Source organism: Erinaceus europaeus, chromosome 22, assembly GCF_950295315.1.
Source record: "Erinaceus europaeus chromosome 22, mEriEur2.1, whole genome shotgun sequence".
NCBI lineage: Eukaryota > Metazoa > Chordata > Mammalia > Eulipotyphla > Erinaceidae > Erinaceus > Erinaceus europaeus.
The window spans coordinates 10,465,359-10,537,447 of record NC_080183.1 but is presented as its reverse complement, the minus strand read 5'-3'; positions in this window follow the sequence as shown (position 1 = coordinate 10,537,447).

Genomic DNA, 72,089 nt, shown 5'->3' with positions numbered 1-72,089 from the left:
GGCAAAAATCATGCCATAAATTATAAAATTGAGAATTCACATTTGCAGGGGGCCGGGTGGTGGTCCACTTATCAAATGCATATTACCACATAAAAACACTTGAGTTGAAGCCCTTGCTCCCACCAAGGAAGAAGCTTCATGAGTGGTGAAGCAGGGCAGCAAGTGTCCCTCTTCCTCTCTTCTTATCTGTCTCACTCTCCTCCATCAAATTATTTCTGTTCTATCATATAAAAGGAAAAAAAAAAAAAAAAGGAAAGCTTGGTCACTGGGAGCAGTGAATTCATTATGCATAATTGATTCATTATGCATTAGTGGCTATCTTTATCCAATAAATAAAGATACTAAAAATACCTGATTCTATTTTTTAATTTATATTTTATTTTACATTTATAGAGATGGGGAGAAGTTGATTGGGGAGGAGGAAATAATGAAGGATAGAGAAGGATACCTACAGCCCTGCTTCATCATTTGAGAAACCTTCCCTCTTCAGGTGGTGACTTCCGGGCTTGAACCCTGGTACTTGCATAGGGTAACTGTGTGCTCAAGCAGGTGAGCTTCTGCCCAGCCCCGATTCTGTATTTCAAAGGTTTTGAGTGTGTCTGAGAGAGAGAGAGAGAGAGAGAGAGAGAGAGAGAGAGAGAGACAGCAGAGAAAGGCAACTCTGGCATGTGAGATACTGGGGCTTGAACCTGGGATTTCATATATGCTAGTCTAGGCTTTTTTTCCTCTGGACCTACCTAGCTGTCACCTGATTTTGGAGAGCTAACCACATCTGGATCAGACAAATGACTGGGTGTGTGTCTCAGTCACTCAAACACAAAAAAGCTAATTTAGTCATTTGCCTAATTCACAAAACAGCTAGGGAGCATTGTATAAATGAGTTGTGAGAACTGATGCATTATGTAAATGTATACTACAGAAATTTTTACAAATGACTATTTTTCATGCATAAAATTGAGAAGATTCAGCAAAGGTATAATGACAAATGTTGTTTTTGAAATCCAGTCTGGAATCTATTATGTAACAGTTAAATAATCATAGGAAAGAGACTTGAACTCGATGAAATGGATCCCCCCCACCGCTTTTGAAATGGTGATAGCTAGTAATATGGAGTGACTGTGGAAATGAAAGATTGCATTAAAATAATTGGCCATATTGGAGACACTAAACAAATCATGACTAGCATTATTGTTTGATGAGTCAGGAAGCCGTCTCCAAATCAAATGCAGAATTTATGTGTCCTCAGCCATTGTCTATATAAAATCAAAATTAGTCAGGATGGACTCTGTTTTAATTGTTACATAGTCCTAGTGCAGGAGGTATGGTCTTCCCTTTAGACCTGCCTGTTTCCAACTTTCCCAGAGACTGTCATTATTATTATTATTTCTTTTAATTTTTTGATAGAGATAGAGAGACAGAGACAGAGAGGGAGAGAGGGAGAGAGACAGAGAAAGACAGGCACCTGCAGCACTGTTCCCCTTCTCACGAACCTTTTCCTCTTCAGATGGGGACCCCGTGAGTTCCACAGCCTTGTGCTTGGCAGTGTGTGCACTCTAGTGGGTATGTAACTACAGGCAGGTATCATCACGGGCACACTGGAATCTCCTCTTTGAGGAGTAGCACCTGCAAAACTTTCTTTTTAATATTTGATTGATTCATTATTGGTTAGAGACTGAGAGAAATTGAAAGGGGAGGAGGAGATAGGTTGAGAGACAGAGACACCTACAGCCCTGCTTCACCACTCATGAAGCTTCCTCTCTTCGGGTGGGGACCAGAGGCTTGAACCAGAGTCTCTGTGCAATGTAATGTGAGTGCTTAATCAGATGTGCCATGGCCTAGACCCTTAAACTTTCTCTTTATGGAGAAAGAAAATTATTTCAAGATAGAGAAGAGATATTAGACTACTGATGACTCTCCTCTTTCTCCCTTTTGTCTGAAGCAGTCTTTCAGTGCAGGGTCCATTTCTTTTTTTATTATTTAAGAAAGGAGACATTAACAAAACCATAGGATAGGAGGGGTACAATTCCCACCACCCGATCTCCATATCCCATCCCCTCCCCTGATAACTTTCCCATTCTCTGTCCCTCTGGGAGTATGGACCCAGGGTCCTGGTGGGTTGCAGAAGGTGGAAGCTTCTGTAATTGCTTCCCCGCTGAACATGGGCGTTGACTGGTCGGTCCATACTCCCAGTCTGCCTCTCTCTTTCCCTAGTAGAGTGGGTCTCTGGGGAAGCGGAGCTCCAGGACATATTGGTGGGGTCTTCAGTCCAGGGAAGTCTGGTTGGCATCATGCTGGCATCTGGAACCTGGTGGCTGAAAAGAGAGTTAACATACAAAGGCAAACAAATTGTTGACCAGTCATGGACCTAAAGGCTGAAATAGTGCAGATGAAGTGTTGGAGAGGGGTACTCTCTGCAGACTCTTGTGTACTTCTGCTTTCAGGTATATATTTTTCCCTGGTTTATGGACACATGTGAACATATGCTCTATCTCAGGGGACCTGGTCTATATCTAGGTTTGGGGACTTTATTGGGGGGTGAACCACCTGGAATGGAATAAAAGGATGCTATTCTTTAGCTTCCTGGCTCTCTGGTTGCTTTTCTCTATTTTGATATTTGCCTTGAACCAAAATAAATAACTAACAATCTGACTAACTAAATAAATAAATCCTGGCTAATTAGTGTTTTGTGATCATCATGTATCTATCAGTAGAATTGCCATGCATTATAACATGATTTAAACAATAGAAAACATTTATTTTCACATTTCTTGAAGCAAAATCCAATATGCAAGTCAATTTGATGCCTTGCCTTAGATTACATCCTCATTGTTTCGTATTTGGAGAAAGATTTTGGGATAGAGCTACGAGTCAGAAAAATGACTGTCTGCTTACAAAGGACATTCATACAATTGGAACAGGGTTCCACCCTTCATCACCTCATTTAAGTTTTTTTTTTTTTTTTTTTTGCTTCCAGGATTATGGGTGGGACCCATAATGTTCCTGTGGCCATTTTGAATATTTATTATTATTTGTGTGTAGAACAGAGAGAATTGAGAATGAAAGGGGAAGATAGAGAGGGAGAGAGACAGAGAGACACCTGCAGACCTGCTTCACTGCTTGTGAAACATCCCTCCCCCTCCCACCTTCCCCACAAGTGGGGAGCTAAGGGCTAGAACTGGGATCTTTGTACCAGTTCTTTTGCTTGCTTCGTACTATGTGCCTTTAACCCAATGTACCACCACCCAGGCCCGCTGACCTCATTTAGTCTTCATGATGCCTTAAAACCCTTTATCCAAGACATTTACATAGGGCTTCAAAGTATGAATCAGAGTTGGGGGAGGGCACAAAATTTAGATGGCAGCACACTAGAAATTAATGAACTTCTAAGTCATAAAGTATTCATGTTGAACATGATAATCATATCTACTTGCAGCGGTTGTCCAGAACAAATGAGACAGTGCATTTTAACAAAATCAAAACTGCACAATACACCTAAATTTTCTTTTACATCACAGTCAGTCCAAATCCTTGCGTCTGTCCTCTTGATGGGCGTGTGCCTTTATCCAGATTATGTCTGAGACTCTTTACCCACTTACTGATTTTCTTATAGCTCTCAACTATCCCAGTATCCATCAAAGCTTATATATATATTGATTATATAATCCCACTGCTCCCTGAAGATCCTTATTTTTCTTCTTTCTCCTTTCCTTCCGTCCTTCCTTCCTTCCTTCCTTCCTTCCTTCCTTCCTTTTTCTCTTTTGTTTCTTTCTTGTATGTTTCCTTGATTGAAATGAGAGATAGAGGGAGAGACTGAATGAGAAACAGCCCATAATACTGTCTCACCTCCTGTGAAGCTTCCCTTTGTCTGCTCTTCCCACTGAGGAGTGGACCTGGATCCCAAGTTTTCACAGACGTGTTCACTTTACTTGGGGAGCTGTCTCCCGGACGACACAGAATATTTTCCATCTTGCTTTCTTTGGGGAACAGGAATTTCAATCTCCACCTACCACATAGGTAGGTGGAGACCTATCAGAAAAATCTGGATAAAGAGTGTAGTGAGGCCAACCAAAAATATACATATTAAAAGACAGACAACTATATAGTAGTGCCTCTCCACTAATCTGGCCATACCTTGCTCTTCCATTTAGAACAATTACCTGCTGCATTCACTGGAGCTCTAGGTCAGCATTGTATATTGACAACACAGAGAGAAATGGCCCTGGCTGCCTCAAGATGCTTTTGAACAATTTAAAAAGAAATGGCTTTATTTGTGAAGTAGGTCAGCTCAGCACATACACATACGTGATTTGATTTTTCCACGAACTGTTTTATACAGTGCACGATTAAGCTTTTACGTTTCCCTGCTGATCAGACACCTGTGATGTCTGATCATACATTAATTTCTAATCTTCTGATGAAGACGGACATCATCTCTTTTTTTATCTTCACAAAAGTTCTGTGTGTTCCCAGAGGCACGAGTGTTGAGAAGCACAGATGGGCTAGATAGTCCACATACATTCAGTTCAACATCAGGGGGAGAGGGTGTGAACTGCAGATTAAGTGGTCTGGCGTCAGGGACCACACTAAGCCATGTCACTTCAAGTGGGGGGAAAAGGTCAGTAACCACACTGCTGTCACACCTTGACCACCTATCCTCAGGGGTCTGCCCCTGAAGAATGAATGGCCAAGACAACTTTTTGTTAGTTTGGTTGGTGGGTTTGCAGAAAAAACATAGCATCTGCTCAAAACGGCCTTTGCCAGCACCATCATCATCAGCTGGTTTCTGCTGGAAGAATTAATTCTGACCGGAAGCAGCAGACTACAAAATCTTTTCCCCAATCCTTGCATCTTGGTGCTATGTTAAGATGTAATTTAATTCAGAGCAAGTTATATAATGATTCCACCTCTCTCTCTCTATATATATATATATATATATATATATATATATATAGAGAGAGAGAGAGAGAGAGAGAAGAGAGAGAGAGACAGAGACAGAGAGAGGAGGTTAATAGCTGTATTTTGACCTTAAACTTACACCATGTAAGCAAAATTCAGAAGTGGTTCTTAATTATTTATTTTTTGCATTCAGAGGGAAGATATGTTCTCTTCCTCTAAGCTCTTGGAAAGTGTGGTTGCTGAAAAGGCCATGGGTTCACCAGGGAGGGGACTAGTCTGCTTGGGAAGTGACCTTAACATACTGAGAATATGAGAAGTGCTAGTTCATAGAATTGAAGCCAAGTAGAGAAGAGGAGAAAGGAGAAACCGGAGAGAAATGGCATCTCGTCTTTCAATTCTGTTCCACTGGTCTATGTGCCTATTTTTGTTCTCAAGTCAGGCCAAATGATATTGCATCCGCCAATTCCAACCTAATCAATGCAACGAGTACCATCTCCGTATGTTTCACCTCAGACTGTACAGAGACGTCAGGCATGGATTGCCAACCCTTCACCTTCATCACTCGGTGAGAACTTTCTTTTCATGGTAGTCTCTAATTCCATTCCAGGAGGGTCACTTCCTAATAAAGCCTCCAAACCTAGATATAGGCCAGGTTCCGTAAGATAGAGCATATGTCCACATGTATCCATAAATTAGGGCAAGATATATACCTGAGAGCAAAAGTACACAAATAGTCTGCAGTGAGTCAGTATCAAGGTCATAATGAAATAGTGCCTACTTAGACTTAGATACCCTCCTCACCAACTTCCTATTACAGTTCTCTTGATCACTCCGAAGCTAAACTTATCAAAGCAAGGACTGCAAAAGCTGAATAAGGCTAAGAGACAGGCAGACTTTAATGATGACTCTTTAGTCACTATCAGGCCATTCTACCTGCTGGGGTCCTAATCGGGGAGTCCTGAGATTCCCAAACAGACTTGATGGGCCTAGAACTGAAATAAATCCCTCTCTCCATTGTTACTGGTCATTTCTTTCAGGAATAACAAAATATATCCCTTTGTGGGCCCCCATAGGACCTTGCCCTCAACCTGGATCAACAATGGTAGAGAATGTTCCATCTTCCGAAGGGAGGCTGGACAACATACTCTATGCTACATCTGAGGAAGATGGGTTGATATTGGGGCAGCCTGGAACTTTCCTGCTCATGACCACAGAATGTGAGCTCAGATCTACAGGGATGTAGAGGTCACACAGGGTCCTAAGCTAATTATGGGCCCCAGATCACATGAAATTGATGGGGTTTACAGTAATATTTATACCTCTTTCCCATATTAGGGAGCTACTCTCTTCCCTGATCCAGCTTTCTGGTCCTTTTTCCAGCCATGACATCACCTTCCCAGACAATAATTAGGATCCACTTGCATATCAGATTTCAGGCTCAGGCAAATAAAATAAAATAAAAACAACAACACCGGTATAGCTACAGGTCCTTTGAAATATAACTAAAATATGCCTACTAGATATCTACAAAATGGAGGACGCCCCCAACATTTCATCTGCACTATTCCAGCCTTTGCACTATTTCCAGTCAATGATTGTTCAACAGTTTGTTTGGCTTTGTATGAATCTCTTTTCAGCCACCAGCTTCCGTATGCTAGCAGGATGTGACCAGAATTCCCTGGACAGACAACCCCACCAAGGTACCTTGGAGCTCAGCTTCCCCAGAGCCCCACCCCACTAGAGAAAGAGAGAGACAGGCTGGGAGTATGGATAGACCTGTAAATGTCCATGTTCAGCGGGGAAGCAATTACACAAGCCAAACCTTCCACCATCTACATCCTACAATGATCTTGGGTCCATATTCCCAGAGGGATAAAGAATAGAAAAGCTATCAGTGGAGGGGATGGGATATGGATGTCTGGTGGTGGGAATTGTGCAAAGCTGTACCCCTATTATCCTATGGCTTTTGTCAATGTTTCCTTCTTATAATAAAAAATAGTAAAAAAAAAAAAAAAAGAAAAGAAAGTAAAGGAAAGAAAAAAAAAGAAATGGCATCTCGGTTTGAGCCCCTGGCTCCCCACCTGCAGGGGAGTCCCTTTACAAGCTGTGAAGCAGGTCTGCAGGTGTCTATCTTTCTCTCCCTCTCTAGCTTCCCCTCCTCTCTCCATTTCTCTCTGTCCTATCCAACAATGATGACATCACTAATAATAACTACAACAATAAAACAACAAGGGCAACAAAAATGGAATAAACAAATAAATATTTTAAAAATGAAATGGTATCTCAGTTCAGCCTTTTCAGAGTCAGTCTTATTCACATGCAATTTCTCTGAAATTTGATATTTGCCTTCTCATTAAAGAAAAAAAAAAAATATATATCCAGGTGGTGGTGCACCTGATTAAGAGCACACATTCTAGTGCTAAAGTACCCAGGTTCAAGCCCCTGATCCCCACCTGAGGGGGGGAAGGCTTCATGAGTGGTGAAGTAGAGCTGCGGGTGTCTCTCTATCTCTTTCCCTCTCTGTCTCCTCTGCCCTTCTCAATTTCTTTCTGTCTCTATCCAATAATAAATAAATAAATAATAAAAACTTAAAAAAATACACACACTAGTTAAAGGCAAAAAGAAACAGCCTTTGATTAGGGAACTACATGACATAGAGAGATCCCAGCTGGATGATATTTTAAGTCATTAATACATTGCAGATGCTCACCACGAAAAGACATACCAAAACAGTATATTATAGTAGACAGCGTATGGCTACAACCTTACAGTCTTAGTTAATTTTTAATCTTCATGAGCCAGACTCTCTTATCTTTAAAAATAGGGATTCAGTTCATGGATTTGTATGAAAAGCAGTGAATGATCTCTAAGACTATGTTCTTGAAGAAGTAGTTTAGCATACGTTCGGAGCAAGCGCTCAGGGCTAGACAGTGCTCAAATGTCTCCTCTGGTATTAGCTGTGTGAATTTAGAAGATGTACTCTACCACCCTGGCTCTATAAAATGGAATTGATAATAGTTGAATTATGAGGATTTGATGAGTAAGGGCTTGTAAAAAGATTAGAACTGTGCCTAGATCAGAGTAATGCTATTTTGTAAATATCTGATGAATCATTAATGTTCTGCTTATTAATAAGCTGGCTTTCATTCTATGTCCATAAATAGCATCTCATTTTGCTGTTAGAAATTTCACCTTCAATCTCAAGATACAATCTTATAGATGCAATCAATCCAGATGGATGAATCAATCCTGGTTGACAAGGGGGAGGGGTGCTTCCTGATTTAGACTAACCAGATATGGTCTCTCTGAAGTTTGACTCAGAAGCAGATAACACACAGTCTGTACTGAAATATAGCCATTCTTCTTCAGTTCTCTACAAATCTCTCCATGTGGATTGCCATGTGGATCCTCATGTCTGCTCACTATAGGACATAATTCTTTTTCATTTTTTTAAAGTTTGTGATGAGTAGTAGTAGTTCATCAGATTATCAGATTACACTATATTGTTCTACACCACACCCACTACGGAGGTTCTTCACCTCCTCCTCCAACTCCCCAAGATAACTCTAGTTATCACAAGTCTTAGAAGCAGTTTACTCCTTACTGTTTTATTTCTTCTTAGAGTTCATATGTGTCAGTTCTCTAGACTTCCACATATGAGTGAAAATAACAGGTTGTTGTATTTCATCTTATTTATTTGGCTAAGCACCTCCAGTTTATACTTTTTTATATACACTGCAGAGTCATATTCCATGGAATATATGGGATATATTCTTTGCTGCATCTAGCATTTTCATGAGCTAATCTCTGTCCACCAGTAAATCAGTCCTTCTCTTTCCTTTGCTAGCTTAGATCTGGGGAAATTGCTCAGTTATCAATAATAACTTCAACAAACTAACATAATTATAAACTGGCATGGGTGGGAAGACATTTTGCCTGAAGAGCATGTCTCCTCTTTTTTAAAGTTATTCACATGGTTAGCGTTCCACTTCTATCATCATCATCATCATCGTCATCATCATGATCTCCTTCTCCTCCTCCTCCTTCTTCACATAGCATTTCTAGCTTTGGAATATACAAGGCTAGCATATAAGTCAAAATTACAGGCCTGGGTTCTGATTTCTTGAATCTGGTATGTTTATTAATAACTAAATGTCCAAAGGTAAGTAAAATCATTTCTGTTTCAGGTGTCCCACCTGTCACTGTGAAGAGACAGAAGGAAATAGAGCGGAGAACACAACATAAAAAGTCTGGATCACTTGAGAATGGTTGCTTGAACTTTGAAAAGCACACATGCACAACACAATACATTTCTATTTGCTAATATTCCATACCCTAATGCAAAGTAAATAATTTCATACTGAGAAGTTAGACATCATATAGGCAGCAATCTAGAGGAGGGAAGAAGAGTCTTTCCGGATTGGTAAAGTCATTTTTCAGAAATTATCAACAAATCTTTAGAGACAGCAAGTACATTAGTGGTTGCCTAAGGCAGGGAGGTGGTGGTGTATGGTGCATAATTGCTAGAGGGTACAGGGTTACCGATGGAAGAATATGTCAAGATAATGAGAGTAGTATTGTTGGGATAATCTATAAATACAAGTTTTTCTTGCTTGTAGGAACTATAATTTCACTGTTTCTAGTGGTCATTTCCCCTTTCTTCCTTTGTGTTTTTCTCTTTCTGGCTTTCTTTCTTTTTACTTATTTATTCCCTTTTGTTGCCCTTGTTGTTTATCGTTATAGTTATTATTGATGCCGTTGTTGTTGGAAAGCACAGAAAGAAATGGAGAGAGGAATGGAAGACAGAGAGGGTAGAGAAAGATCTACACTTGCAGACCTGCTTCATGGCCTGTGAAGCAACCCCCCTGCAGGTGGGGAGTGAGGGCTGGGATTCTGATTCTTACACTGGTCCTTGCACTTTGTGTCAAGTGCGCTTAACCCCACGTGTGCTTAACCCGTTGCACTACTGCCTGACACCCTTTTTCTTTCTTTTTTTATCTTTCTTTCTTTGTTTCTTTCCATTTCTCTTTCTTTATTTCATATATAGACAAACAGAAATAGAAAAAAAAATCTGTAGTAGAACAACCCCTCTCCACATGCAGGGCACTTGTTGGTATTTGATCCCATGGCCTCAAGCCTGGTAAGAGTTTATGGGATGCAACAACCCCATATAAACTATTTTTTAAAAATAACTACAACAACAATAAAAAAAAAGGACAATAAAAGGGGGGAAAAGGTTGGCTCATTAGTAACAATTAAACAATCCTATACAAATGTTACCCACAAATGTCACGAGAACACTCAAGAAAACTTCAATATGATTCCTTCTCAAGAAGTTTCAGAGGATGAGAAGACTAAGGAATTTTTGGCACTTTGTTCAAGCATTGTCACTCTAAGGGAATGTGTTAACTGTTTTTAAGATTAAGGGCTTCTCCTTTAGCACAAAGTCAATCCTTTTACCCTAGCCAACACATTTCACACTGAATGTGCATATGAAATACTAGTCAGCTTGAATATCTGGGCAAAATGCAGAATCGCACTGAGTTGTAAATGTTCTACCCATATTTTAAAATACCTTTATATTTTACAAAGCACTTTACATAGACTTCCAAGACACCCATGAACACACTAAGTTATAAATGCAATTTTCTATATACTCTACATTGTAACAACAGCTAGACTAAGATTTCAAACTAAAGATCTTTAACTTGAAACAATCCATGCTTTCTCTCTGACCATTTCACCTCAGTTCCCTGAATGTTTCCTTCTGGAATCTAAGATTAAAGTACAAATGCTACTATTCCAAATGTCCAATTTTTTTTTCCCACTTCTTTTTTCATTCCCTTCCTGAGAGTTTTGTTCACATGTTTTATGTTTTTAAATGTGACCCCATTGTAACTTTTACTATCAATCTCCTCCAGGGACTATCTCTCTCAAGGTAAACTTGTATCTTCTCCTCTAGTTTATTTACATGTTTCTCCACTGGTTTCAAATATCTTCTCTAGTCAGGTCTTTCAGCCATGGTACGTTAAACATATTATCTTCCCATATTATATTTTTGTCTATTATTATTTTAATCATCTTTGTCTCTTCCCTAGAACTTACCTGACTTCCTTAGTCCATCTTTGTATTATAAATTTAAAAAAAGGGAAAGTATGCTAAAACACCTCAAATAACTTTGGGAGTCACTTCAGAAGTAATCTAGGTGTATAGCTAAAACAACAATAATTAATTCAATGTACATTGGCTGTAGACTTAGGATGACTCCTTTTTAATAAGGGCTATTTTTTAAGTCTCAGCTCTGATGAAAATTCTAGTGAAGACACTTTTAAAAGATTTCAGATGAAATGATAATTTAGCCAGTTGCCTTTGAGAAAGATGAGTCTCTGTGTTTTAGCAAGGTAGGGCACTAGAAATCAAGCCTAAAACCCCAAGGGGAGGGCATCACCAGGGTCAGTGCAAGTACTCAGCCAAGGGAGATTGTGTCACATATTTACATTATTATTTAATTGTATGTTAAACAGGATTTGTAAAATGAACTACAAATCCAAATACCCCCACAGAGGCAGAGTGCTAAAAACTTTCATCTCAGGTTGACATGGATTAGAGATTTGAAAGCCCACTTCTCCTCTTACCATGTCAAATTATAAAAGGAAAAATAAAATGCTGATTTGAGTCTCTAATGAAAGGTAACTGCCGTTATTGGAAACATACTTGAACTGCGAAAAGGGATCTGGTTACACCAGCAAGAGAGGTCTGCTTCTACCTGCCTTTAGTTTTTGATGGCGCGATTACTGTTTACTTTCATCTGGTTTTCATTTGAAAAATCCCATCTGTGCCGAGCCTGAAGGAATTGTATAAATACTAAAGTTACAAGCATTGAAGTAAGGTGAACAGACTTTCCTCGGCTTCCTTGGAGAGAATGATATTTAAAGAAGATTCTGGTGATGCAGGCTGTGAGTCCACTATAATATACCTGCTACAACTAATTATGTGTGTGAGTTGAGATGTAAAACAGAATTTCAACCCCAGAGGGAAGGGAAAAAATAACCTGGCAGTGTGGTGCACTTCCACTCAGTATGGGCATTTTCAAAAGGGAATGTATTACACATAAACTAATTATGCAAAACTTGGGAGAATAGCATATTTATCTGCCATTGTGCATTATAGTCCAAACACTTATTGCTGTACACATAAAAGATGGGAATGATTGAGTGGAGGAAAGAATGTTTCCATATTTCAAAAGAACTAAACATCAAACCAAACCAAATCAACCAGAAAGTTTTCCCTTTATATATTCCTCTCATATTGGATGAGGTTTGCTTCGAGAAAACAGTGTGGACCTTGGATACTCTGAAATCCTCAAGTAAAGTGTGTCTCCAGAAAAATAAATAAATAGAGAGAAGAAGTAGAAGGAGGAGGAAGAGGTGGTGGAAAAGGAGGAGGAGTAGAAGAAGATGATTATGAAGAAGAAGAAGAAGGAGGAGGAGGAGGAGCAGGAGGAGGAGGAGGAGGAGGAGGAGGAGAAGAAGAAGAAGAAGAAGAAGAAGAAGAAGAAGAAGAAGAAGAAGAAGAAGAGGAAGAAGAAGAAAAAGAAGGAGGAGGAGGAGGAGGAGGAGGAGGAGGAGGAGGAGGAGAAGAATGCTGTGCAAATGTCCCCTCAGGCTAGTGCCACTTCCCATGAGTTAATACGATATTCTCAAGTGCCTCTCCCAACCAATCCTGTCCTGACACGTCACTCCTGGTTGTTTCCCTATAAAGCCCTCCTACTTCCACTCTCTCACTCTCTTTTACCTGGGTGGCAGAGGGGTGGTGTGCATAGCAGCACGGCCATTTTTGGCTAGCTCCATGTGGCCTGAACCGCTGCCTTCTCACCCAACCCTGAGGTGCCAGTGCGAGTAAAGGACTGTGTTTCCTCTCCGCTCCTCCAGATTTTCTTTCCCTCTCTCCGCCACATCTCACCATTGTAAAGTGACAGGAGAAGAAGAAGGAGAAGGGAGAAACAGGAAGAGAAGGAGACAAGGGAGAAGGAGGAGAAGAGGTAGAGGAAGAAGGAGGAGGGGGAGAAGAAGGAGGAGGGGGAGAAGAAGAAGGAGGAGGGGGAGAAGAAGAAGGAGGAGGAGGAGGAAGAGGAGGAGGAGCAAGAGGAGGAGGAAAAGGAGAAGAAGAAGAAGAAGAAGAAGAAGAAGAAGAAGAAGAAGAAGAAGAAGAAGAAGAAGAAGAAGAAGAAGAAGAAGAAGAATAGGAGAAGGAGAAGGAGGAGAAGGAGAAGGAGAAGAAGAAGATGATGATGATGATGATAGAAGTGGAAATGCCGGGAGTCAGGGGGTAGAGCATCGGGTTAAGCGCACATGGCACAAAGCACAAGGACCAGCATAAGGATCCTGCGTAGAGCCCCTGGCGCTCCCCACCTGCAGGGGAGTAGCTTCACAGGCGGTGAAGCAGGTCTGCAGGTGTCTGTCTTTCTCTCCCCCTCTCTGTCTTCCCCTCCTCTCTCCATTTCTCTGTCCTATCCAACAACGATGACATCAACAGTAATAATGACTACAACAATAAAAAAGGGCAACAAAAAGGAAATAAATCAATGAATAAATATTAAAAAAGAAAAAAATTTAAAAAAAAAAAAGAAGTGGAGATGCCAGTAATGTGAATGACTTTAAAAGAGAGTTTGTTGTTATAGACACTATCAGGAGAATATTGAGGTCAGACATGACATCAGGGCAAAGATACCCAATTATCCTCTCCTTTCCAGCCCAGATTTGCCATTAATAGTAATGGGACTAACTCAGGCCAAGTAATTGGAAATTTGACTTAGATGTGTGAAAGGGGCCTTTTTCAGAGTTCAAAGAGGCTCTGAGCAACAACCTGGCTTTTGCCCAACTTTGGATGATCTCTCACTAAATACTTCAAGGAAGTCTAAGTGAATGAGGAAGCAATATGACCCAGCATATTGGAGCAACCAAAAGGGCCAAAGGAACAATGTCAATGTCTAAGGGATTTCAGTGAAGCTACTCTAAGCCCTTTGCAAGTGAGGCACCTGTCAGTGGTTGCTGCTACATGCCTTTGTGAAAATGTCAGCACAACCCAGATTTTGAAAGAAGTGAAACTCTGCCTCTAATTCTTGGATTGTGAGGCCCTTCCCCAAGTTCCTCATCCCAATTCAGGTGTTTCACCTATGAACACTTTTTGGGAGGTGGCGTATTGGATAGAATGCTGAGTTTGCAAGTATGAAGTCCTTTGTTCAATCCCTGTTACAAAGTGATGCTTTGGTTTCTTCTTTTCTTCATGTCTCCATTCCATAGACGACTAAACTAGAGGCCAAGTGGTGGTGCATCTGGGAGAGCATATATGTTGCAATGTGCAAGGACCCAGGTTCAAACCCCCAGACCACAAAGACCAGGGGAAAAGCTTCAAGAATAGTGAAGCAGTGCTGAAGGTATCTCTCTCTTTCCCTTTCTACTTGTCTGTATCCAACAAGTAAATGAAATAATTAAATGAACAAATCATAAAATCAAACAAAGACCAGTGAGTTAAACCACCCCCTTATTGAACCAGACCTTGCATATGCACCATTTCATGGCTGCATTTTCCATTAGAGGGAGAGAGAGGGAAAGGGAGGGAGAGAGGGAGAGAGGAGGGAGAGAGAGAATGTTGAGGTAGTGGCATACCTAGTTGAGTGAACATGTCACAGTGTTCAAGAACCTGGGTTTAAATCCCTTCCTTCCATCCCTTCTTTATCCTCAACTGAGGAAAGCTTCAGGAGTGGTGAAGCAGCGCTGCAGGTGTCTGTCTCTCTCCTTCTCTGTATCCCATTGCCTCTCAATTTCTTGCTCAAATAAATATAATAAAATAACAAAAACTAAAGAAAAGCTGAGGGGGAGGGAGAGAGAGGGAGAGAGAAATGAACACATCTGAGATTCGCCTATCACTTTGATACTTCCATGTGGTGTTAGGAATTGAAGTGAGCTTGTCCTTATAGAACAAGCTCTACTAGATGAGCTGTCTTCGGATGCCCAGAAAGTAAGATTCTCGGAGAAAGTTTCCTCCTTTGGCTGCTTCTATACCCACAAGTCATTCGTGTTGTAACCCCCCAGGCAAAGTTCCCTCATCTCTCAATTTGAATCGACTCGAATATGCATATTCCTGATTATTTTTTCATTTAAAATAAAATTTGACACTCCTTGATGATTACTTGTCTACTTCTCCTTCAATAGAGCAAGACCCTTGAGGGCAGACATAATATCTTATTTGATTTATCAAAATGAGGCATCAATAAATGTTTTGTGAAGAAATCAGAATATGAATTACCACTGAAACTGCATTTATTAGGCAGGGATATAATTTATATTAACTGTACAAGTGGAACAGTCAAGAGGTTTGATTCATTTTGTCTTATATAAATGATTTTAGATGGAGTCATAAAAATTCATTTGTTTAAATAAATTGTTTTAAGTAGGTCTAAGTTGACAGAAAATTTGTGGGGGAGCAACAGAGATATCCCATCCACCTTCTGCCTATTCATAGCCTCGCAGCTCACAGAGCCGTGACAGACATCCCCTCCCTGACAAGTGCCCAAGTCAACCCATCTTGGGCCTCACTGGTGGCACCCCGTGGAGCACACATTCAAGCCTGAGTTCAAGCCTCCAGTTCCCACCTGCAGGGGAAAAGCTTCATGGGAATTTAATCGAGGCTGCAGGGTTTCTCTCTCTTTCCCTCTTCCCTTTTCTCTCTCTTTCTATCTCCCTTTTCCCTTTTGACTTCTCTCTGCTTCTATCCAACAAAAATAAAATATTTTTTTAAAACAGTGAAGGATGTAATAGTACCTTAAGTGACACCGTACAGTCACCCCAAATTCATAGTTTATGTTGAGATTCCTTCATGTTTTTGTATATGTTGTGAGATCTGAAGATAGAGTGTTGATATGTATTGATCATTAAGGTCGCATACAGCATAAGCATCTTGCTTTAAAAATCTTACATTCCCATGGAGCCAGGTTGTGGTGCAGCAGGTGAAGTGCATATGGCGCAAAGACCCATGGTTCCAGCCCCTGATCCCCACCTTCTGGGGGGTTACTTTTATCTCTTTCTCTCCTCCTCTATGCCTTCCCCTCCTCTCTCGATTTCTGTCTGTACTGTCCAACAACAATAGCACTAGCAACAATAACAACAAGGGCAGAAAGATGGGAAAAATAGCCTCCAGGAGCAGTGGATTCGTAGACCCAGTGGTAACCCTAAAGGCAATAATAATTAATAATAATAATAATAATAATATAATAAGGTGAATAAAACTTCTAAAATATTTTTAAATCAACAAATACACCAATGCATGTTTAGTATAAACCATTCTTTAATTTACTATTCCATAAATTAAATGTTGTAGTATATATTGAATTCTAAAATTCGTATCTGAATAAACTCTCCAATGAAACTGAGCACATTTTCTTGCTTATTCTCAGCATTACAATCTCTCCAGAAATATTCAACTTCCCAGCAGTGGGTCCAGTGGATAAAACATTGGACTTTCAATCATGAGGTTCCAAATTTGATACCTGACAGAGAGATCAGAGCACTGCCTAGGTCTGTTTTTGGCAGGACAGGGATTGAACCTGGGACTTGGAACCTCAGGCACAGAAGTCTTTTTGCATTACAGTTATGCTGCTTCCTCAGTCCTACAGAAATCTCTTCTAAACTACTAAATGATTTAGCAAACTGTTTTGTGGTACCCTGTGCCACACAGTGTCCTAAATTGTTTACAAACATGAATTATTTATTTTTTTCTCAACAATTATTTTAGGAGCTCTGGAGATGGGACAATTGTTCTTCAAAAGACATTAATGACTGATGCCCTAAGGTCTCTCCTTCAATACCTAGGGCCATCTTTAACCTCTGTCCAGCAGTGCCCTGGTTAAAAAAAATGAATCAATTATCACTTAGTTACTTAATTCTATTTACTCTTTTTTATTTTTCTTTCTTTTTCTTCTTCTCCTTCTTCTCCTTCTTCCTCTTCTTCTCCTTCTGCTTTTCCTTCTCCTTCTCCTTCTCCTTCTTCTTCTTCTTCCCCTTCGCTTTCTCCTCCTCCTCCTCCTTCTCCTTCTCCTTCTTTGTTGACTTTATCACTGGGGCTTCATGTCACCAATACTAATCCACTGCTTCTGGAGGTTACTTTTTCTTTTTTTTAACATTTTTTAAATATTCATTTATTCCCTTTTGTTGCCCTTGTTGTTTTCTTATGGTTATTATTGTTGTCATCGTTATTGGATAGGACAGAGAGAAATGGAGAGAGGAGGGGAAGACAGAGAGGGGGGAGAGAAAGACAGACATCTGCAGACCTGCTTCACCACCTGTGAAGCGACTCCCCTGCGGGTGGGGAGCCGGGGGCTCGAACTGGGATCCTTACACTGGTCCTTGCGCTTTGCGCCACCTGCGCTTAACTAACCACTGTGCTACCGCCCAACTCCCCTCTTTATTCATTTATTTATTTATTCATTTATATTGGGTCAGACTGTGAGAAATTGAGAGGGGAGGGGAAGATAGAGAGGTAGAGGGACAGACACATGCAGCCCCGGTTCACCACTTGTGAAGCCTCACCTTTGCTGGTGGGGACCGAGGCTGGAACCCGGGTCCTTGCTCAGTAACTTTGAGTTCATACTACGTGTGCTTAACCCGGTGCCCCTCCCCCAGTTCTATTTACTCTTCTCCATAACTTCTGTAGTCCTCTTCACAATAGTTACTGTTGCCATCTCATTTAACAACTGGGTAAACCAAGACACACACACACACACACACACACACACACACACACACACACACACACACACACAAATAAAATAAAAAACCTGAACAAAGGAGCCAGGCAGTATAGCACAGTGGTTAAGTGCACATAGTACTAAGCCCAAGGACCCGCTCAAGGATTCAGGTTCAGCCCCTGGCTCCCCAACTGCAGGGAGGGTCGCTCCACAAGTGGTGAAGCAGGGCTGTAGGTGTCTATCTTTCACTCTTCCTCTCTGTCTTCCCCTCCTCTCTCGATTCCTCTCTGTCTTCCCCTCCTCTCTCGATTCCTCTCTGTCTTCCCCTCCTCTCTCGATTCCTCTCTGTCTTCCCCTCCTCTCTCGATTCCTCTCTGTCCTTGAAGAAAAAAATGGGGAAAATGGCCTCCAGGAGCAGTGGTTTTGTAGTGCGGGCACTGAGCCCCAGTGATAACCCTGGAGGCAGAAAACAAACAAACAAACAAACAAGCAAAAAAAAAAAACAGCCAAGGTCAATTAGCAGGCAGCAGATATCTGGACTTAGAATTTGTTCTATTAATTGCTTATAAAATCAATATGTGCTTCACACTTCAGGAAACTTTTGAGAATATTTCTCCCTGAAATTGCGTTTAGAGAAATACTTGTTTTGCTTTTTGTCATCACTGAATTTCTGCTGTTCCAAATCCTTTATTTTTTTTTTTCAGATGAAAAGGCGGAGATAAAAAGACACAGGGAGAGTCAGAAGCAAAAGACAGTACCAAAGCTGCCCCTAGTGGAGGCAAAGTTAGCTCCAACCAGGGGCCTGCACATGACAAAGCAGTTAGTTACCTTAACCAGGTGACCCGTCTCGAAAGCCCGGTAGAGAGACATGTTCTTTTAATAATACAGTAAAAATAGAAAATATTTTTGAACAACACTTAACATTCACATGAAAAAGAATAACGTCATATAGAAAGTGTGTGAGGGAGTCCAGCGGTAGCACCGAGGGTTAAGTGCACGTGTTGCAAATGCAAGGACAGGTGTAGGGATCCAGGTTCGAGCCCCCAGCTCCCCACCTGCAGAGGTGTCACTTCACAGGCGGTGAAGCAGGTCTGCAGGTGTCTGTCTTTCTCTCCCCCTCTCTGTCTTGCCCTCCTCTCTCCATTTCTCTCTGTCCTATCTAACAATGATGACAACAATAACTACAACAATAAAAAAAAAAACAAGGACAACAAAAGGGAATATAAATAAATAAATAAATAAATACAAAAAAAAAAAAAAAAAAAAGAAAGTGTGTGTGTGAGGGGGCCAGGAGGTGGCGCACCTGGTTAAGCGCGCACATTACAGTGCACAAGGGCCCAGGTTCAAGGCCTGGGTCCAGGCTGCAGGGGAAAGCTTCCCGAGTTGTGAAGCAGGGCTGCAGGTGTCTCTCTGTCTCTTTCCCTCTCTATTCACCCCCTTCCCTCTCAATCTCTCTCTGTTTCTATCCAATAATAAATAAATGGCTTTAAAAAAAGATCTTTCACCCGAGCAATATCTCCAACAGTAATGTCAGCTACAGGAATCTAAATGACCTGACCACCCCTAATGACCATGAACTTCTGTTCTTGTTCAGTTTAGCTCTACAAACCTCTAAACTGCTTTTCCTTACTCCGGTCATTGAAAGCTGTTACTAAAACCACACACACCACTGACAAGAGGATTGCAGCTCCTTCAATTCAGCCAGTTTAGTTGATGTTTTTTTTTTTTATAAGTAAAAAATTAAATAAAAAAAGATGTTTTTAAAACTGTGTGTGTGCTGAGGTTAGATAACATAATATTTCTGCAAAGAGACTCTCATGCCTGAGGCTCCGAAGTCCCTGGTTCACTCCTTCACCAGTGCTGATCAGTGCTCTGGAAAAAAATAAATAAATAAAATAAAATAAAGTAAATGTGCGGGGAGTTGACACAGCAATAAAGCTAAAGCTTCGGACTCTCAAACATGAGGTCCTGAGTTTGATCCCCAGCAGCGCATGTGCCAGAGAGATGTCTGCTTCTTTCTCTCTCCTCCTATCTTTCTCTTTAAGAAATAAATAAAATCTTTAAATAAAAAAAGCAGGGGTATATAGAATAATGGTTATGTCAAAAGATTCTCATGTGCCTGATGTTCCCGAGTCTCAGGTTCAATCACCTGCATAAGCCAGAGCTAATCAGCACTCTGGTTAAAAAAAAAAAAGTTAGTTATTCAGGCGCGTTTGGGGAGAAATCTATTATGGTGATGTGTGTGTGTGTGTGTGTGTGTGTGTGTGTGTGTGTGCATGTGCGTGTGTGGGGGGGTGTTTGATTTCTTTATTGGGGGAATTAAAAACAGCTAAGTAGTATTCCACTGTGTATATATACCACGGCTTACTCTGATACCCATCTGTTGTTGGATACATGAGTACGTGGGCCGCTGGTTTGTGTTTTTATTTTTAAATTTATATTTAGGCATTGTACAAAGTTCACTATCTGTGACTACCCTACACAGACAGGGTCACCGGTTTCAGAAGACAGATGCCTGGGTTAACTAAGCTTTCAGTAGAATTACGTCTGTTTTCCATTCTGCTGGTGATAATTTGGACAGAAAATTTGGGGAAGATTCCAGGTGCCACTATGTGCCAGTCCCCACATGTTCTCATATTTAATGCAGAGATGCAGTTAGGGGAAATTGTTTTATAATTTCTGGGGAATAATGCTCGACACAGGGGACTGGAATATCATTTCCATTTTATAGGATGAGCCAAGTCTGTGCTGACACAAGTCAGATGGGATCTTGCAAAGACATTAGCCATGTTTGACCCAAACCTTATGTTTATTTTGAGATGGCGGCATATGAAAAAAGAAATTATTCGTTCAATTGCATTTGCCAAAATATACTGGTTTTCACAGTATATTTCTGGTTGAATCTGTCTAGAATGATCACATAATCTGCACTCAAGTCAGATCAGGTATCCTGAGTGCACTGTTGTCTTTGGAATGCCCAAGTCTGTGGTCAGTTTCTAGAACCATAAAGAAGAATCAGTTTCCCAGACTGGCATCTTGTTTGCTTTACACAAGTAAGCATGATCTTTCTAAGAATGTTCAGACTATTTTGAAATGGGAAATGACTACTTTCCCCACCCTAAATGGCTGTCAAAAATTATATTCCAGATTAGCATTCTAAGTCTGGGGTTTAAGTAATGTAGAGCACATGTGAGAACCAGAAACAAAAATACGTTTGAAATCCATAAATAACATGCTGGTGCCTTTCTTGGTCTCTTTGAAGATAGAACAAAATAAACTGTTTCAACCCGAAAGAATTAAATGGAACCTATGTACAGAAAACAACTGAATTGGCTGATCATATTTAATCAAATTACTCAGGTGACACATTTTCTTTGCAAGAGCAACAAGCTATATAGACATGTTCCTCAGTGATGAAGTTTGAGCATGAACATACTCTGTATGGTTCGGGCAGGACAAGCTGATAACTTTAAAATGTCCAGTATCAGGAGTCTGGCAGTAGCGCAGCGGGTTAAGTGCACGTGGCACAAAGTGTTAGGACCTGTGTAAGGATCCTGGTTCAAGCTCCTGGCTCCCCACCTGCAGGGGAGTTGATTCACAGGCGGTGAAGCAGGTCTGTAGGTGTCTATCTTTCTCTCCCCCTCTCTGTCTTCTCCTCCTCTCTCCATTTCTCTCTGTCCTATCCAACAATGACCACAACAAGAATAACTACAATAATAAAACAACAAGGGCAACAAAAGGGAATAAATAAATAAATATTTTTTAAAATCAAGAGAACTTAAAAAATAAATATATAAAATAAAATCTCCAGTATCTACTAAACCCCCCTCTCCGCTTGCTCTGATAATCTTCTGCCTTCCACTTTTTATTTGATAGCGATAGAGGGCAGGCCTGAATTTTTGAAATGACCATGAGGCAAAAATGTGTTCTGAAACACATTCTGGAAAGATATCCTCCGTGGTGGTAAGCATAATCACACTGTGCTTAAGAAAAACAGACTTTCGGGACAGTTTCTAGCGTATCTAATACCAGTTGACACACTCACTCTCTCTCCTTCACCCCTCTCCTTCGCCTGACTTCTCTCAAATGGCTTACTATGGAGAGAGATACAAACATTTTGCACTCAAATGGCAGCTGGGAATGATGGTGGCCAGTGCTTCACTTTGAAATCTCTAAGTCATCTACCAGAAATCCTATGAGCCAGTGACATCACTATGACTCAGTCACTGCTTTGGCAAAAAAATCTGTTCTTCATTTTTGAGTTGCCTCGGAGTAAAAAATAATAATAATATTTTAGCCAAATAGGTTATAAAACTCTGTTAATATCGTGTAAATCAGCTGACTTACCCCTTTAGATATATAAGAGCAGGTGTGGACATTAGAGAGGCTGTGGGATGGAGAGCAAAGAACAGGATATTGGGGCACCAACATGAATAGAGTTCATGTTTATATCACACATGTACCTCATGAAGTCAGGGTCAGAGACATGAAGCTATTCATACACACTTTTATTAAGTTTCCTGAACTTTTTTTTTTTTACCACTATGTCCAATTATTTACAGAAAACGCTCCCTTCTTGGTTAAGAACAATGTTATAGTATGTTGTCCAGCCTCTCTACCTTTGTTGATCCAAGTTGAGGGCAAGGTCCTATGGGGGGTGGGGGGGCACGTGCTATGCTACATGTGAGGGAGATGGGTCCTGATATTGGGGCAGCTTGGAATGTTCCTACTCATGACCACAGATGTGAGCTCAGATCTACAGGGATGCAGAGGTCACATAGGCTCCTAAGCTGAATATGGGCCCCAGACCAAATCAAACAGATGGGGTTTGCAGTCAATAATATTTATACCCCTTTCCCAGATTAGGAAGCTGCTCTCTTCCCTGATCCAGCTTTCTGGTCCTTTTCCAGCCACGACACCATCTCCACAAACAATAGATTGAATCCACCTGAATATCAGATTTCAGGCTCAGGAAAAAAAAAATAGTATAGCCACTGGCCCTTTGGAATATAACTAAAATATGCCTACTAGCTATCTACAAAATGGAGTAACCCCCAAATTTTCATCTGCACTATTCCAGCCTTTAAGTTCATGATTGATCAACAATTTGTTTGACTTTGTATGCTAACTCTCTTTTCAGCCACCAGCTTCCAGATGCTAGCATTATGCCAACCAGACTTCCCTGAACAGACAACCCCACCAATGTGCCTTGGAGCTCTGCTTCCCCAGAGCCCCACCCCACTAGGGAAAGAGAGAGACAGGCTGGGAATATGGATCAACTTATCAATGCCCATGTTCAGCAGGGAAGCAATGACAGAAGCCAGAGATTCCACATTCTGCATGCCATAATGACTTTAGGTCCATACTCCCAGAGGATTAAAGAATAGGAAAGCTATCAGGGGAAGAGATGGGATACAGAGATCTGGTGGTGGGAATTGTGTGGCATTGTACCCCTCTTATCCTATGGTTTTGTCAATGTTTCCTTTTTATAAATCAATCAATAAAAAAATCAAAATAAATTAAAAAGAGCAATGTTCTAGATTTGAATTATAGTTAAATATGTTTACTTCAACTTTTCTAGATTGTTGAATTAATAGAAATTGAGATAAAAACCCATATATCATATAATATAGTGGACACTTTTATCTTTAGAAAGGTCTGTGTCAGATCTGAAAAGTCAGTGCTTATAATCAAGCTGTGGGTGAGACTCCTTGGCTGCAATGGCTCATCCTAGCCTGTCCTCAGTACCTCTCCTGGACAGGAGAGGCTGAGACAGCTGCTCTACAGTTCATCTTTGTCAAGAAAGGGAAAAGAAATAAGAAAGAAGGGAAGAAAGGAAGGAAGGAAAATAAAAAATAAAAGCAAAGTAGAGAAGATAAACAGAAAAGAAGACAAGATAAAAGGAAAGGAGAGAAGAGAGGGAAGGGGGAAGGAAAAAGGGGAGGGAAGGGGAGGGGAGGGGAGGGGAGGGGAGGGAAGGGAAGGGAAGGGAAGATAAGGGAAGGGAAGGGAAGGGAAGGGAAGGGGAGGGAAGGGGAGGGGAGGGGAGGGGAGGGGAGGGGAGGGGAGGGAAGGGAAGGGAAGGGGAGAGAAAAGCAAGCAAGGCAAGGCAGGGCAGAAGTACCGTCAGCTTCACCTTTAGATCCTCTCTGAACTTGGGTGCATCTTTCTGGATCCTATTTTCCTAACTAGTGTCAATAATAAAATGGTAAACAAGATTATTAATTACTAAACCAATAATCAATATTAGAAGAAGATGACATTCTTCTCTTGTAGAAATCCTCTCTCTCTTTCTTTCTCTCTCTCTCCATGTATATGAATAAAGTGGTAAGATGATTAAGCTCAATATCTGACAATTCTAAATTATCTCCCCCAAGTCTTTTTTTTTAGCATTTTTTTCTTTTTTATTTAAGAAAGAATTAATTAACAAAACCATAGGGTAGGAGGGGTACAATTCCCACCACCCAATCTCCATATCCCACCCCCTCCCCTGATAGCTTTCCCATTCTCTATCCCTCTGGGAGCATGGACTCAGGGTCATTGAGGGTTGCAGAAGGTAGGTCTGGCTTCTGTAATTGCTTCCCCGCTGAACATGGGCGTTGACTGGTCGGTCCATACTCCTAGTCTGCCTCTCTCTTTCCCTAGTGGGGTGGGTCTCTGGTGAAGCGGAGCTCCAGGACACATTGGTGGGGTCTTCAGTCCAGGGAAGCTTGGCCGGCATCCTGATGACATCTGGAACCTGGTGACTGAAAAGAGAGTTAACATACAAAGCCAAACAAATTGTTGAGCAATCATGGACCCAAAGCTTGGAATAGTGGAGAGGAAGTGTTGGGGGGTACTCACTTTCCCATATGCCTCTCCCAATCCACATCAAATAATATTGCATCTGCCCATCACAACCTAACCAACACAACGATTGCCACCTCAACATGCTTCACTTCAGACTGTGTCCAGAGACTTCACGTGTGGAATGACAACCCTTCAGCTTCATTACTCGGGTGAGACCTTTCCTTTCATAGTATACTCTAATTCCATCTCAGGTGGTTCACTTTCTAACAAAGTCCCAAAACCTAGATATACACCAGTTTCTGTGAGAGAGAGCATATGTTCACACCTATCCGTAAACTACTGCAAAATATATACCTGAAAGCAGAAGTACACTAGAGTTTGCAGTGAGTACCTCCCCCAAATCTTAACCATATAAGATCTTGGAGAACAGAGAATGGTTTGTGGATTGAAGAACAGCGCGAGTTCACAGCAAATGCTAGTTCCCAACAAAAGCTAAAGCAGGAGCCTGACTCGCACTTTGGCCATTTCACTCTTTGACACTTATGCTATGCTATGTGTAATTACACTGGAATTAAAACCTCACTCATCAATACCATGACATGAAAGCAGTTACTTCTCAAATGATTCTATGATATCTTAGCATCTACTACAACTACCCTCCCAAAAGTGTGATTTTTCAATGATGAAACAGTTTAGTTATTTTAAGAATTTATTTATGAAAGAGAGGGAGAGAGAGAGAGAGAGAGAGAGAGAGAGAACCAGAGTATAATTATTGCACATACAGTGCCAGAGATAAAAGTCAGGGCCTCATAATTACAGGTCCAATACTTTGGACCCTGAACAACCTCCCAAGATGAGATAATGAAACCATCTTTTCAGATGGTTCAGATTATCAAGCATTGCAATTTAAGCTATTCTATAAATACGTGAGAAAATGGTATATTCTCTCTCACTCTGTTATTCCTGTAACCCCCCTTTATCCATAGACATATTACAAGTTAACGGCAATACTTTATTTGATTATGTGCTTGCAGTGACCAAACTTGTGATCAAGTCAGTCCAAACAAAAGAAAGCCCATTTAATCCCCAATGTTCCTGGAGTACCGTGATTTACTGCATATTTCTCAAGACTCTTCTATAAGAACAACCAGTGAATGGAAGATTTTCCTTTATCAGTTTAGTTGATTATGATGGATACCTTGTTAAAAAAAAAAGGGGGGACACAAGAATGAACAGAGAACAGAGATACCCTTCTCTCTAATGGATTAACATTTTTTTAAGGGTTACGCTGGTAGAACATTTTATCTGAAATACATTCTACTTGCCTTTATTTTTAACTGACTGGAAAGACAAAACACCCAGTGCCTTATTCTTGCCCTCCTAATCTCAGTGAATACAGGAGCCAAATTCAGAACTTTTGGGGTTTGGGAATTTCATGCTCCCCAGGCTGAGTTGTGTGAGTTCTGCATAAAGTGAAGGGTGTCAATATCCTCTTGTTGATGTCCTGTTTAAGATCAGATCCCTTTATCCTAGAGAGACTTGGTGTATTCCAGAACCTCAAATTGTGTGGAAATAATCTGGAATCAGTCATCTCATATTCAAGCTGTGTGAGGTGAGTGAGCTCAGAGAAATAGCGCTGCTGTTTGCTATCCACTGGAATTATCTCTATCAGTGGTTACTTGCCTATGTCACTCCAAATCTCAAATATGTATAATGCTACTTCCATTCAAGTCAGATGAGTTCAGAGAGCTTCAGCATAGTGGAATGTTACGATGAAAGCCAGAGTTACACATGACTCCCACAGTCTACCCATCACAAGCCATAGTCAGGAGTGTTTTGCCTGAAAAGAGAAATTCTTTTGAAGATAGCTTCCTTGGCGTTTCGATCTTGTTTATAAGAGGTGATACTGAAATGAACCATGTCTCAAAACACAGAAGCTCTGACAGGACAACTGTCCATCCTCTGTAGGGTTGATTTAAGGGGTTTAAACAAAAAAAAAAATTGGCTTCTGAAGAAGTGCAGTCGAAAGACAGCACAGAATAGAGTGATCCTTGAATTCAGGAAAATTTGAACAAGTTACCTGCACATATGTCTGTTATCACACAGAAACAGGCATGCATATACTAAAATGTGTACTTTTTCTCCTAATGCTGAGGGATGATTTAGTAATTCTTTAAAACTGTTTTTTTTTTACTTTCAAATTTTGTTTCACAACATATAGTGCTGTTAGAGATAAATTGGAATGCTGTAATTCCCTCTATGACAATCCCAATTTTATCTCCTTTAGTAGAATAAATAGAAACTACATTTTTTTTGCATTTTGATTCAATGTCACACTGTGACAGGCAACTTACTGTTACCTAATAAAGAATATTGCTTTTTTTTTTTAGTTATATATTTTTTCTTTGCTATTCATTCCAGTTCTCTTGGTAACTTAAATCCTGAACAAGAAGTTGTTCAGTGCTGATAAGTCTAGTGTTCTATCTAGAGTTAAACAAATTGTCTTTCCTGCTGGTGCCAATTCCTTCAAAGAATCTCTGAAACTTGTCAAGGACAAGGAGGGTCAAGAATAGCTTTCCCATTTTAAGCGGCGTGACAAAACAGCATAGAGTGTCCCGTTTCATTCAGCAAGACTGCATGAAGTTTATTCCTATCATTGGTGCAATCAAATCAAATCTGTTCAGTACAAGTCCAATGTATTAGCTCCCTTCTCTTTTGTAATTCAGGAATTAGAGAGCCACCTACTGGTTTAATTTTTGCTCTGTGATTTTTTTCCAACATAGCTAGAAGCCTGCCTAAAATATTGAATCCTAGGTCAAAACTTTAAACCAGACAACAAACACTTTTCTTTGCCATTATATGTAAGAAGTATGTCTTTTCTTGTTTTTTAATGTCTCCTTATTTATTCCCTTTTGTTGCCCTTGTTGTTTTATTGTTGTAGTTATTATTGTTGTTGTTATTGATGGCACTGTTGTTGAATAGGGCAGAGAGAGAAATGGGGACATGAAGGGAAGACAGAGAGGGGGAGGGAAAGATAGACACCTGCAGACCTGCTTCACTGCCTGTGAAGCGACTCCCCTGCATGTGAGGAGCCTGGGGCTGGATGGAACTGGGATCCTTACAACGGTCCTTGCGGTTTGTGCCACCTGTGCTTAACCTGCTGTGCCACCACCCGACTCCCAATTTTTACATTTTTAATAGAAGGAATAGACTTTCTATCTTATAAAATTCACAGATGATTGATATTAATTAAGCAGTCGGTCAGTGAGTAGTTAATTTGTTTTTGGCTTTATATGTTAACTCTCTTTTCAGACACCAGGTTACAGATACTAACAGGATGCCAACCAGACTTCCTTGGACAGAAGACCCCACCAATGTGTCCTGGAGCCATGCTTCCCCAGAGCCCCACCCTACTAAGGAAAGAGAGGGACAGGCTGGGAGTATGATCGACCTGCCAATGCCCTTGTTCAGTGGAGAAGCAATTACAGAAGCCAGACCTTCTACCTTCTGCATGCTACAATGACCTTGGGTTCATAAAGAATAGGAAAGCTATCAGGGGAGGGGATGGAATATGGCGTTCTGGTGATGGGAATTATGTGGCGTTGTTTCCTTCTTATCCTATGGTTTTTGTCAGTGTTTCCTGTTTATAAATAAAAAAAAAGAATTATATGCTATAAATGTAGGGGCTTTTGTTAAATAGAATAATTACAAGGCAAGCTATTTGTTTTCAGAGAGCTTGTACCCTTACTTGAAATGAAAGATAAATAAAAGTTACTGAGTGGATGACATAGCATATTTGGTATCAAAAAGAAATATAGCATATTGGTAGCATGAATACCTAAGTCTAAATGTCTCATATGCCCACCAGTTATTCTGATCATTTAGGTCAGAGTACTTAGATTCACTTATTCTCTTTAAAAACTGAGGGAAATGGGGTGCTGGGCGGTGGTGTCTGCAGGTATTTATCTGTCTCTCCCCTTTTCTGTCTTCCCCTCCCCTTTTGATTTCTTTCTGTCCTACCCGATAACAGCAACAGCTATGACAACAATAACAACTTCAAGTGCAACAACAAGGGCAATAAAATGAAGACAATGGCCTCCAGGAGCAATGGATTCTTAGCGCAGGCACCCAGCCCCAGTGATAACCCTGGAGGCAAAAAAAATATATTGAGGGAAATGATATGTACCTCAGGAAGTTATCACAGTAGTGCCATCTGATTCACAGAGTGGCATAGACATGTAGGCTATACAGTGCTGAAACCATGATGTTTATTGAAATGCTGAAATCTGGGACTGGTAGAAAAAAAATGCAAAAATAGAAATACTTCTGGAAGAACAATGAAGTCAAGAGTTTTTGTTTGTTTATCCTCCAGGATTATTGCTAGGGTTCAATAACTGTATGAATCTGCTGCTTGCAGAGGTTGTTGTTGCTATTTTATTATTATTATTATTATTATTATTATTATTATTATTATTATTTAGATAGAACAGAGTGGAATTGAGAGGGGGAAGAGCTAGAAAGGGATAGACACAGAGAGTGAGTACTGTTGTAGTCTTGCTTCACTTCTCATGAAGCTTTCCTACTACACATAGGGAGGGAGCAGGGCTTGAACCTGTGTCCTTGCACTTGATTATGTATGCACTCAACTGGGTGTGGGTATGCCTGGCCCAGAGGTTGCAGTCTTCACTGGGCCATGGCAATAGGTTGTAAAGAATGACTAATGTGCTTATAGGTGAAAGTGAGTTGAATGATCTATGTTATAGCATGCATAAGTCAGTAAGAATAGGATTTGTCAATCTGAGTACAAAGTACATGAAATCAAATAATTTCCCCAGGACTGGGGGTCTATTTTAACTATCCTGTCAAACTGAATTTGGGCTTTAAAATCCAGAAAGGGAGACACTAGCAAACCAAGTATCAAATAAGGTCAACATGGGGATGACGGTGGCAGTGAAGAGTCCCAATTACACTCAGCTGACAAAGGCTATTTTATAAAAGATTACTAAAATACTGGAAACATAGTTCACTAGGCTAGTAAGCTGCCCTGCTCTGTGAAGGATGCAGGTTTGAAACCCGCAACGAAGGATATTTCAGTACTGCTACTTTTCTCTCTGTCTAGCTTTATAAACACTAGTAAAAATTCTGGGTCATAACAACTTGATGGACAATTTTTAGGTTTTTTTTTTTTAATTATTTATTTATTTATTTTTCCTTTTTGCTGCCCTTGCTGGTTAACATTGTGGTTACTGATGTTGTTGTTGTTGTTGGATAGGACAGAGAGAGAAATGGAGAGAGGAGGGGAAGACAGAGAGGGGGAGAGAAAGACAGACAGACACCTGCAGACCTGTTTCACCGCCTGTGAAGCGACTCCCCTGCAGGTGGGGAGCCTGGGGCTCAAACCGGGATCCTTATGACGGTCCTTGTGCTTTGCGCTACCTGTGCTTAACCCATTACACCACCACCCGACTCCCAATTTTTACATTTTTTAATAGAGTACTGCTCAGCTCCGGGTTATTGGTGGTCTGTGGGAGTTGAACCTGGGACTTTGAAGCCTCAGTCATGAGAATCTCTTTGCGTAACTCTTATACTAGCTCCGCTACGCCATGAAATAACTTTTTTAAATTTTATTTTATTCATTAAAAAATTTTTTTTATTTCTAAAAAGGAAACATTGACTAAACCATGGGATAAGAGGGGTACAAGTCCACACAATTCCCTCCACCAGAACTCCGTATCCCATCCCTTCCCCTGAATAGTTTTCCTATTCGTTAACCCTCTGGGAGTATGGACCCAAGATATTCAGTTCCCGTCATTCACGGCACACTACAGATCAGAGGATTGCCACGCACTTAGACAAAAGAACAGAGATTCATGGGAAACTTGGTGCAAAGGAAATTCTCCACGCTGCTTTCATTTGCAAAGAGTCAGTAGAAGTATGAGTAGCTTTTCTAGGCGTGTCCTCAATGAAGAAAGCTTACCCTTATTTAGAATACTACGCTAATTATAAAGATGGGCTAACAATAAAGATCGTTTTATTGATAACGTTTGTACTGTAAGAGAGAGTAATCTAGATACCATAAATTTTGATAAAATGGTAGTAAATGAATATTGTGCACTCTTCTGAATTTGCTTAAACTCTTCCATATATAAGCAACCCAGGTGTCCAGCAACAGATGACTGACTAAGTCGTGGTCTATATACACAATGGAATACTACTCCACTATTAAAATGGTGATTTCACCTTCTTCAGCCCATCTTGGATGGAGCTTGAAGAAATCATGATAAGAGAGATAGGTCAGAAACAAAAGGATGAATATGAGATGATCTCACTCATAGAAGTTGAGAAACAACATCAGAAGGGAAAATACAAAGCAGAACTTGGCCTGGAGTTGGTGTGTTGCACCCAAGGGAAAAAAATCTCCGGGGTGGGGGAGGGGTTCAGGTCCTGGAACATGATGACAGTAGAGGACCAAGTGGGGCTTGAATTGTTGTGTGGAAAACTGGGAAATGTTATGCATGTAAAAACTATTGTATTTCTGCTGTTGATTGTAAGCCATTAATCCCCCAATAAAGAAATGCTAAGAATTTCCATACATATTAATTAAATATATTTCCTTCCCAATACCTTATTGGAAAATATAAAGTATTTATAGTAATGTTAAAGGATAAATATAAGATATAGAACCCTTGACTTTATTATTCTTATTCTTGTAAATTATTAACATGTGATATTATATTATATTTTATTAGTCATATTATATTATATTATATTATATTATGTTATGTTATATTATATTATTATGTTGTGTTTTTATCTAAAATTTGTAATACATCACATTGTAATACCCTTAGTATATCTGTTATTATCTATGCAATTGTATTTTCTGGATTGAACATTTAACTATCCCCAATTCCTTTGTTTATTTATATCCATCATCTTATATTTGTAATACAGAATGTTAGAAGCTTCTTTTATATACATATTATTATTTATATTTATATTTATATTTGTGTTTGTATTTATATTTATATTTATATTTATATTTATATTTATATTATATTGGATGAAGACACAGAGAAATTGAGAGAGAAATAGGAGGAAGACAGAGAGACACCTGCAACCCTGCTTTGCTGCTCCTGAAATTTTCCCCGACATGTGGGTAACTGAGGCTTGAACCTGGGTCCTCTGCCTGGTAACTTGTGAACTCAACCAAGTGCATCACCACTCAGCATTATTTATTATTATTATTATTATTATTTTACTATATTTATTTTCCATTTTGTTGCCCTTGTTTTTATTGTTATTTTTGTCATTGTTGGATAGGACAGAAAGAAATGGAGAGAGGACGGGAAGACAGAGAGAGGAGAGAAAGACACCTGCAGACCTGCTTCACTGCCTGTGAAGCGACTCCCCTGCAGGTGGGGAGCTGGGGGCTCCATCCGGGATCTTTAGGCGGGGCCTTGGTGCTACCGCAGGACTCCCTATTATTATTATTTTGCCTCTGGGGTTATCAGTGAGGCTACAAATCCACTGTTCCTGGAGGCTATCTTCCCTCCCCTCACTAGTTGTTGTTGTTGCTGTTGCTATTGTTATTGCTGTTGTTGTTGTTAGACACTTGTGAAGTTACCCCCCTGCAGGTGGGGAGCCGGGGGCTCGAACCCTATCCTTGCATTTCGCGCCTTGTGCGCCTAACCCGCTGCGCTACTGCTTCAAGGGTCTGATTTACTGAATGCCGCCTTCCTGGGATAATATAGTGCACATTACTATAAGATCCTGAAAGTGAACTTTACCACAACTTCTTAAAGCATATCCCAGACATTTAAAGGCTCCTGGCCTCTTAGAATACTAGAGTCCTGACTACACGTCTCTTGTTTTGCTTCCATTCCTTTCTTGATTGCATAATGAAACATCTCTTCTGTACTTGAACGTGTATTCCATCTCTTAAACGGGAACTCAATTCTTTTCTCTGAAGTCCCAGAGGTTCCAATAGATTCCGCGCTTATGGTATTTATATTTCCCTGGCAATTCAATCACTGTTGTTACTGTTAATTGATCCTTTAAATAAAGTGTCGCTCAAAATGGGTATCATCCTCAGGGAAGACTAAGCAGACTGACGGTTCATTCTGCCTCCAACACAAACACATTCTCACCCTGCTCTGGGGTGTATTGAAACAAGAAGACACTGTACCCCCTCTGGGGTCCTGCCACTCCTGCCAGGGCTGGAATCATTTTGCCAGATTAAGGGATAACCTTAGTGGTTGTCAGAACCACCAGATATCAAAACTCAGAGGATTTTATTTTTTCCAAATCACTTTATGGGCTGGGGTAACAGCTGGTGTATCATTTCTCATCCCTCCATATGTTTAGGCAAAACACTCTCCATCACCCCCCCAACCACCATATTAATTCCCTAGGTGTTATCTCTGATTTGTATTTCTCAAGGTTGAATCCCATACTTTGGGATTCTTAGGAATTCTCATACTAGTGTAGCAGACTTGGCATTCATGACTTCTGACTACTACCAGTACACTAATAGTAGATTATGTGAAAGGGACTTTTAATTTAATTTGAGCCAACTAGAATTCTTTGTAAGATTCTTCTTTATAAAATTTTTTATGTTTATTTTCCCTTTTGTTGCCTTTTTTATTGTTGTTGTAGTTATTGTTATTGATGTCATCATTGTTAGGTAGGAGAGAGAGAAATGGAGAGAGGAGGGGAAGACAAAGAGGAGGAGAGAAAGACACCTGTTTCACTGCCTGTGAAGGGACTCCCCTACAGGTGGGGAGCTGGGGCCTTGAACCAGGATCCTGAACGGGTCCTTGCGCTTCTCACCTGGTGCACTTAGCCCACTGTGCTACCGCCGGAATCCCTGTAAGGTTTTTTTTTTTGTTTTTTTTTTAAGAATCAGTGACTTTCTACCCCCTTTGTTTGTTTTGGTCTTTAAAATTATTCTCTCTCTTTCTGTATTAAATGGACAAAGAAAAATGTACAGAGTGCAAAGAAATACTATGAAAGAGAGAGAGGGAGAGGAGGGAGGAGGAGGTAGAAGGGGGTAGGGAGGAGGAGAGATGCAGCTCAGTTTCAACATTATTAAAGATGCCCTCCAAAGGCGAGGACCTGGGATTTGAACCCAAGGTCCTTGCTTTTTAAAGATGACTTCTTTCTTTTATTTTATCTTTTCTTTGTTTATTACTGAATCAAAACAGAGAGAAATTGAAAGGAGGGGAGATAACAAATAATACAGAAAGCTGCCTTAAGCCCTGCTTCACCACTCCTGACACATTCCCCCTATAGGTGGGGACCTGGGTCTTGAACCTACATCTTTGTGCACTGTAATGTATGCACTCAACCAGGTGTGCCACTACCTAGCCCTGTAACACAAGTCATATTTTATAATCTTAAGAACCAAGGGAAAGCTATAACTTAGTGTGCAAGGCTTTTTTTTTCTTTCCCTTTTGTTTGACAGATGACTAAGAGAATTTTGCTATATGTGCACTATTCGGCTATGCATATATTTTCATATCAGGCCACTGGAGTTCAAAGTACATCTTTCTGTTTCTCTGCTTTCAACTTGCAGATGCTAAGACTCAGTTTCCTCATCAACTGGTAAAGGTCATACAGTGGATACTCTGTAGTCATATTTCTGCATCTAGATCCTTATTATCTTTGAATCCCATGGCATAACGCGTCAATTTATTGAACATCCAGAAAAGAAGGGTCAACTTCTTGCTGGTTAATACCACTTTTATTGTTACGAAAATCCTTAAATTTCTGGGGTTGGGGAAACAGCATAATGGTTCTTCAAGAGACATTCATGCTTGAGGCTCCAAGGTCCCAGGTTCAGTCCCCAGAACCACCACCAGCCAGAGCTGAGCAGTGCTTTGTACTTTCTATAGCTCTGTGTTTCTGTGGCTTTTTCATTAAAATAAATGTTACAATTCTTATTTTTTTGTAAATTTAACCATAATGAATATACTACTCTGTAGTGTACTGTATCAAATTGGAGAGGTCCAGCTGGTTCCCTCAGTTTAATTCATTCTTTCCTGGTGTGCATGGCAGGATAATCCTCAGTATTCTACTTTCTAATTGGCCTTTTCCCTTCTACTAAAAACTAAATTCTTGAGCATGTACCTTTCCTCTCCCTCCCCCCTCTCCTCTTACCTCTCTGACTCTCTCACTTCTCTCTCAACTAAAATGCAAAATATCTCTTGATCATGAAATTCTCAGTACAAGCACAGCAAAAAGATGCCAGATATTTTCACTGTATTGCTGGGGACTTCTTTCAGGTCAAGAAAAAGACATTTAATATCTGTTCCTCTCTCTCTCTCTCTCTCTCTCTCTCTCATCTCTCCCTCTCTCTCTCTCTCTTCCACCTTTCAAACAGAAAAAAAAATCCCATCTTTAGCTCTACTTTTCTATAGGGAGAACTATTTGCAAAACCAAGTTCAAATACTGAGTGGGATCTTGTGTTAAACTGATACACAGCGGAACCTTTCAGAATCAGTGGGCTAAGAACTTGTGCCATGGTTCTGCAGGAGTGTCTATCAGAATACTGCACTTGCTCTGCCATGTGTGTCACCAAGACTTCAGCGGGGTTCTCCGAATAGTGGAGGAAGCTTGAGTGCTTTGGTTATCATTCCCCCGTCCTTAAGTTTCTGTCTCTGTCTGCGAGGGTAGGTCTAAAGCAGTGAGGCCCTGACCAATAACATGCATGGTATTCAGGTTTTGTCTGTTTCTAATTTTAACTCCTGACTCCTCTGTTGTACTTGACTGAACACACTGAGCTCTTTACTGGGAGAGCTGCATTCCCTACATCTCACAAGGTGCCTAGTGTCTGTGTGTCCTGTAGCTGTCCTGCCATGCACAGGATGTATGTATTTCCTTCCATGTACTCATATTTATGTTTCCTATAATGATTTCAGCATGGACTGTGAACTACTCTTGGATTTGGTCTATACACTCCATGAGGAAGTAAGCACTGCTCAGCTGACTCATCTACCAAGTCCCTGCAGTTAATGATTTAATTCATAACACCACCCAGAACAAAGAAATAAAAATAAAGTACCACTTACCCCTACATTACGTAATACGTCTTATGTGCCTGAATTTGTCCAGAGGCCAAAGCTGTTCAGCCAGCTGGTCAGCTGGAGAGATGACAGCATGTTTAGAAGTAGAGGATTCTAAAAATTGCATCCCTTGCACTCTCCCCCCTTCCTCCCTCTCTCTCTCTCACCCTCTCTCTTTCTCTCTCAATGAAGTCCCTTTTGTACCAAATACAAGTATTGTTTTATGCAGACATTTAAACATTTTTCATTGCTATGGAATTTTTAATTAGGCATGCATTTTTTAATTCAAAAATGTAAGAACATCTCTTTCAAATGTCAGGTAATAACTCCCCTCCCTTTTTTTTTTTTTTTTTTTTAGAGATGTGACAATTTGTAGAAGTGTAGGTTCAGTCACCAGTCCATGATAATTGAGAAGTTAGAAGACACACATAAGTAGGGCTTCTGAAAGTTGGTGTTTTGGCAGTTGATGGTTTCCTTTGTGTCTTTGGGGACAAAGGAACTTCTTTTTGTTGAACCCATAAATGTAAGATTGGTCAGGCAGAGAGACAGTTCAGCAAATTGAGTGCAGGAGTTGCATACATGTGTCCCTGGACGTACGCCTGTCCCAACAAGAAGGGAAAGAAAGGTTCTCTGTTTGGTCTCTCTCTCTCTCTCCATATATATATTAATGACAGTAATAAATAAATCATAAGCCAGACAGAAAATGCAGAGTAGGGAATACCAGGATTTGGCTAGCTCTCTCTGGAGTGACTCACTTAGGCTAGTTGCCTTTTTATATCTCTAACCTAAGTGGCAGAAAGTGAAGATCATCCTGAGAAAAAAAAAAAAAGAATAGTGGTAATGATGATCACCCTAAAAGCTATTTTTGTTGGTTGTAAGTTCCATTCCATTATTCCATTGTACTGTAATTTTTATATGCAAAGATATGTGTAGCCTTTAAAGCAATAAGAAAGTAGATAGCCTTCTTAGCATACATAGTAGGCAGTGTGTCGGTCTCATAAAACAATAAGAAACTGATAAGATCCTTTATACAATGCTTCCCTTTTATTTTGTAAAGAAAAGTCTCATTACACAGAACAAACTGATATTTACATTGTTTTCAGCACCATCAACAGACTTAATATTCAGAAATATTTGAATATGTAGCTATATCTTAAGGAAAGGCAAATGGAGGCTAGGTAGCCATATACCTGGTAGAGTACACACATTATCATGCATGAGGACCCAGGTTCAAGGCCCCAGTCAGACCTACAGAGGAGGAAGCTTCACGAGCCGTGGGGCAGTTCTTCAGGGTCTTTCTTTTCTTTGTCTCCCTTTATATCTCTCACCCTCTATCAAATATAGTGGCAGTCAAGAACAGTGGTGTAGCTACACAGATACTGAGCTTCAGCGCTCACCTTGGTGGCATAAATATAAAAGGAACTGAGCTACTATGTTCTCCCCACTTCACCTATGTGAACACTGATACATCATCAGCCAAGGCTACACAGTAGCCGCGAGAGGAGAGATGTGACAGTTTCGCTTTGTGGGCAGCAACTGGGAACAGGAATTATGCCAATGATAGGTCCTCTTCTGGCCTAATGAAAATGAGTTATTTCATTTGAAATTATAAAATTGGTTCTGGCAGAGAAACTTAGAGGTCAGTTGCCCAAAGTGGATTTCCTTCTCCAAGGTTGTGCCCACAACTTTGGGTTTTTACATTAGATATTCACTAGAATTGCCTCCTTCTTTTAAGTATTCGATAGACACTTAATGGAAATCAATATGCACTTTCAACTGTTGCTGTCGAGGGAAGGTGGATTCTTATTTTCCAATATCTCAGCGTAACTTGCTCCTATAAAGCTGTTAGGTCTATATGACTTGTTAGCCAATCTGACCTCAAGTTAAGTTATTTTAATAGATAATGAAAGCCCTCCAAGCTCACGACACGAGGAAGACCTTAATTAAAATCAATGAAGGAAAAAAAAATCTCTAGAAACAATTAAGCGTTGAAGTTGACTCCTTTTAATTTGGGGTCTGAAGGTCTTCTGAGGAAATTACTGAATCATTGGGATGATTTAATTTGGCTGCCTTGAATTTAGTTTTGGTGTAACAGAAATAGCCTCCTGCATATTTTATGCTATAAACTCTTAAGAAGCATTACAGGAACAGTAAAAGAAAATAAACATTAAAAAATTTAGAAAGGAAAGCTGTCCCCTGGAATAGATTACTTTCTTTGAAGGAATCCATTTACTGCCCATTTCAGATAAAAAAAAAGTCAGAATTATTTCCTCTGAGAAATAAATGGAAGTTTAATATAAATTTTATCATAAAAAGGGTCAGTGTATAATTCTCAAACTTTTTCTAAAATTCAGTGCAGAATTTAGTAGCTCAATAGGCAAGAGAGAATCATCATGCATATGTATGTATGTATGTATACAGCAATCTGTTGTAAAAAATGGCAAAGTTGTGATGGGTATTGAGGATCAGCCCTCTTTCAGCATCCACTGTTCAGAAAATTCAGTACAAATTAAATTTTCTTTCATAAATCTCTTCTTATTTTGTACTCACTCATCCCTAATGACTTTGTATACATGAGATTTAAGTCCAAGTCAACTTACTAATCTACCAAGATCAGGAGCCATGGACTCTGGTTAAATTTAACAGTCAACAATACAAGGCAAAAGTAGGGTCTGAGGTTTTATGTTTGAATATTTGAAGAAATGGAAAAAGTGTCTTTCTTGATCTTTTCTGAAATTAAGAGAATGTAAGATTGAGTCTACTAGGATCATCATATAAAGAAAGAAAAAGAGAGAGATGAAGGGAAGACAGAATTCTGTATCCTTTAGTCTTCTCAGAAAACTCTGAAGCCTATATATATATAACATGATATCATTTTAAAGATTTATTTATTTATGAAAGAGGGAAAGAGAGAGAGAGAGGGAGTGAGAGAGAAGTAGAAGGAGAGGAAGAAGGAGAGGAAGAGGGAGAGGGAGGGAGAGAGAGAGAGAGAGAAAGAGAGAGAGAGAGAGACTCACAAATGCAATACTAGGGATCAGACTCAGGGCCTCATGCTTTCGAATCCAATCTCTTAGCCACTGTGCCACCTCCTGAGCTGTCCTTATACTGATTTTTAAGATTGCAATCAATAGAACACCACAGTCAAGAAATACCATGCAAAAAGAGAAAAAAAATAGTAAATATTTGTGAGAAATCTTGCTTTTTATTTGCTCAATCTGAAGAAATTTTTTTGCGTCAAACATACATATGTATAATCTCTGAATGGGCCTTTTAAAAGTCTAATCTTGAAGTCAAACTCTCCCTGTTTGCAGATGACATGATAGTGTGCATAGGAAAATCTAAGGAATCTGGCAAGATGCTTTTAGAAATCATCAGGTAATACAGTAAGGTGTCAGACTACAAAATTAACATTCAAAAGTCAGTGGCATTCCTCTATGCAAACACTAAGTTAGAAGAAGTTGAAATCCAGAAATCAATTCCTTTTACTATAGCAACAGAACAATAAAATATCTAGGAATAAACCTAACCAAAGAAGTGAACGACTCGTATACTGAAAATTATAAGTCACTACTCAAGGAAGTTGAAAAAGACACAAAGAAGTGAAAGATATTCCATGTTCGTGGTTGGAAGAATTAACATCATCAAAATGAATATACTACCCAGGGCCATCTACAAATTTAATGCTATCCCCATAAGATCCCAACCACATTTTTTTAGGTGAATAGAACAAATGCTACAAATGTTTATCTGGAAACAGAAAAAACCTAAAATTGCCAAAACAATCTTGAGAAGAAAGAACAGAACTGGAGGCAACACACTCCCATAGCTCAAATTGTATTATAGGCCACTGTCATCAAAACTGTTTGGTACTGGAACATGAATAGACACACTGACCAGTGGAATAGAATTGAGAGTCCAGAAGTGAGCCCCCACACTTATAGACATCTAATCTTTGACAAAGGTGCCCAGACTACTAAATGGGGAAAGCAGAGTCTCTTCAACAAATGGGGTTGGAAAAAACGGATTAAAACATGCAGAAGAATGAAACTGAACCACTATATTTCACCAAATACAAAAGTAAGTTCCAAATGGATCAAGGACTTGGATGTTAGACCAGAAACTATCAGATACTTAGAGGAAAATATTGGCAGAAATCTTTTCCGCATAAATTTTAAAGACATCATCAATGAAACGAAGCCAATTACAAAGCAGATTAAGGCAAGCATAAACCTATGGGACTACATCAAATTAAAAAGCTTCTGCACATCAATAGAAACCACTACCCAAACCAAGAGACCCCTCACAGAATGGGAGAAGATCTTTACATGCCATACATCAGACAAGAGGCTAATAACCAGAATATATAAAGAGCTTGCCAAACTCAACAACAAGAAAACAAATGACCCCATCGAAAGTGGGGGGAGGACATGAACAGGATATTCACTACAAAAGAGATCCAAAAGGCCGAGAAAAACATGAAAAAATGCTCCAAGTCTTTGATTGTCAGAAACATGCAAATAAAGACAACAATGAGATATCACTTCACTCCTGTGAGAATGTCATACATCAGAAAAGGTAACAGCAGCAAATGCTGCAGAAGTTGTGGGGTCAAAGGAACCCTCCTGCACTGCTGGTGGGAATGTCAATTGGTCCAACCTCTGTGGAGAACAGTCTGGAGAACTCTCAGAAGGCTAGAAATGGACCTACCCTATGATCCTGCAATTCCTCTCCTGGGGATGTATCCTAAGGAACCCAACATATCCATCCAAAAAGATCTGTGTACACATATGTTCTTGGCAGCACAATTTGTAATAGCCAAAACCTGGAAGCAACCCAGTTGTCCAACAACAGATGAGTGGCTGAGCAAGTTGTGGCATATATATATATATATATATATGAATACTACTCAGCTATTAAAAATGGGGACTTCACCATTTTCAGCCAATCTTGGATAGACCTTGAAAAATTCATGTTAAGTGAAATAAGTCAGAAACAGAAGGATGAATATGGGATGATCTCACTCTCAGGTAGAAGTTGAAAAACAAGATCAGAAGTGAAAACACAAGTAGAACCTGAAATGAAATTGGCGTATTGCACCAAAGTAAAAGACTCTGGGATGTGTAGGTGGGGAGAATACAGGTCCAAGAAGAATGACAGAGGACCTAGTGAGGGTTGTATTGTTATATGGAAAACTGAGAAATGTTATGCACGTACAAACTATTGTATTTACTGTCGAATGTAAAACATTAGTTCCTCAATAAAGAAATTTTTTAAAAGTCTAATCTTTAACTTTTATGAGGATCTCTCTCTTTGTTTTAAAAAATAGCTGCAAGTATTACTACCATAAAAAAGATAATATGGGTGCTGGGCAGTAGTGCATCTGGTGAAACACACATGGCGCTCAGTAAGAATCCCCATTGGAGCCCCCGGCTCCCCACCTGCAGGGGGGCAGCTTCACAGGCGGTGAAACATGTCTGCAGGTGTCTGTCTTTCTCTCCTCCTCTCTGTCTTCCCCTCCTCTCTCCATTTCTCTCTGTCGTATAGAACAACAATGACAATAATAATAATAATGACAGCAATGACAAACAACAAGGGCAACAGAAGAGAAAAATAGCCTCGAGGAGCAGTGGATTTGTTGTGTAGGCACCAAACCCCAATGATAACCCTGGAGGCAAAAAAAAAAAAAAGATAATACAGTGGCAACTCATAATTACCTACATAACACTGATTTTACTATGGGCAATTCGTGATTTTTATTAGCGGGTAAGGAGCAAAAAGAGAAAAGTGGAATTCTAAGAATATTTAAGGTAACAATGATTGTCTAAAGAATGAGTAGTATAGGGAGTCGGGCTGTAGCGCAGCGGGTTAAGCGCAAGTGGCGCGAAGCACAAGGACCGGCATAAGGATCCCGGTTCGAACCCTGGCTCCCCACCTGCAGGGGAGTGGCTTCACAGGCGGTGAAGCAGGTCTGCAGGTGTCTGTCTTTCTCTCCTCCTCTCTGTCTTCCCCTCCTCTCGCCATTTCTCTCTGTCCTATCCAACAACGACAACAACAATAATAACTACAACAATAAAACAACAAGAGCAACAAAAGGGAATAAATAAAATAAATATAAAAAAAAAGAAAAAAAAAGAATGAGTAGTATAACATATTTTGGGGAGATGAAAACTATATCCCTGAGACAATTACAGTCTTATAATATTTTCTTAAATGTATATATATATATTTATTTATTTACATCTGTATTATTTACATATCAAAGACCTGCAGATAGCATTTCATTGACTGATTCAAAGTATAAATAACTAAAACATGATTTCAATATGACCTGCTTTCTTTAAATGTATTCATTCAATGGACTTTTGCAAAAGTAGTTATTACTATATCACCATCAAAATGTATTATTTTGTTATTTAAACCCCTCCCTCAAGTGTTTGTATTAAAAGGAAACACAGTCAAATTAATGCTCTTCAGTTATGTGTGTATTTGTGGCTCACTCAGTTGTGTGTGTACGGTCTCTAGAATAATCACGATCGCATCCCCTAGTTAACAGCAAACTTGTTCTGCAGTTGTTTGAATCCCTTTAGCTTTTAATTTCTCTGTCTGTAATGGGTGACACATCCCCCACTGAGTCACTATTGACTTTAAATCATAAAACAACTCCAGTGCTCTTTGCAAAAATAAAGTGTTCTGTATATGATTCATAATCAAAATAATGATGTTAACCTCTACAGAGTCTCCCTAAAAATAATTATGCCTCATAGGCTCCAAATAGTACAGCTGCCTTCAGTTGCTGTTCCAAGGCCACATTAAGTGTGAAGCATTATATCAAGCAAACTCAGCTTTAAAAGCAACAGACAGGTTAGAGAGAAGATAAGAGACCAGAGTAGGAAGAATGAGAGTGTGGGTTTTGATGACTTGTGTCCATAAACACAGGCCTACTCCCCAAAGCAGGGAAGTAATTCCTTGTTAATCACGCCCCAATGAGAGAACTGAACAACAGGCTTTGAAACAACAGTGGCAGCACTTCCTCCTGCCTGTGAGTATTGTGTACTCCGGAAAGAAGCTAAGCAGGGCCTATGTAGTCTCTGTTATTTCGTATAACAACATTAAGAATTGGATGCTATTAAATTCACATTATTTTAAGATGTCGACATTGTTTTTCCACAATCAGAAGTAGTTAGTGACAAAAATAGGCATTTACATGAAGGTTGGCTACTTGCCAGAAATTGCAATAGGGAACCGAAGTGCCATGCTTCCTCACTTACTAGGTCACAAACAGCTCAAAATAAGTTTTGTTCACACGTAAAACCAGTAATGTCATCTATGGCCTTATTTTTAAAGCAGTACCTAGACTAAAAGATGTTTTCTTTGTCTTTGTCCCTTTTCATTGTCTTAATAACCAGTCTCTAAGCAGGAGGACTAGTGATAGAAATATTAAAAAAATAATTCTAATTGCCTAACAAAATGTGTCTGAAGATATATCTCAGCTCCCCCAAAAAGCAAAAAAAAAAAAATGTTCAACATGGACTAATGACATTAGTCAGAACTTTTTTTTTTTGGGGGGGGGAGGTGTTGGCTCGGTGCCTGTACTACAAATCCACTGCTCCTGGGGGCTATTTCTTTTCCTTTTGTTGCCCTTGTTGTTGTTATTGCTGCTGTTGTCTAGGACAGAGAGAAATTGGGCAAGGAGGGGAAGACAGAGGAGGAGAGAAAGATACACACTTGCAGACCTGCTTCACAGCCTGTGAAGTGACACCTGCAGACCTGCTTCAAGACTGTGAAGCGATCCCCTTGCTGGTGGGAAACCAAGGGCTTGAACACCAGAATCCTTGATCCTTAAGCTGGTCTTTGTGCTTGGAGCTACGTGCGCTTAACCCACTGCACTAAGGCCCAGCCCCCTAGTCAGCCCCTTCAAATGTCACAACAATGAAAAATTAGTAAAGTCACTGGCCCCTTGGAATATACCTAAAATAGACTTCTGAGCTTTTTCTAAATTGAGGACGCCAAATCTCATCTACTATATTCTTACCTTTAGTTTCCTGATTATTCAGCAACTTGTTCCGCTTTATATCTTACAGCTTTTCAGCCACTGAGTTGCAAATGCTACCATGACACCCACCTGACTTCCCTGGGCAGATGGCCTCACCAATGTGCCATGGAACCTCACGTCTCCAGAGCCCTACCCTACTAGGGAAAGACAGTGACAGGCTGGGGGTATGGGTCAACCTGCCAATGCCCATGTCTAGGGAGAAGCAATTACAGAAGTCAGACCTCCCACCTTTTGCACCCCATAAGGATCCTGGGTCCATGCTCCCAGAGGGATAAAGAACAGGAAAGCTTCCAGTGGAGGGGATGGGATACTGAACTCTGGTGATGGGCATTGTGTGGAATTGTGTGCCTCTTGTCCTACAGTCTTGTCAGTCATTATTAAATCAATAAAAAAAAAATGGTTGGGTATGTTTATGTGATATAATTCATATAGGTGCTATTTCAGGCACCTCTAAAATTAAGAATGAAAGCTATTAAAGTCCCTGTTTTTCTAAAATATTTCAGTAGAGATGACCAATTTAGCTCCACCAATACTTATGACTAACAAAAGTTTAACTTCTTCTTCTAGCGTTTGCCCTTCTTCCGTAGCCAGTCAATGGCTTTGAAAGTGACTGGGATCCATGTGGATTCAGTCGGCTAGGAAGGATCGTCAGTTTCCCCAATGAATGGGTACTCACGGGATGCACCACGAGAAGGTCGATCCAATGCATCCCAAAAGTTTAACAATATATTATGACTAACAAAAAAGTCTCCAGCACTTTGGAAATCTGTTGATGAAACATGCAAATATTTGTTCAATTTAGGAGTCCTATGCATTCCACTCCAGTTGAGACCTGTGGTGGTAGGCATATTCCTTCTATTAATAACAACTTGTTGCCATTAAGGATGGTCTACAGCACTATTGTTGGCACATGGGTATAGCTTTGATCTCCCTGCGGTCAATGTCTGTGTTCCCCTCCCAGTAACCACCCAAATCCTTCTTCACCCTACACTGGGTATTGAGTGTCCTTCCCAGTCCCCCACCATGTCCACCAAATCCCCCTCCCAGAGTCTTTACATAGATACAAATCACCAAGCTCTGTCTACATTTTTACCTTGTGTTTTCCTTTTATGAATGGAATCATGTGATATTTGTTCTCTTTGTGGCCTACGTCGCTTAATATCATTATTTCAAGCTTTGCGTCTGGGTCCTGGAATTTCATCCCCCCACCCCCCAAAAAAAGTCTAGAGTTATGGGCGATGACATATAGATATACTCTATTTGTTTTCCAGTCATTATTTTCCAGAGAAAACCACCAGAGTACTGTGATTTTAGCAGGCTATCTGCCATGTCTCGAAAAGCATGATGCGGCTGCTGGTAGAGCTCAAATAGACACTGAAGTCCCATTATCCCTTTAAGTGACTGACTACTGCCTGACCACTGCTGGGTCTGGCTTCTGTCACTTAAAGGATTAGAAGCAGTGCTTACTGCTGCTTCTTCAGATGAGAAAAGAATCATTAACTGGGCAATGAGGATGTCAAAGAAATGTTTTTGCTGGTCTCCAATAATAGGTATTAATGTATCTCTATATATTAATGGATAGGTAGATGTTAACTTTTCTTTATCCTTTCATAGTTAATCTCAGAGTTAAGAGCACTGTGTAAAAAAGGATTCAATCACATACTTGAGGATTACAAAAGATTAGGTAAGTATCAATGGTCTCAGCCCCTTTTCTCAACAGTATTTTAATAAAACCTTTACTATCCTGAATCAAATTTCTTGTATGCCAATAAATTGCTGATTTTGACAAGCACTATAATAGGTCAGAGTGTCATTAACACCTAGAAGCTTTCAACAGATGGAAAAATAATCAACAAGTTTGGTCACATTAAAAAAAATATGGAAAACGTGCTGGCTTTAGAACTCAACCTCACAGGAGTCGGGTAGTAGCGCAGTGGGTTAAGCACACCCGGCTCCCCATCTGCAGGGGGGTCACTTCACTCGCAGTGAAGCAGGTCTGCAGGAGTATTTTTCTCTTCCCCCTTCTGTCTCCCCCTCTTTTCTCCATTTTTCTCTGTCCTATCCAACAACAATGGCATCAGTAACAACAAGGATAGTAACTACAATAACAATAAAACAAGGGCAACAAATTACTTAACTAACTAATTAACAAAATTAGTTAAGTAATGAATAAAAAGAAGTCAACTTCACTTTAAGGGATACAGTTTAGAAGCCAGAGGCCTGGGAAGTAGAGCTGTGGGTAGAATGCTGGACTTAAAGACATGAAGACCCGTAGTTGTCCTTGGCATCACAGATGTGATGCTCTGGTTCTTCTTCTTCTCTGTAAATAAATAAACACCCAAATAAATAAATCTTGGTCAAAATAACTTAAGAGGTACACATTTACTTCATCCTAGTTTCACATTATTTCTAAGAATGCATCTTCTCTTTTTATTGGTCTCCACTTTTGTTTCTAACTCAGAGTCATTGAGATATGAGTAACATATCTTCTTAAAGATGAGCTGATACTCAGCTGAGCAAAAAAAATAAAAATAATGATAATATTTGTAAAAAAAATCATTGAGTATTCTATATTTATCTCTCTAAGTAGTTTTAAGAGTACCTAAAAAGATAGCCAGAATGACATCTATCTATCTATCTATCTATCTCTATCTCTATATCCATCTATTTATATATCTCTATGTCCATTCACAAATTTGTCTAAGTGATGTCTATCAGTTATCGATCTGCCATCTAATATTCTATCTACATCTTAGGAACATAAATGTATTTACTGTTTTTAATATTCATTTACCAAATTGGAATATCTTTGACTCTGTTTCTGGGAAAATGAAAGATACTAAAATAGAAAATTAACCAGGGGACATGCAATGGAAATGACTTGAGGCATCGTGAGCAGTATAAAGTCACGCATTAAACTTTGCCTGCCAATAGTCACAGTGCCAGTCACCAAACTTCAGCAACTATATGATTGCTGTCAAAGAAATTATCTTTCTTCAACCAAAACCATGTCAGGTTTCAGAGCCATGCTATGACAAAAGAATTGAAAGAACTGGGTGATTTTTTTGCTAAGTAAGAAACTGTCTCTCAACTCTCTAAACTCAGTCTTATGAAGTTGCATCTGATTTGATTAAAAAAAATTCCAAAAAACATCTCACACAGAAAAGTATTTGAACCATGTGAAGAGAACATGTCCTTGAAGGTAAGATTTTTGTCAAGTGTAAGCAAGAATAAATAATTAATGGTCTCTATTCCAGACTCCTCTAAATATGGGAAATGGAGAAATGATGAGAGTTGTTAAGACAGGAATAACAGAGTGGGGAGAGGGCCTGAGGAGGGCAAGATATCTTGTAGAAGCTGCAACAATGTTTGGGATGCCTTTTTGGTTAGCAGTTGGAAACTAGGACTGAGGTGAATTTGTCCGTATCAGCTGTCTAACTCAATGGATATCTTTATCAAGCAGAACCTTTCATGCATTTCTGTGAAAAACCCGCCTCTTAGACTTTCAGGCAGTATGTTGTGTTCTGTAGAGGCTTCGGAGTGTCTATTAATTAATGAATCAACATAGAATTAGTGTCTATTCATTAATAAATTAACTTAAAATTTACAAAGAGACAATATTTAGCAACCCAATTTTAATAAGATTTCTAACTCGGGGGGGACCGGTAGCTCATTGGGTTAAGTGCACATGGCATAAAGCACAAGGACCTACCTAAGTATACCAGTTCAAGCCCAGGGCTGTCCACCTGTAGAGGGGGTCGCTTCACAATCTGTTTAGCAGGTCTGCAGGTGTCTGTCTTTCTTTCCCCCTCTCTATCTTCCCCACCTCTCCCCATTTCTCTCTGTCCTATCCAACAACAACAGCAATGGCAACAATATCAACAACAATAACAAGGGAAACAAAATGGAGAAAATGACCTCTAGGAGCAGTGGATTCATAGTGCAGGCACTGAGCCCCAGCAATAAACCTGGAGGCCAAAATAAATAAATAAATAAAAGATTTCAAATTATACCTACATCAAGGTGATGTCAGAATGTCATTCTAATTGAGACATTAGTTTATCAGCATACTTCAAGTGTCCACAGAACTTTCTTCTATATTACTCATTTGAATCCACTATAATCTTGTGAAATAAGAGAGGGAGACTTTTTTAAATTTTTATTTATTTTTTCATTCCCTTTTTTTGCCCTTTTTTATCGTTGTAGTTATTATTGTTGTTATTGATGTCATCGTTGTTGGCTAGGACAAAGAGAAATGGAGAGAAGAGAGGAAGACAGAGAGGGGGAGAGAAAGATAGACACCTGCAGACCTGCTTCACTGCCTGTGAAGAGACTCCCCTGCAAGTGAGAGCTGGGGGTTCGAACCGGGATCCTTCCACCAGTCCTTGCGCTTTGCACCAAGTCTGCTTAATCTGTTGCGCTGCTGCCTGACCCCCAGAGAGGAAGATTTTTAAAAAAATTATTACACAAGGAAAGAAATTTGATACTTAAGAGTTTTTTAAAAATGGCCCAAATTTACACGGTAAAGGCCACTGTGTAGCCTTGTAATGAAAAAAAAATACATAAGAGAAATTGGTGATCACTAAGCTAGAAGTTTCAGTTCTTGGAATTGGCATGTTGCACCAAAGTAAAAGACTCTGGGGTGGAGGAGAGGGGGGGGAGAATACAGGTCCAAAAAAGGATGACAGAGGACTTAGTGTGGGTTGTACTGTTATATGGAAAACTGAGAAATGTTATGCATGTACAGACTATTGTATTTACAGTTGAATGTAAAGCATTAATTCCCCAATAAAAAACTTAAAAAAAAGAAGTTTCAGTTCTATAAATCCAGAGAATGAACCATTCCTACAGCAAGGAGTGAAATGAGACCGTCAGTGTTAATGTGCAGACAGAACAGTCAGGGTTAGGGTTTTACCATCACCAATACAGTCAGTGCCTTCAGTCGTTCATTCTGACTAGTAAAGCATGAAGATATCTACAAGCATGTATCCTTCCTTCACCTCATATACTTTTGTTCTTTTCTTCCCAGAAAGTATCACAAGGTTCAATGCTATGATTATCTATCTGCACAGATATATTATGTGAACAAATATATACAATCTCTCTCAATATCTCTCTCTCTCCATATATATATATATATATATATATATATATATATATATATATATATATATATATATAGTATTATTTAGTTTTGCGCTTGATGCGTTGTCAGCTAAGAAAAATAATCAATTTTATAAAGCAATGGTGGCTTGTTTTTTTTTTTCCTGAAATGACAGTGAGTCACACTTTATCAATAATACAAAGCCCATACTATCATATTGAATGCTGTCAGTTTCCTAGCTTTTTCTGATCAATCAAACATATTTTTTAATGATTTAACACCAGACCATAGGATAAGAATTCCCACCCCAGAGCTCTGCATCCTATCCCCTCCACTAGAAGCTTTCCTATTTTTTATCCCTCTGGGAGCATGGACCCAGGATCATTATGGGGTGCAGAAGGTGGGAGGTCCAGCCTCTGTAATTGCCTCTCCCTGGATATGGGCATTGGAAAGTTGATCTGTACCCCCAGCCTGTCTCTATCTTTCCCTAGTGGGGCAGGGCTCTCGGGAGGTGGGCTCTCAGGACATATTGGTGAGGTTGTTTCCCCAGGGAAGTCAGGTGGGCGTCATGGTAGCATCTGCAACTTGGTGGCTGAAAAAGCATTAGGATATAAAGCAGGACAAACTTCAATAATCGGGAACCCAGAGGTAAGAATATAGCAGGTGATGTTTGGGGTCTCCGTTCTGGAAAAAGCTCGGATGTCTATTTTAGGTCTATTCCAAGGGGCTCAGGACTTTACTAATTTTGGCCTGAGCCCCACAGTTAACATGCAGGAGGGCTGAAAGCATTTTCTGGGAAGATGGTGTCAGAGTTGAGAATAGGACTAGAAAGCTGGATCAGGACAGTTGCTTCCAGATATGGGAAACACAGGCATATATTTATACTTCAATTTGGATTTTGTTTTCTTTTTTAATTTTTATTATCTTTAATCTATTTATTGGCTAGAGCCAGACAGAAATGAGAAAGAAGGGGGAGACAGAGAGGGAGAGAGACATTTGTAGCACTGCTTCACTGCTCCTGAAGCTTTTCCTCTGCAGGTGGAGACCGGAGGCTCAAACCCAGGTCCTTGCACACTGCAACATCTGTGCTCAACCAGGTGCGCCACCACCCGGGGCCCCTGGATTTAGTCTTCTTATTGGCGAGTACACCAGCATCAGCCTTTCCGTTACTATTCTGAAGAAAATGTTGGCCTGACTACATATGTTGCAAATATGCGCTTTCTAGATATTTTGGGGTAATGCTTTTATATTTTCAAAAGGGTTTTTGATATAATAACTTATTTAAGAATAGATAGAGACAGAGAAGGCAAAGACACGAAGAGAGTGAAAGAGACAATATCACAACGTCCTTCAGTGCCACGGGGGTCCAGGCTCGACCCTGAGTCATGCACATGACAAAGCAGTTCAAGTGAGTATTGGTAACAGTGAGAGGTATTGGTATTTGTGGGTATGGCCAGGACTTTCTGTACCTGTTTAAGAAAACCATGTCTTGTGGTCAGTGACTTAGCTCACCTGGAGTCTTGCCAGTTTTGCCCTGCACGTGCCTCAGATCTGAGCCCAGACAGAAGGGGAGAGGAAGATAGGCACCTGCAGACCTATTTCACTGTTCATGAAGCATTCTCCATGAAGGTGGAAAACATGATTTTCCAAGCAGAAGTTGCCCAGCTGTCTCTTCTCACTCCTCATTTCCTCACTCTTCTTCTATGCAAAGTGTTCTACTTTTGTTATCACTTAACTGCAGTGCTTTACATTAATATTTTACTGTTTTTCAATAACTATATTTAGCAATCTTCTTCTTCTAGCATTTGCCCTTCTTCTGTAGCCAGTCTAACTCAATTTTAATTCATCTAAATGTCACATATATATATATATATATATATATATATATATATATATATATATATATATATATATCACATTTGTGTGTGAAACACAATATCTTCTGCATAACTTATTTTTTTTAATTATCTTTATTTATTTATTGGATAGACACAGCCAGAAACTGAGAGGGAAGGGGGTGAGATAGAGAGGGAGAGAGACAGAGAGTCACCAGCAGCACTACTTCACCACTGGCGAAGCTTTCCCCCGGCAGGTGGGGACCAGGGGCTTGAACCCGGGTCCTTGCTCAACCAAGTGTGACACCACCCAGCCCTTGACTTCTTCTCCTTCACCTTCTCCTTCTCCTTCTCCTTCTCCTCCTCCTCCTCCTCCACCTTCTCCTTCTCCTTCTCCTTCACCTTCTCCTCCTCCTCCTCCTCCTCCTCCTCCTCCTCCTCCTCCACCTTCTCCTTCTCCTTCTCCTTCTCCTTCTCCTCCTCCTCCTCCTCCTCCTCCACCTTCTCCTTCTCCTTCACCTTCTCCTTCTCCTTCTCCTTCACCTTCTCCTTCTCCTTCTCCTTCTCCTTCACCTTCTCCTTCTCCTCCTCCTCCTCCTCCTCCTCCACCTTCTCCTTCTCCTACTCCTTCTCCTTCTCCTACTCCTTCTCCTTCTCCTTCTCCTTCTCCTTCTCCTTCTCCTTCTCCTTCTCCTTCTCCTTCTCCTTCTCCTTTTCCTTCACCTTCTCCTTCTCCTCCTCCTCCTCCTCCTCCACCTTCTCCTTCTCCTTCTCCTACTCCTTCTCCTTCTCCTTCTCCTTCTCCTTCACCTTCTCCTTCTCCTTCTCCTTCTCCTTCTCCTTCTCCTTCTCCTTCTCCTTCACCTTCTCCTCCTCCTCCTCCTCCTCCTCCTCCTCCTCCTCCTCCTCCTCCTCCACCTTCTCCTTCTCCTACTCCTTCTCCTTCTCCTTCTCCTTCTCCTTCTCCTTCTCCTTCTCCTTCTCCTTCTCCTTCTCCTTCTCCTTCTCCTCCTTCTCCTTCCTCTTTTTTTGACACCTGGGTTGTTTCATATGAAGTCAGTGTTATATATGCCTACATTGTTCTGCTTTTTTTGGTAGCCATTCTCTGTCTTTCTTTCTCTCTTGCTTTCGTTGCTAAATGATGAGAAATAGACTCGTTTACTTCTGCAATAGATCTAATCATCTTTATTTCACACACTCACACACACGAATCTGTTTTCAATAGTGCATACGCTGCATCTTCCTTGTGAATTTCTCTCAGTTATTTATGGCAGGCAGACAAATTAATGAAGATGCAGAAATTCAAAAGATACAATTAATATTCTCTGTCTAATGTTTTAACTGCTGTGGTAGGAGTGTGTGTGTGTGTGTGTGTGTGTGTGTGTGTGTGTGTGTGTGTGTGTGTTTTCTAAGCACTGCTTACCTCTCATTTATGGTGGTGTTGTGGGTTGAACCTGGGGCTTCAGAGTCTCAACCACTAAAGCTTTTTGCATGATCATTATGCTGTCTCCTCATTGTGCTAGCTTTTACAGTGGTTTCCAACCGCTCGATTCCTTACTTGGGAGAATATTGTTCCCAGCCTTGCAATGTCCCAAGAAGTGCTCTTTTCCCAATGGCTCGACTGGTCAAAGGTTCATTTTATTCAAGAGAATGTGAGCAACTCAGTCACAACACAGCAGCAGAAATGAACTAATGATATTCTTCTTTGGTATAGTTTCAGTGTCAGATATTTCTAATCTCTGTCAGAGGATAAGAGAGGCCAGGGAACTGCTGTTCCTTCATCCTAGGTTATGGAATGATACAGCATGTGGCACTCAGAGAAACTCAGCAGATATTAATACAGCCAGAGCTGACTTGACTCTTGAAGTGTATGCTGAAATAGGATGGTTTTTTGTCACAGCTGTTACAAGCTGTGGAAAACTGGACTGTACAGTTATTATAGCGATATTGATAAAAACCTATATTGAAATGGAATATTCCTTTAAGATTTCCTTCTTTCTTCATGGGAGAAAGATGGGGTCAGAGAACCGCTCTGCCATGTGAAATTTCAGGGATCAAACTTGGAACCTCATGATTGCAAATGCAGTAGTCCACCAGCTGTGTCACTTCCCGGGCCACGCAAATGGTATATTTCTAGACACATTTTATCTCTGGCTAAAAGGGAAACAAAATTTTGTCTGCTCAGTCACTTGTTTGGGAAGTACAATTTTGCATAAATTTTTGCTGGTAATGTCTTTCCTTAAGAGGAAAAAAAGGGGAGTAGGAATATTTATGAGCCCACATCAATGTAGTTTAGCTGTCTTGAATATTTATTTTGTATTGATGTAATAATGATTGAAAAGACCATAGGATAAGAGGAATACAGTTCCCACCCCCAGAGTCCCACATCCCATTCCCACCACTGGAAGCTTCCTTATTTTTTATCCCTCTGGAAGCATGGACCCAGATAATTATGGGGTGCAGAAGGTGGAAGGTCTGGCTTCTGTAATTGCTTCCCTGCTGGACATAGGCGTTGGCAGATTTATTCATACTCCCAGCCTGTTTTTTTTTTTTTTTTTAATCTCCCCAGCTTTGGGGAGGTAGGGTTCCAGGACACATTGGTAAGGTCATCTGCCCAGGGAAGTCAGGTCGGCATCATGGTAGCATCTGCAACTTGGTGGCTGAAAAGCATTAAGATATAAAGCAGAACAAATTGTTTAATAATCAGGAACCTAAAGGTAAGAATATAGCAGATGATTTTCAAACAAGTGATTTGAATACAGACAACATAGTTGGGGCCAGGTGGTGGTACACCTGGTTGAGCACACATGTTACAGTGCACAAGGACCAGAGTTCAAGCCCCTGGTCCCCACCTGCAAAGGGGAAGCTTTGTGAGTGGTGATACAGTGTTGTATGTGTCTCTCTTCCTCCCTTTACCTCTTGATTTATGGCTGTCTCTATCCAATAAGTAAAGATAATAAAAGAAAGAGAAAGAAAACATACAAGGTCGGTGGTAGTGCAGCGGGTTAAGTGCACATGGCGCAAAGTGCAAAGACCAACTTAAGGGTCCCGGTTCGAGCCCCCGTCTCTCCACCTGCAGGGGGGGGTCACTTCACAAGCAGTGAAGCAGGTCTGCAGGTGTCTATTTTTCTCTCCTCCTCTCTGTCTTCCTCTCCTTTACTCTCTGTTTTATCCTATTACTACTACATCATGAACAACAATAGTAATAACCACAACAATGATAAAAAAAAAACAAGGGCAACAAAAAGGAAAAAAATAAACAGCCTCCAGAAGCAGTAGATTTGTGGTGCAGGCACAGAGTCCCAGCAATAACCCTGGAGGCAAAAGAAAGATAGAAAGAAAGAAAAAAGAAAAGAAAAAGATCTTTAAAAAAGACAACATAACTTAAGAAGAAAAAGGTTTGTTTTTATATTTGGAAGGGATTGGCGAGTCTTAAATTATTAATGCAAGTTTTATTTATTTATTTATTTATTATTTGCATCATAATTGCATACAAAGATGTAGATTTCATCCCCAAGGCCACCATGCAAGTAAGTTACATGAAAACACAAGGGAGTTAAGGAGAGACTTAATTTTTGTCATGATCAAGTTCAGAATTATAAATTTTAGGGTGCTTGCATGATAAGCTTGAATACTAATTAAATTATGACTAGTTGACCTAAAATATATGACTATTTAGAAATTAACAAAACTAGAATTAATTGGAAAGACTAGTATGTTCTATATACCTTACTTCAACAGAAGGCTTCAAACAAAACAGCTCACCTGGCTCATAGCAGAATGCTCATAATGTGTTAACTACTAGGATAATGGCCAAAGGTGAGCATATGGGCTGCATTTCTGCTGCTTTCCTTGGGTTTTTATCCCAGAACTCAAGAGTCTATTTCTTTTTTTTTAAATTTTTTATTTAAGAAAGGATTAATGAACAAAACCATAAGGTAGGAGGGGTACAACTCCACACAATTCCCACCACCCAATCCCCATAACCCACTCCCTCCCATGATAGCTTTCCCATTCTCTATCCCTCTGGGAGCATGGACCCAGGGTCATTGAGGGTTGCAGAAGGTAGAAGGTCTGGCTTCTGTAATTTCTGAAGCTACGAAGCATCACTGATATTCTGGCACAGAAAACATAAAGCAACCTTCAATCCCACCCCCACCCCCCACAAAGGTGTTACAAAGGTCACCTCTCCTACTGTTATTAAATGTAAGTTCACACCCCTGTCACCTGTCCTCTTCCGTTTTGTCACTCAGAGTGTCACTGCTTTGTTCCTGTCAGGAAAAGCTCTCTCTATACTCTGACATCACCACATGAACTTTTGACATGCTATGAGCTCACTGCAGCCCCCCTGCCCCCTGACTAAAACCCTCCCAGGAAATGTACTCTGTAAAACCATGCTTTGCTGTCCTGATGGGGGAAGAGTTGTTTGTCAAAACTGTTTTCTCCTTTAAATCCAAACTGTCCTACATGAAGAAAGATCCCACTTTTATCTTTTGCTGCCATGGTTATCTCTGGTGAGCTAGATGCCTGCAAGATAAATCCACCACACCTGATGTCTTCTTTATTCCTCCCTTCCTCCCTCCCTTCTTTCCTTCCTTCCTTCCTTCATTCCTTCCTTTCTTCCTTCATTTTTTTTTTCATTCTTTCTGATACAGTGAAAGAGCAAGAAAAGTAAACAGAGGGACATCTCCGTCACTGCTCTCCCATTTTTTCATCTTGCCTTCAGGTGGTCACTGGGGATTTGAACTTGGGTCCTCACACCTGCTAACATGTGAGATCTACCAGATGAGTCACCAAGGAGGCCCAGTAGGTTCCACTGTCAAAGCATGTTTGGGCCAGTTTACCTCAACTCGGTTTTCAATCTTGGTTTATCTGAGAGTTTGGCATGAATGATAGACCCTAGGAAATAAATGAATAAATAACGGTTTTCATAAGAATTAGATCAATAGAAAATGCAGTCATATTTGTTTTTTTTCTCAAAATCTGAAAAACAGAAAATCCCTGATTTAGGAGCTCAGGATTGGGGGTGAGTTATAGGCAATAGAGAAGAGAGTGTTAGACCCCTCTTATTATAAGATATGACATTTTGAAAACAAAGAAGACAGATCAAAATCAAAATCTGGACTTGAGTTGGAAGTCTGAAGCTATCTTATACCCTGTCTAATTGTATCACACACTATTTTGATTTTTAATATGAGATTATAACCATGTAATGCGAATTACAGCGCTCCAGGGTGATATATAAATTACAACTAGCTTCATTAAAATTGAAAGACTGTCTTATGTGATATCAGAGAAGGCTTACAAATATAGATATCATTACCAAAACATTAACACTTACTGGAAAAATGGGGATACTATTTAATAATTTAAATTTTTGCTTTTGAGAGTTTTGAAGTCTGAACATGCATACATAAAACACCATGCCAAAACATGCCTCCAATCAACCAATGACTTGTAAGTTACTTTGTATTTGACATGCTCATGCTATAAAACATTAAGAATCCAGGCCAGGAGGTGGTATACAGAGTAGGTATGGAATGCAAGGATCAGCCTTAAGGATCCCAGGGTTCCCCACCTGCGGGGGAGTCGCTTCACAGGCGGTGAAACAGGTCTGCAGGTGTCTGTCTTTCTCTCCCCCTGTCTGTCTTTCCCTCCTCCTTGATCTCTGTTAGATCTAACAATACAAATGGAAAAAAGAAAAAAGGCCACCAAGAACAGTGGATTTATGGTGCAGGTGCCAAGCCCCAGCTATGACCCTGGAGACAAAAAAATATATATAAACCAGTTTCAGTAGATATACACCAGTTTCTGTGAGAGAGAGCATATGTTCACACGTATCCGTAAACTACTGCAAAATATATACCTGAAAGCAGAAGTACACTAGAGTTTGCAGTGAGTACCCCCCTAACACTTCCTCTCCACTATTCCAAGCTTTGGGTCCATGATGGCTCAACAATTTGTTTGGCTTCGCATGTTAACTCTCTTTTCAGTCACCAGGTTCCAGATGTCATCAGGATGCTGGCCAGGCTTCCCTGGACTGAAGACCCCACCAATGGGGCCTGGAGCTCAGCTTTCCCAGAGACCCACCCTACTAGGGAAAGAGAGAGGCAGACTGGGAGTATGGACCGACCAGTCAACGCCCATGTTCAGCGGGGAAGCAATTACAGAAGCCAGACCTTCCACCTTCTACAACCCACAATGACCCTGGGTCCATGCTCCCAGAGGGATAGAGAATGGGAAAGCTATCAGGGGAGGGGGTGGGATATGGAGATTGGGGGGTGGGAATTGTGTGGATTTGTACCCCTCCTACCCTATGGTTTTGTTAATTTATCCTTTCTTAAATAAAAAAAAGAATGTATAGCCAGTGAAACCAACATGCACAATTTAACGCATCACTTTTTGATACTCAACATTTTGAAATCTGATTATGCTAGGTAGGAAGACACAGGCTAAGTCCTTCGAAATCCACCCCTCCCCTCTCTCTGAAATGCCTTCATAGAATTAGTTGAATAGGAAAAAAGAAATTTCTCTTTATATAAGGAAGGCACAAATAAAACTAATTTAAGATGTATTTTTCTAGTCTACAAAAGTCTTCTTTGAAGTAATCCACGTAATCAGTAAATTTCTATGTATATTAAATGCTTTTTAAATTTATTGATAAAAAGGAAACACTGACAAAACCATAGGGTAAGAGGGGTATAGCTCCACATAATTGCCACCACCAGAACTCCGTATCCCATCCCCTCCCCTGATAGCTTTCCTATTCTTTATCATACATGCCAATATTTATACAGTGTCCATAGCAAGTCATACAGCATGGGCAGAGCTGTATCCAACAGACAACACACGTTGGTCCATTCCCTAAGTTGACATGGGACCCCCAATTAATTCTTCTGCCCCGCCTATAGAGGGTATCACAGCTGTGTGTGATGGCGAGCAGAGTGAAGATACGCTCAAGAGTCCTGCCTCACAGAGCTAGCTGCGTTCCCAGAAAGAAAACAGTGCTTTCCTTACAGTACAAGTTGAGCATATGAGTAAACTCTCTCCCCCAGTGTGGTTACTAATAAATTTTCTGATGACAGTTTCTAGAAGAGACAGCCAAAATATCCCCCCATACTGTCCACACTGTAATTAAGTATGATTCATCTAAGGAGGAAAAAGACATAAACTGGCCATCAAAATGCCAGCAGGCAACTAGGTAGGTGAGACAGAAAGAATCTCATCTGTTCTATTCTTACCTTTAACTTCCTGATTAGTAAACACTTTGCTCTGCTTTAGATCTTAATGCTTTTCAGCCACCAAGCTGCAGATGCTACCATGATGCCAACATGAATTCCCCGGGCAGACTATGACCTCATCAGCATGTCCTGGCACCTCCCCTCACCAGAGCCCTGTCTCAGCAGGAAAGATAGAAACAGGCTGGGGGTGTGGATCCTCCTGCCGATATCCATGGCCAACACCTGACGATAGAAAAGCAATTGCAGAGGGTGAGGGAAACAGCACCATGGTTATGCAAACAGACTCTCAGGCCTGAGTCTCCTAAATCCCAAGTTCAATCCCCCACACCACCATAAACCAGAGCTGAGCAGTGCTCTGGTGTTTCTCTTTCTCTCTGTCTCTCTCTCTCTCCCTCTGCATCTCTCTCAAAAAGTAAAATAAATGAAAATAAAAAAAATTAAATCTAATTCTCCTTATCATAAAACAAGAAAGAAAAACAATTATAGAAGCCAAACGTCCCATCTTCTGCACCCCATAAAGATCTTTGGTCCAGGAGCCGGTGGTGGTGCATCTGGTTGAGTGACATGTTACAGTGCGAAAGGACCCGGGTTCCAATCCCCTGCCCCCACCTGCAGGGGGAAAGATTTTTGAGTGGTGAAACAAGCCTGCAGGTGTCTCTCTGTCTATCTCCTTCTTCCCTCTTGACTTCTGGCTGTTTCTATCCAATAAATAAAGATAATTTTAAAAAGTGCTTTAAAACAATTTTAAAAAAAAAGATCTTTGGTCCATACTTTCAAAGGGATAAATAATAGGGAAGCTTCCAATGGAGGGGCTGGGATACAGAATTCTGGTGGTAGAAATTGCACCCCTTTTGACCAACAGACTTGTTGATCATAATTAAATCAATCAAAATAAATAAATAAAATGAATAGAATTTGTGACTCAGAGGGTTTGGCTCTGGTCTGTATTGATTTTGTAACTTCCATGGACATTGATGTCTTAAACTTTCATGTTTTCAGCTTCAGGGGAGGGGCTTCACATCAGCACCCTATTTAATTCCTGACAGTTCCTATAAGAACGTAAGGATATACGGGCTATACGATGTTCCTACAATTTGTATGTATATTTTGTACATCATTTTTATTTGTCAGAATGATCCCATAGAGAAATGCTTTTCTACAACTAGGAAACTCAATCAAGCGGTCAGACATGAGTGGCACACCTGGTTAAACACACACATTACAGTTTGAAAGGACCCAGGTTCAAGCCTCTGTTCTTCACCTGCGGGGGTGGGGGGAGCTTTATGAGTAGTGAAGGAAGGCTACAGGTGTTTTTCTGTCTCTTTTCCTCTCTACCTTTCCCTCCCCTTTTAATTTCTCTCTATATATATCCAATAAATAAATAAATAAAAAAATATTAAAATTAAGAACCTGAATTAATAGCCAAACCATCTGACCTGCATGCCTGAGACTGATTACTAGAAATTCATGAACCTTTCTCTCATGTGCAATGAATTTAAAACTATGTATTTCTAAATAAGGATTTTAAGCAAGGTATTTGTCCTATAAGTTTACTTCCAAGAAGACATTAAATTACAACCACAGTGGCTCCCAGTCATCTCCCTGACTCATACTGCTACTGTTCCAGCCTCTCTGCTGCTCCTGTGATGGCCAGTTTACTCTCTATTCTCCATGGCCTCTGTTTCTATGTGATTTAGTTACCTTCTTCATGAGCTAAGAAAACTGTCTTATAAAACATAGCAACATAAGTGAAATTCTTGTAAAACATGAAGATAGTGTATTGGAATGACAAAACTCTTAATCCTAGTTCAAATCTTAGAAGAATCATCTTACCCTCTTGGTTCTCAGAGTCCCTTTATGTGCAAAATAAATTTCTAGTTCCAAGAGCTGAATTGGTGACTGATTTTCAGTTGTTGAATTAAAACAGTTACATAATGTTTCTCCAAACCTGTGTTCTTCCGTAGGAGTTAAGGGACATCTGTTTGGTGTCTCTTTCAATCTGTTTTGGTTTAGGTAACCATCTTCTCTGATTATATTTAAAGAAATGAAATATGAGATTTAAATAAGCTTAAAAACTATCAGAGCAACTAACTCAGTGTCTACAACAGTTGTTTATATGGAACAAAATTCTCTTCAGATCAAAGTGTGGCCAGATCTCCATTTCTGCCTTGTGCAGAAATGGAGATCTGGCCCAAAGCCAAGGTTACTCCAAAGACTAGTTCTTTTGTTTGATTATCAGAACTCTCATTAAACAAACAAACAAAAAAGTCCATTTGATGTCCTTCTCACGTTAAAACTGTACACTGCTTTTTGGTAAACAAATGCAATGGGATCTTTGAGTGCCAGAGTTCAGGTAAAGATACTCCAGAGAACCCAAGGTCAATTTTGATACGTCCAAATAGCAACTGTCTTGTTTCTAAAACAAAGAAGACTCGGGGTTTTGTAATTGTCATTGGGCTGTAGTACAGCTGTGTAATATATAGACAAAAATGAGGAAGAACTTTAAAATTTTGTGAGCTCAACCTAAAGCCCAACTTGACATTGGATAAATGTGCTAGATGTTATGTAACATTGAATATGGAGAATTACTCTTGTAATTCACTATAGGCTTCAAGGTTTATTTTTCAAGTAACTATTTCAGATCACAGTTATATAAACAGCGGCAACACACTTTCTGGCTAATCAGCCAGGCCCTGTATGGTATTAATCAGTCTTTAAAATCAGGGCTGAAACTTGCATGTGAATAAATCATATCTGATCAAGGGCCGTAATTGAAAATGAGCCACATGGCTTAAAAATTAAAAGAAAAACGCATGAAAAGAAAATGGGGTTGGGGGGGAGAGACAGTTTAGAAGCTGAACGATTTACTTACATGTCTGACACCCTAGAGGAAGCAATTACAATCTCTGCCAACACTCTATGCCAGTCCTAAGCATCATTCTCTTTTAACAAAAGTCTGGGCACTCAAAGACCACTTAACTTACCAAAACATCTTACATTTTCCCAGTTAAAAATACATATATATATATATATATCATTTATAATTATTTTTTCCTCAATGCATTACTTATTAGAAATAGTGAAGCCTATGTCAAACTATAGTTAAAGAGAACAGAATTTCATTATCTTTTAAAATCATCAACAAAATTATTATGGATCTCAGTGTCTGCACAGTGACAGATCATCCACTCCTTAAAGCCATTTCCTTCTTTTCTTTCTTCTCCCTTTTCTTTCTTTCTTTCTTTCTTTTTTTCTTTCTTTCTTTCTTTCTCTCTTTCCTTCTTTCTTTCTTTCTTTCTTTCTTTCTTTCTTTCTCTCTATCTTGTTTGGATTGAGGCAGAGAAAAATTGAAAGGGAAGAGAAGATAGAGGAGACAAAAAGAGAGACCCCTGCAACACAGCTTCACCACTTGTGAATATTTCCCCCGGGAGATGGAGACCAGAGGCATCAACCCAGATCCATGGACATGGTTATGTGTAGCCTTGATCCTACATTTTATTATTCTTTATGCAGCATTTTGCATGTCCCAGGCTAACGACTATTAAAAATAGCTTTAGGAGTAAATCTCACTTTATAGGGACTGTGACACAAAAGAGCAATGTATTTTACTACAGGTAGAAACTGGAAATGTTAAGGCAGACATAAGCCAATGAAAATAAAGATATAGAAGCTGTATTTTACTACAGGTAGAAACTGGAAATGTTAAGGCAGACATAAGCCAATGAAAACAAAGATATAGAAGCTGTATTTTACTACAGGTAGAAACTGGAAATGTTAAGGCAGACATAAGCCAATGAAAATAAAGATATAGAAGCTATATTTTACTACAGGTAGAAACTGGAAATGTTAAGGCAGACATAAGCCAATGAAAATAAAGATATAGAAGCTATCATGTGTTATCCATAGACCATAAGAAGCTTCTGGAAGATGCCTACTTTTCCAAGAATCCTTAGCTCTCTAACTAAAATAAATTTTCAGACTATGTATTTAAACCTTTTGAATCTGAATAAGAAAGAGCTAATGTTCTCTTATCAAGAAACCTAAGTTGTTTGAATGATGTGTGGAGGTTTGCCAGAGTTCACTCCATGTTACCCAAATCCAAAGTGTTTTCTCTTTCTTGTGACAACACATTTATCTACGGAATAAAATAGAAGCTACTTGCTAATCAAGCAGATATTAACTATAGAAAAACCGATTAATGTAAATGCATGTCAAGCAGTCAAACAAAATTAATTTGGTGTGATGACTGCAGAAACAGTCTCGAATGCTTTGGGATGTGGGAATCTCTGAATGTGAGAGTACTTCAAGCCGCACTGTAGAACAGACATTGTATATTGTGCCAAAGCAAAGGACTCTGGGTAGGGAAAGGAGGAAAGAGGGGAAGAAAACTTTGGGGGCCTGGTGCACAATGAAATCGTCTGCATATGTCAGTGAATCCACTGTAATGCACTAACCCCCTCAATTAAAGAATAAAATGAATAAAAATTAAAAGGAATAAATAAATAACAATGTCATTTTCTGGATATTTTACTATAAGAAAATATGGCTTTGCCAACTGAAAAATGGTAGAGTATGAATAAAGACAAAGGGCTTTTACCTTACGAATTCCAATTGCATCTCCAATTGCATATCCTGGTCAATTTCATTGGTTTTATGCTAACTGTGGACTTTCGCTGCTCCTCACTGACAAGTCAACTCTTTATCGACTGCCCATACACCCATCTAACTTCCAGTTAATGAACATTTTAAAGCCATCAATTTGTGGGAAGGAAAAAATCAGTGTCTTTAATCATTCACAATTATATGTAAAATCCAATATAAGAGAAAGGTTTTAAAACTTTATTTTGATGTCTTTCTCTCTTTCTTAAAAAAAAAAAAAATCCAGGGAGTTGGGCGGTAGTGTAGCGGGTTAAGCGTAGGTGGCATAAAGCAGAAGGACCTGTATAAGGATCCCGGTTCATGTCCCCAGCTCCCCAGCTGCAGGGGAGTCGCTTCACAGGCGGTGAAGAAGGTCTGCAGGTGTCTGTCTTTCTCTCCCCCTCTGTCTTCCCCTCCTCACTCCACTTCTCTCTGTCCTATCCAACAACGATGACATCAATAACAACAATAATAACTACAACAACAAAACAACAAGGGGCACAAAAGGGAATAAATAAATACATATTTTTAAAATTATTCACTGTAGTATTTTGGCTTATAGAGGTAAAAAAAAAAATCAATCTTCTTGAGAGCTAAATAACCTGAAGACTTCATTATGTACATGATTTTCGGACCCTAGAAACATATTTGAAAGAAAATTGAATCTAAAACTCCTGACACTTTTCATTTTTGTCTCCTAAATGCTTTAGAACAACACACAGACATGATGTTCTGAATGAGACTTAGCAGGGTATTAAAATTACTTCATCTCTTTGGTTGTAAAGTACTTGTTAAGTGCTAGATCATTTTATTTGGGTATTTCCTTCCTCTTGGTGAAAGGAAGTTGGTAAAAATGTCATTGGTGGTTTGAAATAAATTAAACAATTCAATGCATATTAAACCAAACCCAGCTGTGTGCCAGGCACTATACCAGCAGCGTAAGGAAACATTGTTGCTCCTTTAAGATTTAAAGTCCAGTAGAAAAAGATAACCCCAAACCAATAATAATAATAATAATAATAATAATTTATGCTCATTATTTAAAGTGTGTGTGTTTGCCTTGGTTTTTATCTCTTTCTTTTCATCTTATTCTAGGGTCCATTTCTTTCCATTTTATTTGAATGTTAATGACCTATAGCATGGGCTGGTCTTCCTGCTCTGTGTCATGGATATCTGCTTCTATCTTATTTTAAGCAGACAAGACAGACGGGTGACGCCTGATCTATGGAGGGAAGCAATTTGTGTCTCCACTGCAGTGTATCATGAGGAAGGATGGGTGTAAGAGATTGCTCTATAATAGATGTGGAGAGGTTGGGCTCTGCTTTCCAGAAAGTTCTCCATGCCCTTCTTACAGTGCAGAAGAAACAACCAGGAGAAGTCAAGCAAAGGCAACAGGAAAATAGAGATGATAAGAAGAGTTAGAAAAAGAGAAAAGGGAGAAAGAACAAGAAAGGAAAATGGAAGAAGGGAAGAAGGAAGGAAGGGAGGGAGGGAGGGAGGAAGCAAGGGAGGGACAAAGGGAGGGAGGGCCTGACAAACTCTTTGGCAAACCATTTCAAAGAAATCCTTAAACTTGCTCAGGGTGATGTAAATGACAGAACCTGAAGTGAACTATACATATGCCCGCGGTCTCTATTTCATGTAGACTCGCACTCGACTTTCAGCTGGAGGCTCCTTGCGTTTCTTCATTCCCAGAACACTCAGCTGTGAATTGACCAACTATTCCTGAACTAAATATTGTTACTTTTCCAAAGGACTGTTCAAAGTTAGCCCTGAACCTCAATGGCTAGTTGGTGTCAGAAATTAAGGAAAACAGAAAATAAGATAGCAGAAGAGAGAAAAGTGGAGAGGAGAGGAGAGGAGAGGAGAGGAGAGGAGAGGACAGGAGAGGGAAGGGGAGGAGAGGAGGGGAGGGGAGGAGAGGGGAGGGGAGAGGAGGGGAGAGGAGAGGAGAGGAGAGGAGAGGAGAGGAGAGGAAAGGAGAGTGAAGAGCAGAGGAGAGGACAGTGGAGAGCAGAGGAGAGGAGAGGAGTGGAGAAGACAGTAGAGTGCAGAGGAGAGGAGAGGAGAGGGGAGGGGAGGGGAGGAGAGAGGAGAGGAGAGGAGAGGAGAGGAGAGGAGAGGAGAGGAAAGGAGAGTGGAGAGCAGAGGAGAGGACAGTGGAGAGCAGAGGAGAGGAGAGGAGAGGAGAGGAGAGGAGAGGAGAGGAGAGGAGAGGAGAGGAGAGGAGAGGGGAGGGGAGAGGAGGAGAGAGGAGAGGAGAGGAGAGGAGAGGAGAGGGGAGAGGAGAGGAGTGGAGAAGACAGTAGAGTGCAGAGGAGAGGAGAGGAGAGGAGAAGAGAGGAGAGGAGAGGAGAGGAGAGGGGAGAGGAGGAGGGGAGGGGGGAGGGGAGAAGAGGGGAGGGGAGAGGAGAGGAAAGGAGAGGAGAGGAAAGGAGAGTGGAGAGCAGAGGAGAGGACAGTGGAGAGCAGAGGAGGGGAGAGGAGAGGAGAGGAGAGGAGAGGAGAGGAGAGGAGAGGAGAGGAGAGAAGAGGAGAGAAGAGAAGAGGAGTGGAGAAGACAGTAGAGTGCAGAGGAGAGGAGAGGGGAGGGGAGGGGAGGGGAGGGGAGGGGAGGGGAGGAGAGGGGAGGGGAGAGGAGAGGAGTGGAGAAGACAGTAGAGTGCAGAGGAGAGGAGAGGAGAGGAGAGGAGAAGAGAGGAGAGGAGAGGAGAGGAGAGGAGAGGGGAGAGGAGGAGGGGAGGGGAGGGGGGAGGGGAGAGTAGGGGAGGGGAGAGGAGAGGAGAGAAGAGAAGAGGTGAGAAGAGAAGAGGAGTGGAGAAGACAGTAGAGTGCAGAGGATAGGAGAGGAGAGGAGAGGGGAGGGGAGGGGAGGGGAGGGGAGAGGAGAGGAGAGGAAAGGAGAGTGGAGAGCAGAGGAGAGGACAGTGGAGAGCAGAGGAGAGGAGAGGGGAGGGGAGGGGAGGGGAGGGGAGGGGAGAGGAGAGGAGTGCAGAAGACAGTAGAGTGCAGAGGAGAGGAGAGGAGAGGAGAGGAGAGGGGAGAGGAGGAGAGGAGAGGAGAGAAGAGGAGTGGAGAAGACAGTAGAGTGCAGAGGATAGGAGAGGAGAGGAGAGGGGAGGGGAGGGGAGGGGAGAGGAGAGGAGAGGAGAGGAGAGGAGAGGAGAGGGGAGGGGAGAGGAGGAGAGGAGAGGAGAGAAGAGGAGTGGAGAAGACAGTAGAGTGCAGAGGATAGGAGAGGAGAGGAGAGGGGAGGGGAGGGGAGAGGAGAGGAGAGGAGAAGAGGAGAGGAGAGGGGAGAGGAGGAGGGGAGGGGAGGGGGGAGGGGAGAGGAGGGGAGGGGAGAGGAGAGGAGAGGGGAGGGGAGGGGAGAGGAGAGGAGTGGAGAGGAGAGGAGAGGAGAGGAGAGGAGAGGAGAGGAGAGGAGAGGAGAGGAGAGGGGAGGGGAGAGGAGAGGAGTGGAGAAGACAGTAGAGTGCAGAGGAGAGGAGAGGAGAGGAGAGGAGAGGAGAGGAGAGGAGAGGAGAGGAGAGGAGAGGAGAGGAGAGGAGAGGAGAGGGGAGGGGAGAGGAGAGGAGTGGAGAAGACAGTAGAGTGCAGAGGAGAGGAGAGGAGAGGAGAGGAGAGGAGAGGAGAGGAGAGGAGAGGAGAGGAGAGGAGAGGAGAGGAGAGGAGAGGGGAGGGGAGGGGAGGGGAGGGGAGAGGAGAGGAGAGGAGAAGAGAGGAGAGGAAAGGAGAGTGGACAGCAGAGGAGAGGAGAGGAGAGGGGAGGGGAGGGGAGGGGAGGGGAGAGGAGGAGAGGAGAGGAGAGTGGAGGGGAGGAGAAGGGGAGGGGGAGGAAGGCAAGGGAGGAAAGAGGAGGGGAGGGTAGAAGGAAAAGAAAAAAAAAAGAAAAGAAAAGAGAAGGTGACAGGTAGCGGTACAATTGGCTGAGCACAGGTTATTATGCTCGATGACCCAGGTTCAAGCCCCTGGTCCCCATCTTCAGAAAGTGTCCTGAAAGATGAAGCATCGCTGAGGGTGTCTCTCTCTGGGCAACATGTGCACTCTAGCTTCCCCTCCTATTTCAGATTCTCTCTGACTCTATCAATAAATAAGTAAATGTAATATTTTAAAAAGTAAACAAAAATGGGAGATTGTTCCCATGAGACCAAGAATTTTCTTATGAATATCTGGGATGCCCAGGTACGTAAAGATGCAAAGAGTTCTCAGGCACAAACTAAGTCTCACGTGAATGCATCTTTTGACAAAAGAGGAGAGAGGCGTTTGAGTGAGTTTATTGCACCGTTCATTTGTCTTGGAAACAGTCCTGAAATACTACCTCTTTGGCTGTGCTCAAAAGCCCTAGAGCAGACTGGCAGAGGAATTAGAGTTTGTGAAACCGGGGAAGTTGTACAGCTTCCCTTCTAGAGTCTCCTACACTCTGGGAGTACTTCTAAATCAAGCCTTAAAACAATGACTCAAGGCAGGTGTCAGGGACGTACTTAGCGCTTTTCAAGATAAGAAAGTAGAACTCTGAGGTAAATGGCGTATAGATGCCTCCCAAAGCCAGTCAAATTAGCCTGGATAATAAATAGATAGCTTTGGCTAGCATTGGAAGAAACCTCTTCGTACTGTGGGGAACAAGAATTTGCTTTATTTATTAACATTGTCTCCAGAGTTATTTATTGCTGGGGTTTGGGGCCAGCACTACAAATCCACCAGCCTTTTAAAATTTTTTTCCAATTTTTTTTTAGATAGGACAGAGAGAAAATTGAGAGGATGGGTAGATGATAGAGAGAGAAAGAGAGACATAGACACCTGCAAACCTGTTTTACAGTTCAGGAAGAGGATCCCCTATAGGTGGGGAGTGGAGCTCGAACCCAGGTCCTTGCACTGGGTAATAAGTGGACTTAACCCTGTGTGCCACCACTCAGCCCCCAGGAATTGCTTCTTAATAGTTAAAGAGGAAGATGCCAGAGTACTGCTGACACACACACACACACACACACACACACACACACACACACACACACGGACTGAACTCAAGACCACAAGTGGTCTACCATTTAGACAAAAGTTTTAGAGTGGTCAATCAGAGGGGGAAGGATCACAAAATTAAATGCTTTGTTCAAACTTCATTTTTATTTGCAGGTTACAGAGGCAACCTAGTGATAAACTTTTTCATGCCACGGAAATTTAATGGCAATAATAGTGCTCATATATGAACACAGTGACCTTTTCTTGCAGTGAGCATGGCTTTCTAAGAAGGTCTTTCTGCTTAATGGAGAGATAGTAAGAGATTGGACCTTCACACAGCTTCAGAAGCCACAAGCCTGACTCTGCACATCACCCTGGGGACTGTAAAAGAATGGCCCTGTATTTCAAATGAGGGGGGGAAAGGCACAAATACTCAGTGGACAAATCTTTTCTTGCTTCCTGTCAATATCCACCCCCTCCTGACTTCCTGTGTTGACAAGATGGATTTGCAGAGGAGGGCTTAACATTACAAACACCCTTTCATCAGCTTAAAAACTAAGGCAAGTCAATATGTACATCATGTCGCTGGTCTTTCAAGTACAACCCCTGTTTTCTGTCCTAATAAATAGCTGTCACTCCTGCCTTCATCAGAACTAAGGCTGGAGAGGCTGGCATACTCAATGGTCCCTATATTCCGGGAATGATCTAATATTTCAGGTCCCTGATGTGGCAGTTGGTCAATTTCTTTCTCACCCTGCTTCATATTGGTTTCCATTGATAGACCTTGTAACACCATTTTGGTCTGCATGGAGAGGAAAAAAAATCCATTAAGTATGCTGGGCTTATATTTCTCCAGAAATGCATGAAATCTAATAGTTAATTAGAGAAACTGAGTTGATATGTGTTATCTATTTTTCTAGAAAAAAAATTTAGGTAGCATTTCTAGACTGAAACACTGGAGCAAATTTATTGCAAGTTAGTGTTCACCATGTGTGTGTGGAGGTATTGTTTATTGTTTAAATAGGAGCAATAGACAGTCCTCTGTCATCTGCAAGGGTCTTAACTACCTCACACCTGTTCTTGACCTGCCTCCAATCACAGGTGCAAGTGTTAACTTCTGGCTACGTTTGACTGGAGTTTCCTCAGGGCCAAAAAAAAAAATCTTCAATATTTTCTTGAGTGTCTTGTTCTTTAGTACTGTTAGTGGGAGCAAGCTTTCACAAGTCACTTGTGTGGCCCGAGAGTGGAAGCAACTAAGCACAAATTGGTCATTTTTTTTCTCCTCCTTCTTCATATTTTTTGGAACATTTGTTTCTCAAATTGCATTAAAAATGGTTCTGAAGAGAGAGACAGGCTGGGAATATGGATCTGCCAGGGAGAGAGAAGACCAGGAACTCTCGTGGCTGAGCGGGAACACAATGCCATGCTGGCTTTATTCATCTGCATTTATACTTTCCAGGAAGGAAGTGATAGGGTGTAAAAGGAAGTCAGTAGGTAACGGGGGCAGAGTGGAAAAAGAGCGCGAACCAATGGGGATTAAACCAATGGGGATTTAAGGGCGGGTCTCAAACAAAACAAAGATTATGTAAATAGACCACAGCTTTAAGCAATGCAGGGGAACCTGGCATGACATGGATAGAAACAGAAGCAGAACTAGACAAAGGAGAAATGTTGACCAACATGGATCAACTAGTCAACGCCCATGTTCAGTGAGGAAGCAATTACAGAAACCAGACCTTCCACCTTCTGCATCCCACAGTGACCTTGGGCCTATACTCCCAGAGCGATAAAGAATAGGAAAGCTATCAGGGGAGAGGATGGGATGTGGATATCTGGTGGGTGGGAATTGTGTGGAGTTGTACCCCTCTTGTCCTATGGTTTTGTTAATACCTCCTTTTTATAATAAATAAATAAATAAATGGGTCTGAGAGACAACTGACTGAGTTTGAGTGTTAGCACTGCTTGGGGGGGGTACTGTGATACAAAGAGAGGCTCTGATTTTGTGGTTGTCTGTCTGTCTGTCTGTGTGTCTGTGTGAAAAAGTAACTTGGAACAGTGAAATAGCACATATGCAGAGCCCCAATTCAACCAAATTTTTTCTTTAAAAACCAAAGAAAGTCAACCTTAATGGAGCCCTCTTAGCACACTTGAAAATGAACATTAAGCAGAAGGGTCACACAAAGAGAAGACTGGAGAAACATATTTTGAAATCCTTGAAGGAATGTGCATTTTACCAATGTGAATCAATAGCTTTGTGATGAAGAATGAATTAAGGATTAAGACAGAATTTCTGGGAACAAAATAAGCAAGTTTGACACCCAAGCAGAGGCTCTGTTCCCATGTTTCCCTACCTCCCACAACTATGCAATGAGATCCAAGCTGTGAGCGTTGGATGAGCATGATTCAACAGAAACTAGAGAGATATTTGACCATGATTGTGTAGAATCCCTGTTTGGGGGGCTGAAATGAAGAGAAAAGGGACAAAGAACAAAACCAATTGAACTAAATTTCTGCAAAGAACCAGACCAATTTCAGCTTGATTTCTTTCATTTCTGAACTCAGTCTTAGCTCGCTCTTATTCTAAGAGATCGCCCTACTTGAAGGAGAAGAAGCTCTATTTGGCTTACATATAAATTTGTGATCACTAAGACCAAGCATCTACAAATATCTCTCCCACTTCAGGTTCAAATACATACGACAAAGTTAAAGAGAGGGCAAGGAATGACCATTCCCCTGGTCCTCGGAAATCCAAGTGTTGGCTCAGTACTCCAAGTTGAAATACAATAAGGGAACATTTGCACGTGGCTGATGACTCAGCTCTTGCTATAGATTTGATGTCAGCTGGGATTTTTGAGTTACAAATGGCACCTGAAGCCGACTGTCATGGCTTATCAATAGCAGTGCCCAGACAGCCAAGATGAAAAAGAGAAAGCGCACAAATAGACATGCGGAAGCCAAAAATCCCCACACGCCAGTGGGAAAATGTCGAAACCATCACTTAGAAGGGATGCATTAGTAATTATGTAAATATATAGTCAATAATTAATTAACTGATAGATTGGTCTGTAACAGGGTCAATTTCAGTTCTTGACCTTTAATTTTTTTTTTCTAGGTAATTTTTCTTTTAAAATAGGATTTTTTTTTTCCGTTTCCTGTATGACCCCCCAAGGACTTGGTGAGCAGCTGTTTTTTGTTGTTGTTGTTGTTGTTGTTGTTGTTTTAAAGAGATCTTTCTGCTGTTAATGCCTGCTTTGTTTTGTTTTACTTTGGCACAGCAGTCCAGCCATTATGTGATGACTTTTTATTACAGTTCCTAAAGTATGAGAGGAAATGAAGTAAATGATTAATAGCAGAGTAACTTACAGCAAGATGGAATTATATGAAGCCACTGGAAAAATGGATGGGGAATTTCTGCAGACTCCCAAATGGAGTTTGGTCCAGCTCCAAGGGTAACAGTCTTATCAAAGGTGCCACAAGATTGTATTCATGATCCCAAGTAGAGGGGCTCTAGGTCTTCAATCTTCACAACTGCACAATACTTTGCAGCAACAGGAAGCTTCTCTGGTCTGGCGTGTGATCTATCCTTTCTCAGAGGGAAACCCTCTTTGCTTGAGGGCCTGTATCATTTTTATCCATCAACCTCTCTTTACTTTGACTTCTAAAGTTGGAGTGTAGTTCGCTTCTACTTTGGAGACTTGAGAAACCAGATGGACACACTTCAGATAGGGATGGTTTCGTTCTTGACTTTTTTTCTCTGTTTGTTTGTAGCAGAGAAGGTAAGTTGACAGATATAAATGCATATCTATATGTATAAGTGTATTCATTTTATAAACAAAATAAATATGCATGGATATTGTAAATATATTATAAGTACCAGTGCTCACTGGTCTTACCCTCATGGTACAACAGTCATGAGTATGATTGTTTTTAACTAATGGTTCTAATAATAATCATGGGAGAGTCTTTCAGTGTTCTGTACACACACATCTCCTTGAATCCTCAGAAGAACAAGATGAGGTCGATTTTATTACTACCATCAGTTTTACAAAAGCAAAAACAAATCCTAGGCTGTTAGCTTATTCAACTCGCTCAAGGAGAACTTGAATCTCACAGTTTGCTTGACTTTCTATTGCTCTCAGAGGGAAAAGCTGGCAAGTTCTCACTCGAAATGAATTTCTGGAAACCTCCAGAGTTTCTTTAGCAAAGAATTCCCAAAGCACCACAAACCACCCAAAAGAGTTTGTGCAAAAACAGAGGGGCCGATTCTCTTCTGTCAACCTGCAACTGAGATGAGCTCTGTGAGAAGAGCAGCTGAAAAGAGCACAGCATCAGCCCCCCCTTGCCCTTCCTTCATGCCTGCCCCCCTCCCCTGCCCTGTTTATTCATGCTGTTCCTTAGGCAGCAAAACGAATGGAAGAAGCTGGCTGTCTGTTCCTAGGAGAAATTCTTCAAGCCAGAGAGAGAAGTAATATAGATTAGCCATGTGCCATGGAGGCAAGTGTCATAGAGAGAAAAATGAAGTAGATGCTTAACAAGAAAAAAACATTTGGTATTTGCCAAAGAAGCACATGTAAGTGAATGAGGTAATATATTTAAAAAATAATAAAGTGAAAGGCAAGTATTTCCAGATTGAAACTAGAATGTCCTCATTCTTTTTGTGATAGAACTTTATGCTTCTTCTTGGCCTTTGTCACATAATAGACACATATATGACAAATGGATAGATTCCTTTAGATAGACACATATGCATACACATATAGTGT